This window comes from Lathyrus oleraceus, chromosome 5, assembly GCF_024323335.1.
Source record: "Lathyrus oleraceus cultivar Zhongwan6 chromosome 5, CAAS_Psat_ZW6_1.0, whole genome shotgun sequence".
Classification (NCBI taxonomy): Eukaryota; Viridiplantae; Streptophyta; class Magnoliopsida; order Fabales; family Fabaceae; genus Lathyrus; species Lathyrus oleraceus.
In genome coordinates, this window is record NC_066583.1 from 417325500 (window position 1) to 417397588 (window position 72089).

The 72089-nt window shown below is 37.3% G+C and overlaps 2 protein-coding genes and 2 long non-coding RNA genes across 6 annotated transcripts; 3 read left to right on the forward strand and 1 right to left on the reverse strand.

Moving 5' to 3' along the window:
- The first annotated feature begins 5679 nt into the window (after nt 1–5679).
- LOC127085173 (uncharacterized) lies at nt 5680–8243 on the forward strand. Its single transcript, XR_007788977.1, has 3 exons — nt 5680–6183; nt 6812–6880; nt 7322–8243. It is a non-coding gene; the product is annotated as an uncharacterized LOC127085173 (long non-coding RNA).
- Nucleotides 8244–27639: 19396 nt separating this feature from the next.
- LOC127081102 (uncharacterized) lies at nt 27640–28029 on the forward strand. Its single transcript, XM_051021388.1, has one exon. The coding sequence runs from the start codon at nt 27640–27642 to the stop codon at nt 28027–28029; it is 390 nt and encodes a 129-aa protein (XP_050877345.1).
- Nucleotides 28030–39787: 11758 nt separating this feature from the next.
- On the reverse strand, nt 39788–41144 carry LOC127085174 (uncharacterized). Of its 2 annotated transcripts, none has more exons than XR_007788978.1 (3): nt 40926–41144; nt 40526–40571; nt 39788–40010 (listed from the first exon to the last, which is right to left on the reverse strand). It is a non-coding gene; the product is annotated as an uncharacterized LOC127085174 (long non-coding RNA). The 2 variants fall into 2 exon arrangements; XR_007788979.1 differs by having other exon boundaries at nt 40526–40783.
- Nucleotides 41145–41672: 528 nt separating this feature from the next.
- On the forward strand, nt 41673–49800 carry LOC127085175 (protein CLT1, chloroplastic). 2 transcript variants are annotated; one of them, XR_007788980.1, is made up of 10 exons: nt 41673–42211; nt 42329–42474; nt 42707–42744; nt 43572–43687; nt 47058–47157; nt 47243–47278; nt 47651–47705; nt 47794–47917; nt 48676–48801; nt 49147–49252. XR_007788980.1 is itself a non-coding variant. In XM_051025736.1 (10 exons), exons 1-10 carry the CDS (start codon nt 41781–41783, stop codon nt 49314–49316), a joined length of 1338 nt encoding a protein of 445 aa, XP_050881693.1. In that variant the 5' UTR covers nt 41673–41780; the 3' UTR covers nt 49317–49800. The 2 variants fall into 2 exon arrangements, 1 of the variants encoding a protein (XP_050881693.1); XM_051025736.1 differs by having other exon boundaries at nt 47651–47701; nt 49147–49800.
- The last annotated feature ends 22289 nt before the right edge of the window (nt 49801–72089 follow it).

Genomic DNA, 72089 nt, shown 5'->3' on the forward strand with positions numbered 1-72089 from the left:
ATTAGGAAGTATACATAAATTATATGGATTATTTTATGTTGTTAACATATATTCTTGCATATCATTATTGAATTACTGTATATATGTCGAAATTTTGAACATGGGTTATTACACCATCAATGCTTTGAATCTATGGATGTGGCATAATTATTTGCATTTCGTCCCCAACATATGCATTCACTCATTTGCATATCATGCCTATCAATCAGAAAGAGCTCACATTATCCTTTCCTCATAACAGAAAGACGACGACTCTTCGACACCAGTACTTCACAAGAGATAATAAAATAAGAATTATGGCATATATGAAATGGGATAATGCTACATACAGGGAAACCTTGGCTCGGTTCTAAGGCAAGATGGATCTTTTCCAGGGTAATATGAACACTATAATGGAGAACCTTCAAGCTCATATACCACTTCTGTCAATCCTGCTACTACTATGGTACTAATGCTACTCTCTTTGTCACCACTACTGTTGATACTATTATTAATATTGTGATATAACATGTGGTAAGTCAGTCCATCTGTCAGGCAGGTCCTAGTAGGCATGCTGCTTCCTATCCGTGTTGCCTCCAAACTTTACTCCCCAAGTTGCTAATGGGAATGTTTTTGTGCCATATCAACCTTTTGTTATGCATCCTGCCAATAGGAACGTTGTTGCTTATCCTTGGGGCATGACCACTCACTCTCCTCAGATGGTTGGTGCTGACAACCACGAGATCAACCAGGAATAGGCTCTTCAGACTTCTATCCAATTACTATTGAAACTCCTGATGATAACGAAGATGAATGCAATGGCCTTCGCCTTCATTTTCATGTTCCTCCTCAAGCTACTCAAACTATTGTTCAAAATTTAAATCAAGGTGTTTAAATATCTCCTCCTTATCTTGGGGGCATCTTCTATTGTTGCACCTCCATTTGTGTATCCTAGGGTACCCTGTGCTTCATACGAGGGTCTATTTGGTCAGTATGTTGATCAGATATTTAATTTAGGATTGATATATCCTTAGGGGTATCCCTAGTTTACTTCTCCTCCAGTCCTTGCTCAAGAAACTTTTTAGGGTGTTCAACTCCCAAATCATCAAACTAATCTTCTGCCTGCTAGTCAGATTGCTTTTGGTACATACCAGAATAGACGGGCATACTATTGGTTATTATATGAAAGAATAAGAGCCATTGAAGGTTTCTCTGCTTTCAGTATTTATGTTAAGGAGTTATACCTAGTTCCTAATGTGGTGCTTCCCCAGAAGTTTAAAATTCCAGACTTGCCGAAATACAAGGGTTTAAGTTGTCCTAGAAGTCATGTTATTACGTATTATAGGAAGATGATGTCCTACATTGATAATGATGAGCTTCTTATCCATTGCTTCCCGGACAACCTATCTGGGGCATCCTTAGATTAGTACATGAGCTTGGAGTGCAGTAAAATCAGATCATGGAAGGACTTGTCTGAAGCCTTTCTGAAGCAATATAAGTATAACTTGGATATGGATCCCACCAGGATATAGCTGCAAAATTAAACCTGCAAGAGCAACAAAACTTTATAAGAGTACGCTCAGAGGTGGTGTGAAATGGCTTCCCGAGTTAGACCTGCGATGATAGACGCTGAATTAGTTGATATTTTCATGAGCACTCTTCAAGGTATGTATTGTGAGAAGATGGTCAGTAGCTCGTCCAGTTTTGCTGACATAGTAACCATTGGAGAATGAATTGAGAATAAGCTGAAAATGGGGAATATTGCCAACATTGATAATCAAACAGTGGCCAAGAAATCTTAGGGTTTTGCTAAGAAGAAAGCGATTGAGGCAAGGGTTATGATAGTAAATGTCTACCCTCAAGTTCAAGCTCATATGGCCTCAATGCCATACTACCCTTATTCGTACGTTGTCGCTGCCCAATATCAGCAACCTACATGCCAACCTCAGTATCAATAACTTCCACAGGCTCCGGTTCCTTAGAATCAGCAACCTCCGTAAGATAACAGAAACCAAAGTCAGGGTTAGGGCAAGCAAAATGACAGAAAGCATCCTCATTGTGACTAGATCCATGTATTGTATGCTCAGTTGCTACCATATCTTATCCAGCAAGGGGAAATTATGCTAAAGGAAATACCACCAGCTGTTTACCCCTATAGCCAGAAGTCTAATCCTAATGCCTCTTGTGTGTTTCATGCCGGCTATATAGGGCACTTAACCGAGGATTTTTAACTGTTCAAAACCAGGGTACAAGAGCTTATCGACTAGAAGATCTTGTCCTTCTCTAAGGTAGGGCCCAATGTCATAACTAATTTTTTGCCAGATCACAGTGGACAAATGATGAATGCAGTTGTTGGTGGAGAATGTTAAGATTCTGTTACCTCCATGGATGAGTATCAAGGCTAGTCATGTCAGTAATATCATATTATTCAATCATGTCTCATTTGTAATCTTTCTGTTATTTGTTTAGTGTTTGTTCATTTGTAAAACTTGTCTGGTTTTCAGATGATAATAACTGATGCTAGCAGAAATATACCCGAATGTATCGCATGCTCGAATATATAACAGAGTTGCCATCAAACTTTATTTATTCCTGAAGGAAAGGGAAAACATCGATAAAACCCAGGGGAAAGAGATATGCTAGGTAAGGAAGTCGATTATGCAATGGGAAGGTATTATCACCCTTAACATCCATAGTACTCCATGGGAACCGTTTTGATTAGTCTTGTTCGAATAGGTGTTATATCTCAGATTACTTGCGAAAGAATAAGGGAAAAGAAAAAGAATAGATAAAGTGATCGGTGAGGATTGGGGCCCTCATGCCTACGTATCCTCATAGTGCAATGAGGAATTCAAAGCTTCGTAGTTCATGGAACTAGTGGTGGGAGATGAAAAGAATTGTGATAACAGTATGGTATGAACCAAAGGATAATCTAATTTGGACTCCAACAAGGGGTGAAAATATGAACCCAATAGTAAAACTTGTATGACTAAGACGTGGAGGGACAGAGGCATACCCACTATATTGTCACGACCAAAAAGAATGAATTAGGTGTTTGGATACAAGCAAAACAACTCTTGGTTCATAAGCTGACACAAAATGGAGCACAATGGTAGTGTATTTGGCTCCAAGAATCGGGTTTATCACATGAAGTGAATGAAGGTAGAATATGGATGCATTATGGAAATGAATGGAATGAATGACCAAAGTCACAAAATTGAATATTTGGTAATAAGTGACTGAAACGGTATAGTTTGAAACCAAAGGCCAAGGTATATTGGAACCCATAAGAGAATGTACCATAGAGGAAAGGTGACATAGACCACAAGTGAGGGGCCTAAGGCATGGTATCATTATATGGTTGGGCCGAAAAAGAAGAATTAAATGTTTGGGTACAAGCCAAACAACTCTTAGTACAAACGCGGACTTTTCATTAGGCATCCTAAAATGGTATATATGGAATTCCAAAGAAAACGGTATTTCGGTTTCAAAGAAATAATATGTCACCAGGGTGAACGATTCAATGATTGAAGGTGGATTAAGCGTCATGAAAGATATGGATGGTGCCCTAAGGCGGAAGGAGGAATAAATAAGTATGCTCACGGAGGATTCGAACCCTCGTGCCTACGTATTCTCACCATGCAATGAGAAAATTAGAGAAATCATAGTTCATCCCACTACGGCTGAAAATAAAGAGAGATAGATTGATTACCGAAAGGCAAATTGCTTAACAAGCAGGAATGTGGTACTAACTAAAGACGGTGATCGATCATAAGGACAAATGAGATATAGCTAAAGTCTAAACTCCAAAGGGAAATATAGATGAATATCATAGTCTAAACTAAATACAAGGCAAGGAACATATTCTCAGAGTCTGAACTCAATTAGGGCAGAGGAACATGATGCCAAAGTCTGAACTTCCAAACAATGTTAAAGGTTTCCAGAGTCTGAACTCCATAGGCTAAAAGAAGTCGCCAAGGTTTACACCTTGTGACCGAGAAACAAAGTCAGAGTCTGTACTCCATGGGCTGAATACCAAGGTCTACACCTTATAGGCAAGGAATAAAAGATGCCACAGTCTAAACTGTATGGGCGAGATACCAAGGTATGTACCTCATAGGAAAGTAATAAAGCCAGAGTCTATACTCTATGGGCTGAAGGAAGTTGCCAAGGTTTGCACCTTATATGCAGGGGACAAAACCAAAGTATGTACTTCATAGGCTAAAAGAAGTTTCCAAGGTCTGCATCTTAAGGGAAAGTAATAAAGTATGCCATAGTCTGAACTAATAGGCAATGCATGAAGCAATTGATTTAGAAATGGGTATGTGACCCCAAGATAATGATCCCAAGAAATGTATGAAGATCCAGGAGGAGAGTTTGATACTGAAGGAGGATTGACGCACAATGATGCTTCACTGTTGAAGTGTTGAATGATTGAGGTTTGCTTGCAGAAGACTTGTCAATTGTATGATTCAAATTGCATTAAAGTCTATGAACAAAGGCGAATACCTTGAGCAACTGGGTCAAGCGTCCCGTACCTAAGGATATCCTAGACAAGGATAGGAATTCTCCAATCTCATCATTCTTTGTTTCTTAAGGCTCATAATGTGCAACTCAAATCAGAATCAACAAGTTGCTGATAGGAGATCTTGTGTGTTGATCTTATTGATGTAGTGTTAGTTGTTGTAAAAGAGGACTTGACAATCACGTAATTCAAATTATGTTAAAGTCTATGAATATAGGTGAATACAATGAGCAATTGGGTCAAGCGTCCCGTACCCAAAGATATTCAGAATGAGTTAATGAATTATCCACTCTCATTCATTCCCTATTACTTAAGGCTTGTGTCACACATTCTGGATTATGATCTTCAAGTGTTGATACATTTTCAATGCTTGAGAAGTAGTCCACCTTGCTAGCTATGCTTGATTGATGTTGACTTTGAAGCCTTGATCTTGTATTTGAACCTTGAGGTCTTGGGCTCTTGAGATTCAACGTATCCGCAACAACTTGAGCATAATGAACTTTCCCTATCAAGTGATCAATGCTTTTTTGATCACTTGAATAGGCTTGGGGCTTACAACATAATACAAAGGATTCGGTTGACCAAAGTGACCTTTGGTCAACACTAATTAGTGGGGTTAAAATAATAGTTGAAAATGAATATCTCTACAAGTCCTAAAACTAGGGGAGCATGCAAAACCAAGCTATTTATAAACCTAGGGAGAAAATACTCATTTCACAAATCAAGGATTAATTCCTAATCATGAAATCCTAATTAAAATCAATTCTAAATCCTAAATAATTTTGATTGTTCTAACAACCTAATTAATTCTAATATCTAAAATTTCTATGAATTAATCAAGATTTATAAACTTTCAATATTTCTACCAATCTAATTCTAAAATCTAATACTCGAATTAACTAATAAAAAATTAAAATCTAATTAGTTTCTATCAATTTGTATTAACAAGAATTATCACAAATTAAAAGAAGAAAAATATAATAATTATAATAAAGTCCAAGACAGGGTACATTAACCAACACAGGGTGCCATTAGTAGTTCCTGCATGTGGCCCAAATAGGGGCCCGTGTTCAAAACGAGTCCAGGAGTGCACCAGCAGAACCATGCTGTAATTGACAAAATTGACCAAAAGCCCAAGATACTAAGGCCCACGAGGTGAACAAGCTGACTATGCAAATGTATCAGCTCAATGTGATTTGGATCTGAGTCTGCAAGCCATATCCGCTTCATTTGAGGAAAAGGCACGTGATAAATGCTAAACATGAAAGTTCAGATTCAAAATTAAAACGCGTTCTGCTTTCTTCTCCGTCCTCCCTCCGCCGTGCCGGAAATCTCTTCCGGCGGCGACAGAGATTATACCACCACCAAATCTATATCAATGGAACCGACTTTTCACTCTCATCCTCGATACATCCCTGATTTCCGTCAATTCCCTAACACCACCCCAAATCGAAACTAAAACTACGAACCCTAAATCTCATATTAGGAAATTAAATGTCAATTAGGAGTGATTTGGAGTCCAAACCATCGGGGTTTGGCTCCCTCATTAGCAATCTGCATAGTGGTTGCTATGGATTAAAGATGAAGAGCGGAAAGACTTACCTACCGGAGCAATTCCGGCGATTCTTCATGTTGGCCGAAGCTAAACAACGAAGCTCCAAAGTCTGTAACTCCTCCAGGTAAATCTTCACCCTAATTCCTTTATGTCAAATGTGCATAACTTCTTCTCTTCTTCTCCTTCCCATGGTTAGTCTGTAGGTGAAGTTGTTATGCGATCAATATTGATAAGAGGTGCGTGAGAGTGATAGAGGTTGGGTGTTAGAGGCTTCAACTCAACCAATTGAAGCTTCCAAGTGAAGCTCCAATGGTCGGATGATGAAGCTTTTGTGAGGGTGAATTCAGAGAGAGAGAGAGAGAGTGAGTGAGTGAAGAAGAGGGATGAAAATCATGTGATTCTATGAATGATGTGTGAGGATTGCAATGATTGTGAAGCAGTGAATTGGAGAGGGGTGAAGAATGAATGTTGCTCAAGATTTATAGAAAATGAACTTGACATAAGAACTTCACACTGTTAAGAGTTCACCGTTCAAGTTAGTTAGGGATTAACTAACTCTGTTAATCCTCTAATTCCGTGCCAAATTAGTTAGTTGTCCAGCTGGCAAATTCTGTTAGTTAGGATTGAGATGTCAGTTGCTCTGTTAATTCTTTGAAGTGAGGTTATTAGACATTGTTGCATTTGATTACTGCAGTTAAAAATCGAAACTCTTCTTATTATGTAGGTTCCTAAACTAATACTTCCATTTGCAGGTTGTTACAGGACCCATTGGTGAGGTTGGGCTTGAAACTTGATTAGTTCAGATTGTAACATTCTGCTAGGTGAGTTCAGTTCTTAGATTTCTCTGTTCACTTTTCACTGAATGTACAAATGGCCTCCTAAAGGATTGTTAGTTTGTTGCAATTGGTTTTACTGTTAGCAACATGAATGTTAGGAATTGAAGATTAGTTTAAGTTGAGTGTTAGGTTGAAATATGTTAATTATAACTCTGCTTCAGTTAAAAAACTGCTTGCGGTTAGAGTTAATTGGAGTGTTGTGTTAATATGTGCAATGTTAATTGGTTGGTATGAAGCTTAATTTATTGAGTTGGTTTTAAAACTGTTAGTAACATGTTAATATTTGAAATAAAGGTTAGTAGAAATTTGAAATGGAAATGTTCTGTTAGTTGTTAAATCATAATGCATTATTAGAATTGCTATTAACTTATTTTTAATTTCTATTAATAGTGTGTTAAATTGAACTAGTTTTATTGGATGATATAGGTGAAGCCGAGCCCCTTTTTGCTGTTAGGTAAGTTATGCTGAAACATGGGGACTGTTGTGGTCAGTATGTTGGAATGACAATGGTCTTTGTTTGGCTTTAAGTATTGAAGTGTGGATTGTTGTTGTATGAATCTATGGAATAATGAAATGAAGGTTTGAGCTGGCGAGATGTGTTATGGAACTGTCACTGTTTTGAATACTTAGTGTATGATGAAAAGCTAACTATTGATGTATTTGCTATTGAAAAAACATGGCATATGGTTATGGAATTATTTGATTGATGAAATGTTAGATGCCGATTATGGTATGAATGAAACTTGGATAGTAATTCAAATATGAAAAAACTTGTTAACAACTGCTTGATGTGTAGTTAGGTTATTGACTTAGAGTTAGTGAAATCTAAATGATATTTTGGAGGTTAGTTAAATGTAAAATTATATTACGTGGTAAGTGAAAGTTATTAGATTTGGTTCTGCTATGTGAAATGGCAAGTTGGAAATGAAATTGCAGGTGAACCACTTAATCGATGTCGGTGGGATCTGTTACATTGGAATGCATTTGCCAGCTGAATCATATGTGTATGGGATTGCAAGTGGAACTGTTATAACTTTATGAATTCACAGGTTGAGTGATTTTGTGGTATATGGTGCTAAACGTGAGTTGCTTTGTTTCCTGCGGGTGAAACTTGTTTGGTGCTCTGTTGTGCATTTCCTCAAGGTGCAGCTATTGGTGGATGGATGAAATGGACAAGTCTTTTGTGGCTAGTTTAAGAACTTCCTATGCAGGAAGTTGAAGGAAATTGAAGTAATTGTAAATATTAGGACTTAGGATTTAGACATTGAAAATGTTAGATGTTTTAATATGTAAATATAATTGACTTTATGGAAGAGAAATACAAAGAAAGACTCAACTTTTCTATCAATATATACCTAGTTTCTGCATCGTTTTGCAATCGACTAAGATAATATATGTCTCTTTCGACGTTATCATCATCTTCTTGGGCTAACATACTGCCTATTATCGAGTTTGATGAAGAAATGTACAATTTCATACTCTTGTTTCTCATGGGATGTAACAATACATGAGGGTTCGACAAATATGACTAGATATCATCAAATGCTTTTTGATATTCTGGTTTCCATCAAAAGCCTTCCTTCTTTTTCAAACGCAACAATGGCGATAAAACATTTGTCTTGCCCACTTAGATTAGATATGAATCTTCTCAAAAAGTTCATTTTTTCAAGTAGAGACTAAAGCTGCTTTTTATTTGTCGGAGGCTCTGTATTGAGTATCAGTTTCGTCTTGTTCAGATTTATATCAATGTCTTTCTTATAAACTACGAAGCTCAAAAAATCACATGCGTTAACATAAAAAGCTCACTTTAACGGATTCATCTTCAATCCATATTTCCTTATCCTTTTAAAGGATTGTCGAAGGTGATCTATGTGACCAATTTATGATAAGGACTTGATGAATATGTCATCTATATAAACTTGCATAAATGATTTAATAAAGTCGTGAAACATAGAGTTTATTACCCTCTCATAGGTTGCGCCGACAATTTTAGACCAAAAGGCATCACCACCCACTCGTACATGCCTAAGGCTCATGGGCATCAAAATGTTGTTTTAGCCATATCTTCCTCTGCAATAAAAATTTGGTTATAATCAATATAACCATCTAAAAGACTTAAATACTCAAAATCAGTTGTCGAGTCGACTAGCATTTCTGCCACTGGAATTGGGTATGCGTCTTTTGGAGTGACAACATTCAAATCTCTAAAGTCAATACAGACTCTGAGAGTGCCATTCTTTTTAATTACTAGGATAATGTTGGCTAGCCATTCGACATACTTGGCAGGTCTTATGAACCTGTTTTTGAGCAGCCTTTTGATCTCTGCCATGATCTTCGACATGACCTCTGGCGCAAATCATCTTATGGTTTGATTTATAGGTATCTTTTCAGGCTTTATTTGTAGTTTCAACTCCACCAACTCCCTACTAAGTCCCGACATCTCATAGTAATCCCATGCGAATCAATATTTGAACTCCCTTAAAATCTCGATTACCTTTATTTTTATGCTTATTGATCCGCTGTCGCGCGTGGATCAAAAACGAGTATTTTTGACAAAACGTAGTTAGCGACAAATTGACTCGGATTATCGTTCTCACAAGGATTCTTGAATGAATTAACTAATGATAGTAACGATTAATGGGGTTTTGGTTGGTTTAGGATTCAATTAAAAAAATAGATTAAAATAAGTGATTATTGAAATAACCTGTAGCAACAATTTACTGATTCGGTCTTTGCCTATCATCGACTATCGTAATTCCAACCGCAGATTAACTATTCCTATTCGATTATAATATCAACTGACAAGCGCAATTGATAGTATAAGTTGTATGTTCCTATTATCCGAATTAAGCAAACGGGATTAAGTTTCATGAATTAAGCAAACATGAATTAAACGGACTCGATAACGAATTAAGCAAACGAAATCGTGACTTTAGGATCACACAATCAATCAGATTAAATCAATATAGCATATGTAAATCAGATTAAGCAAACAAAATACATATATTAATATTGAAAGGAATAAAAAAACCTGAATAAGAATTACTAAAATCTCAAGGTATCGGAACCCGAATACAGCAAATTGTTTGGATCGATTAGTTCTTCATGAGAATTCTTGCCAAAGCTTTCTAGTATTTCGTGAATAGTCCTCCTCCTAATGTTATGCGGCTGCTAGGTATATGGAAAACAAGGAATTTGGTTTACAACCCAACTGGATCGAAAACATAACCCAAGCCCAAAACTAATGACCCAAAACTTAAATAAAACTAATGCTGCAAATTCAACGAATTTTTTGGCCCTGTTACAGGCTGAATCAACTTCTGATTTCTTCGTGAAAGTTGTAGATCTTTTTCTTAGCTTTCCATCAACTGGTAGCACGTCTCAATCCGATACTCCTAGCTCAAGATATAAATTTTCTCACGAAAGCTGCTAATGCTGAAAATAAACTGCGAAAAACAAATAAGTGTAAAAATAAGATAAATTATAAAAACACGTTAAAAGGGAAAAATAACAAAACTAAAACATGGAAATGCATAAGTATAAATATAGAAGAATGTGCATCAAAATGCACTGATCAAATTCCCCCACACTTGAACTTTTGCACTCCGAGCAAAATTTAAAAGAAAACAAACAAAACACAAACACATCATTAGTTACTCATTCTAGGTTACAAGTCTTCTTCGGTTAAGTTTGCATCGATAGGTACTAATCTTGCACACTAAGGATATCATAGGAACACTAATCCACAATTGTGCAGTCATAAACCTCCTGAATACACAAATCAACTCGAATCATGTTATTATGTTAAAGTCTAACTTACTCATCCTTCTTTGACTCTTTTTCATTCAGGCGCAATCACATTAAGCCCGTTATCTCCACACACTCATAGCAAGGCGACCGGTTAGTGACTCTGATCCTTTTCTGCACGGGATTCTGGTACTTAAGTGGCATAACCCTTTGCTTACTCAATTGTAGTTGCGGGGGATCGGACCGTAATCCGCCCTACCAAGTTCAGCACCAGAAACCACTGAACCAACTACAAAAGAGTCTTATTTCCAACTTTTTTTTAAGGTTCCACAACCGTTGGGTTAAGTGACCGGTAGGGTCACCAAACTTAGAAGGTGCATTCCTTGTTTTTTTTTCTTCGGAGCACTCACTTATATTCATCGGCTTCCCTGCGTAGAGTGTGTGTGAGATGGTGCTGACTGCTGAAATAAACTACTAAAGAGCTGTCAGAGGATGAGAATGTAAGGTTAAAACATAATAAAAATTCAACTCAATTTTCATATGCAGGAGACTTACGGTGTTAAAACAATACCGATCTTGTGAATTTTTCCCAAGTCTCCGCAAACTCGACCTCAAATTATTCTATAGCCTAAAACTTTCAACAAAAATGCAATTTTTTTAGAAAGAAAACAAAAACAAAACAAAACAAAGAACAAAAACAAAGAAAATAAAGTATTCCCTCCCCACACTTAAAATATGCATTGTCCTCAATGAAAGAAACAAACATAAAATAAGAGAGAGAAGAGAGAGGAAAGAACACACCTGAGTAGTCAAGGAGGATAGGTGATCACATAAGCAGCATTTCTCAAAGAGATATATTCTACATTTTCTTCTTCCAAAGTGTGGCTGTCATGGAATAGCTTTGGGTAATGTCCATTGAACTTGAAATTTTTATTAGTATCTTCGCCTCTTATTCCAGGATCAAAGAATCTTCTAAAAGTAAAAGTGTCAAATGGGCACGTGAAGGTGATCTGATCTGGAATGTCAGTCAATGTCCAACCAAATGCCTTTTTATGCTTCCTTAAAACCTGCAAAAGCTTATTTTCTTGATCGAAATCAAGGTTAGAAGAAATTATAGCCGGTAGTTTTTCATTCATCTCTAAATAAGCATATTTCATATTTTCAGGAAGTTGCTTCAGCTCGAGGGAAGGTGGCTGCTCAATAGAAGGAGTGTTTGGGGCAGCCGGGATGTCAAGAACTTTATCTACATGAACAACTTTATTTGCAACCTCATCTGCAGTAAGAATATCAACTTGCAAGGCAGCCTCAATTTCAGCATAAACAGAGCAAATTTTAGTTTCAGTACAAATATCACAAGAATAAACATCATCAAAACCAGACAATGATGGAAAATCAGATGCAAACAAATCACTACAAGTATCATCAACAATTTCAGAAATCAAATCTATTTGAAAAACAGAATATTCTTCCAAGGGTTGTTGGTTTGATCCTTGAGTTTGCTGCATGGCATTCACCAAAATGGCAAGCTGCCCAATCTGTGTTTGCAAAGTCTTTAAAGTAGAATCTACTTGTTGCTGAAACTGGAGATTATTTGCAGTCATTTGTTTGACAATATCTTCTAGTGAAGGTCTAGAAGGTGCAGAGCACACAACCTCAAATTCCTTCAGATGCTCATGCGGATCCTCACCTGCAAGACCACTAAACCTTGGAAACAAGTGTATTAAGCCAAATTTCAATTCAAAAGGAACCGAAACATCAGAATATTCAATACAAAAGTCATTATAATTAACATCAGGAGCATCAAACTGCCTTAATGTTCTTTGATCATCCATGTAATAAAAAAAACAGAAATATCAATTATGTCTGAAATAGACAAAAACAAATAGAAAGAAGAAAAACGATTAAAATAAATTCAGAAAAATACAAAAGCACCAAACTTAATCTAATGATGTGAAATAAAAAATTTGAGATTTTTTTTGGATTTTTTCGACACTATGAAAACAGTAAAAAATTAATTAAAAATAGAAAAACAAGGAATTTGGCAAATTTGACGTCAGAGTCCCTTACTCAAGAGTAAAGGAGTATTGATCGCACGATTTTTCTGCTTCCAGTAGGCAAACAACTTATACAATCAAACACAAATTTTCCAAAAACCGGTTTTTTCTGACTCTAGACGCAACTCCGAACGCGAAACTGTAGAAAAATTCGGAAAAATAACAGGAAATTGCAGAACAACAACACACACAATACTTAAAACTAAACTATTGGCTAATTCGACAAGAATCCCCGGCAACGGCGCCAATTTGATCCGCTGTCGCGCGCGGATCAAAAACGAGTATTTTTGACAAAACGTAGTTAGCGACAAATTGACTCGGATTATCGTTCTCACAAGGATTCTTGAATGAATTAACCAATGATCGTAACGATTAATGGGGTTTTGGTTGGTTTAGGATTCAATTAAAAAAATAGATTAAAATAAGTGATTATTGAAATAAGCTGTAGCAACAATTTACTGATTCGGTCTTTGCCTATCATCGACTATCGTAATTCCAACCGCAGATTAACTATTCTTATTTGATTATAATATCAACTGACAAGCGCAATTGATAGTATAAGTTGTATGTTCCTATTATCCAAATTAAGCAAACGGGATTAAGTTTCATGAATTAAGCAAACATGAATTAAACGGACTCGATAACGAATTAAGCAAACGAAATCGTGACTTTAGGATCACACAATCAATCGGATTAAATCAATATAGCATATGTAAATTGGATTAAGCAAACAAAATACATATATTAATATTGAAAGGAATAAAAAAACCTGAATAAGAATTACTAAAATCTCAAGGTATCGGAACCCGAATACAGCAAATTGTTTGGATCGATTAGTTCTTCATGAGAATTCTTGCCAAAGCTTTCTAGCATTTCGTGAATAGTCCTCCTCCTAATGTTATGCGGCTGCTAGGTATATGGAAAACAAGGAATTTGGTTTACAACCCAACTGGATCGAAAAGATAACCCAAGTCCAAAACTAATGACCCAAAACTTAAATAAAACTAATGCTGCAACTTCAACGAATTTTCTGGCCCTGTTACAGGCTGAATCAGCTTCTGATTTCTTCGTGAAAGTTGTAGATCTTTTTCTTAGCTTTCCATCGACTGGTAGTACGTCTCAATCCGATACTCCTAGCTCAAGATATAATTTTTCTCGCGAAAGCTGCTAATGCTGAAAATAAACTGCGAAAAACAAATAAGTGTAAAAATAAGATAAATTATAAAAACACGTTAAAAGGGAAAAATAACCAAACTAAAACATGGAAATGCATAAGTATAAATATAGAAGAATGTGCATCAAAATGCACTGATCACTTATGTCGAGCTTGACACTTATATAAGTTGACCTCTTAGTCGTCCCATCCCCTAAATCTATCTCTTCCAAAGGATATTGAGCTTGCATCCTTTTGGTAGAGGCTAATGGATCTTTCTCAAACCCCAAAGGCTCATCATCGTATATACAATCGAGCGTGTGAATTTTTTAAGTTTTTTCTTGGCCATTCTGGAAAATTCCCTTATGAACTTCAAGTATAATGGCTTTGACAACCATCATTTCCTATGATTCAGCCTCTAACGCCGCTATTAAATTATTTTTAGCCATATAGGCCGAAATCCTAGCCAAAGCACTTGATTCAGACATCATCCTCGTTTGATCCAGACCATCTATTATATATGAGTACTTGTTCAAACATTGAATCAAACAAGGAAATTTAAAAGTGAATCCTGACTTTGATGTCATAATACCAAAGACTTATTATAGACTCAAACATACTAGCTGCCTTAACAATTCGTCACACAATAACACAAAAGAAACTATTGGATTGGTCTTCTACACCACCTGCAATATCCTTACAACAACTTAATTATTCCCCAATCTCAATATGAGGATATCCTGCACATTGATTCAAACTATAGGGACATAGCTAACAGATGGGTGATAATACAGTCAACAAATTATACGATATAACAACAACAAAGGGTATCATAAATCACAACATTCTACATATGCACAATCATACAATATTACAAGAATTACACGATATTACACAATATATAATTACATTACACAATATACCATGAATTATCATGCAATGCACTTTATCCTCTACTCCATATGCATGTGATACCAATCACTGAACTCATGACTTATTCGGGAGAGACATGCAGGACACCTTACTTACCATAACACTCTTCATGAGTTTTATAATTTAGGAGTAAATATGAGCTACGTTCCGTACTACAACATTCACTTTACACGTCTGTAGACTCTCAACACTTTAGGAGTACATGCGAGCTACACAAGCACTATAACACTCTCGATAAATTCTAATTTAGGAGGACGTGCAAGCTACGTTCGTACTACAACACTCTCTCTAGACTTCCGTAAACTCTCAACTGTCTAGGAGTACATGTGAGCTATGTCTGTACTACAACACTCTCTAGACACATACCTATTCCTATTTTAGCATGATGCATGATGATCAGACATGCACAAATTCCTCTCAAACCTCCTTCCTCTTTTGAAACACATCTACCTTGATTACCACATTAGGTTTTTCACAAGGTTTTACCATACATTCACTTTGATTTCCACATCAGGGTTTCACAATGGTTTTATCAAACTTTCAATTCAATTGACACATTAGGGCTTCACAATGATTTTACCTAACTTTGGACTCATGTCCTAAGTTTTACCTCATAATCGTTAATCATTCAAAATGTTACTAGTACATGTAGGCATCATGAGACTTTACCACAAGATAAGTCCTTGCTTTAGCTTTCTAAGGTATCTGACCGCGCCTCAATCAAAGTTTCTAACTCAAGATATGACATTTTCAATAGCTCACAAACGTATAATCAATTGCACAATCGATTACACTGTAATTCCGATTGAGTTTTCTCAGCTCTTAAGGGGTGGCAATTGATTGCACAATCGATTGCACTACTTTTCTCTTTGATAATTCACAACTTTTAAAGGGATGACAATCAATTACGTTGTGCAAATTTTCACTTTTTCGCAGCAGTACACACGTATATTCTCAATCCATCCTCAAGAAATTATAAAATATACACACCAAGGCATTATTAAAACATAAATTGAACACAAAGATCAATCCATATTAACACATATTCATCAAATCAAACATGAATTCATCAATTATACACATAACCATGAGCAAACATACAAACTTACATAATACCATAAAGATCTATCATTCAAGAAGCAAACCCCAAATCTAAGTTTCAAAACAAATCAATGTTAAATTTATGAATTTGAATGAATTTAGGGTTCAAGGAAAAGTCCACTACTTTAAACGCTAAAATATCAATGTTATAGAATACACTCCCTTACTTTGTTATTGCAGAAATTCCCCCGCGAAGCTCTCTATTTCTCTCATTTTTATAAATTATAATTAAATTCTAAATAATAATAATAATAATAAAAATAATAAGTAATAAATATAAAGATAATAATTCATCTAAAACACAATTAAAAAATTGAATAACATTAAAATAATATTTTAATTATTTTTGGGGTGTTACAGTCATCCTCCATTGTATGTCGTATGAATTCTGAAGAGAAGAAACTTGTTTCTAACATCACATTGAACATGATTCACCCAAAAAAACATATTCACAAGTTTAAAAAGGAAAAGACCTGAAAGTGTCGCAAATATCGGATGAGTATACAATGTTCACACCCGAAACAACAAGGCAATAAGATGTCCATATCTGAAATGCAACAATTGTTGAAGCTTTTGGATGATTATCATTATGTATCTAGTTATAGTGTGAGGGGGTGGAAAAATCATTCGAGATATATTTTAGACTCATCCGAATTCCATCAAGTTGTTCAACATATTTTCTATTGTGTTGATAATTGATTTAACATGTAAGACCAATAAGTACATGCTACCACTTCTTCAAATTATTGGTGTTACTCTTGAAGGTGAGAAAAACAAGAAAGGGGGGGGTTTGAATTGTTTGGAAAAAATAAGCGCTTTTCAAAATGAAAATCACACAAGGATTTTATACTGGTTCGCTTATAACACAAAGCTACTCCAGTCCACCCGGCCAAGGTGATTTCGCCTTCAACAAGGACTTAATCCACTAATCTTGAAAGATTACAAACAACGTCTAAGAGAAAAATCTCTTAGTCCTCTCAAGTTTACAGACTACACTAAGTCACTTGAGGAAATCAACAAACAATAAATGAAAGATTTATGTAATCTAGAGTGCTTCTAAGAAAGCAAATATTACAGTGTTAAGAACAAGAGTTTTTCACGTTATAAGCAAAAGCTTTGTGAAGATCTTAGAGAGAAAGAGTGTTTTTCTTGAGTGTTGATGTTTCAGTATAATTTTGGCTTGTTGGCTTGCTGATGGTTCAAGGTTGATTTGCAGCCTATTTATATATTCGTTGAAGTAGTAGTTGAAACTGGTGGATATTGAGATGAAGTTACGCCATCACATAAATAGCTTCTGCAGGATGACTTTTTCTTCTTGAAATGACTACTTACCACAAGTAGTATTTTCTTTATTGAGATTGGAGATTAACGTCTCTTTCTCAATTAGGAAATCCATTTGCAAATCTTTTCTTGACTTAAACGTTACTCTTTCATGATTAGCAATTCCATGCTCAGAGTATTTGTGTTTCTGGAGAATCTTGAAATCTTGCTTCTGATGTTAATCTCTTTTGAGTTCTGATGGATTTCTTTAGATATCGCTGAGAGTTTCTGGAGTTAGACAACCTTTGTTCAGAGTCAGAACTTCTATAGCGTATTCTTGTTCAGATGCTTCTAATGTATTGCTGTTTTGCTCAGAGTTAGACTTTCTTGAACTTGTCTCCACTTCAGATGCTTCTGACCATTTGATAATTTGTATCTGATCTGGTTTTGTATCTGATGACATCATCAGATTTCTTCCTTCTTTCTTTAGAATCCTGCACACTTAGAAACTTTTCGTTAGGGTGCCATTTTTGGTTTCATCCTTTGTTATCATCAAAATCAAGGAATCTGTTGTAGAACAATTTTTGTTCTTACAATCTCCCCCTTTTTGATGATGACAAAACAATCTTAATTAGCAGATGAAACATATAAAATATCAGATCAGATAGACAAGAGCTCCCCCTGAGATAATGCTAAGGAGTTCAGAAGTTCTTACCAGAGTTTCTTAAGTACAGAGGTTTCTGAAACTTTCTGCAATTTCTTAAGTCCAGGTTAGATAGATTTTATTTTTAAGAAAAAAATATGTTGCAGAATGCTTAAGGTATTAGACAATGTTTTCATCAGAGCTATTTAATGACTTCTCCCCCTTTTTGTCAGAATCAAAAAGACATAGTAAAAAAATAAGTAAAGAGAAAAACTTGAATTCATAGATAGAAGCACAACGGCAACAAGAAAATAAGAAAAACAGATTCAGAGAAAATAAAGACAACAGGCAAGCAAAGAAATAAATCCTAAGTGCCTAAGGGTTCGGAGGCGGAGGCATTCTCTGAAGCAACATAGCAAGCATGTTCTGGATGTTGTCGTTGACAGTATCTTGCTTGTCCATTCTGGCCCGGAGTTCATTCTGATCTTGCTTGAGTTCTTTCAGAGTCTGAAGAACCATAGGGATCACAGAAGAGGACTCCCCCAGAGTCAGAGCCTGCTGAGCTTCAGCTTCAGCAGCAGCTTGTGCTTCTGCATCCGCTAGAGCCTTAGCTTCAGCTTCCTTTTCCCTTAGGATTTCAGCTTCCTTAGCAAGTCTTTCTTCTTCTAGCCTTCTTGCTTCTTCTTCAGCTTCCTTGGCTAATCTCTCTTCCTCCAGCCTTCTGGCTTCAGCCTCTCTGGCAAGTCTCTCCTGGAATCTTGCCTCAGCATCTCTGATGTAGCCATTTCTGACTTGTTCAGATATGCTCTTCAGTCTAAAAGACTCAGAGGTCATCCAGCCAATGACTCTGTTCCAGTGTGTCCTTACAGATTCAGGATCATCACTGACTTCAGAGTTAGTGGTCAGAGACTTGACCTTTTGTACTGAAGTTTCTGCTACCTGCATGATGGCTTCCTCAAGGGTAGGTGTAGAAAGTTCAGGTTCAGAGGTATGAGGTGGAGAGTTTGGAGGGCTGTTTTGAGGGCTGAGATTTAGTGTAAGAGGTTCAGATTCTGATTCAGGTTGAGGTTCAGATTCTGCTTCTGGTTGAGGTTCAGATGTTTGGGGTGAAGCGTAAAGAGGGTTTAAATCTAAAGGTTCAGATTCTGGTTCTGGGGCAGCGGAGATGTTTGGTGGGATGATATCAGAGGTGTGGGGTTCAGATGGTTGAGTTTCAGAAGGTATGGTGGTTGTTTGTTGTGGTGGAGGTGAAGTTGCTTCAGATTGTGTTTGTGTTTGTTGTGAAGCAAGTCTATGAGCATAAATTGTGGCTATGGTTGGGGAATCAGGATCAGAAAATTCTGGGTCAGAAGAGAGGGAAACATATGGGGGTGATTCTGGTTCTGAGGATGATGAAGATGAAGTGCTTTGGTGGGTTTGTGCAGGTTTAGAGGGAGGTATGAAAGTACGGGCTACATTTAGAACTGGTGAAGGTTGGGAGGTTCTGGTGGTTGAAGGTGGGATTTCAGAGGTAGTAAAAATAGGTTGTGAAGAGAGAGGGTTAGAAGAAGCCATCAGAGGATTAGAGGTAACAGGAGGAACAGACGTACCAGTAGAGATATTCAGAGGAGCTGAAGATTTGCTTCCAGAAGTTTCTCCAAGTCTGGCCTTCTTTGCCTGAGATGCTACCTTCTTTTCAGAAAGACCTCTCTTGTATCTGACGAAGTCTTCTTCAGAATCCAGACAGTCGTCGAGGCTGAAATCAGAGATGTCAACACCATCATCCAGCAGACGCTGAAGATAGATAGCAACAGCGTCTCTGGGTTCATTCTTGAAGAATCTGGCAAGGCCATGAGGCATCTTCCTCTGATCTTTCAAACAATCCCAGGATGTGTCCAGAGTGGGTCTGACTTGAATCTTCTTAATTATCCCCATACTCTTGAGATTTCTGGCATTCAGAGGCTTCCCAACATCTATTGCCAGATCATCCATCAATTTGGTCTTTTCCAGATGGTCTACCAGTCCATGCTCAATGAAGACGTCAGATAGCAATCTTCCCAGAGGAATGTAGGATCTGGGCTTCATGTTGTTTCTGGTTTCTCTGACCGAATCTCTCAGATATCTGAAAAGGAGAGCAGGGAGGGAGATCTTCACACCCTTCTGAATGCAGTACAGAATGCATTTCTGGTCTGCATTGATGTAGTCAGAAGAGTTAGAGGCTGGACGGTGGTGAATGGTTCCCAGAATAATCTTCAGCCACACTCTGAGGTTCTGGTGCAGCTCTTTGTTCTTTGAAGGATTTCCTTCAACGTTGGGTTTGAAGATTGTAGGGTTGATAACATCAGTAATGCGCTTTGACCTAGGAGGGATGTTGTAAATCCTTTTTCCTCCACTTCTCTCCATGTTCAACAGAGAGGCAATAGACCCTTCAGTAATAACAATCTTCACCCCCAGAACATATGAGACGATGAAGTTGTCATCTGCATCTGCAAATCTCCAGAACTCCTTGACGAGAAATGGGTAAATGGGACCATAAAGTCTTTGGAAATAGTTTTCCCACCCTTGTTGACGAAGTTCTCCAGTTAGATCAACACCATTTCTTCTTAGGTTGTCGAAATCAACTAACGATTCACACAACACGTCCAAGCCTTCAAAAGGGGTTGAAAGGTTGATATGGCGTTCACGGTCAAGAACATGAGGTTCTTTGTAAACAGGGGTGATAGAGACGCCTGTAACCGTTGGAGTTTGAGTGTTTGAGGTTTGAGCAGTAGAACTAGATTCCATTTGTTGAGAGAAGTTAAAGACTTCTTGTTGTTGAGCGTCCATGGTGAAGAAGAAGAAGATTGATGAAGATGAAGAGCTTTCAGAGAATGCTTGAGAGAAGGGTTTAGGGTTTTAGAGTGAGTGAGAGTGATAAGTGTGTGAAATGTGAGAAAAGTGTTTATATACTCTAAGTTCAAACACATGCAAAACGACACACATTCCAGCGTTAGCACAAAAATCAAAATAGCACGCTTGGGGGGAAAAATGATTACAGCTAATTAATGAATGTCTAATCCCAACAGTATGCACACTGCTCTAGGTGAACTCAAACGTTCTGACCTTTGAATTCTTTTGACAGCTGTCTAGAAGTTCTAGGGTTAGACGCTTAGAGCTCCACGTGTTGATGTATCTGATCTTCAGGAATACCAAAGGATAGGTTTCTGAAGATTTCTAACTCAGATATCTTCTTAACTTGGTAGAAGTATCAGAGTCAGAGGCAGAAATATATTTGTTTACATCAGAGTCTCATTTTACTTTTTCAGAGCCACACTTCATTCAGGGCAATTTTTAATGTTCAGATGTTCTAAGATAAAAAGAAATCTATCTTCAGCTAGAGGCTTAGTAAAGATATCTGCCCATTGATGTTCTGTATCAATGAACTTCAATGTTACTATCCCTTTCTGAACATAGTCTCTGATAAAATGATGTTTTATTTCAATGTGTTTGGCTCTGGAATGTAGAATGGGATTCTTACTTAAACAAATAGCAGCAGTATTATCACAAAAGATAGGAATGTTACTCTCAAAGATTTGTAGATCTTCTAGCTGATGCTTCATCCAGAGCATCTGAGTTGTGCACAGTGATGCTGAGATGTATTCTGCTTCTGCAGTTGATAGAGCAATAGTTGATTGTCTTTTGCTAGCCCAGGATATTAGATTGTTTCCCAGAAGCTGGCAATTTCCAGAGGTGCTTTTTCGTTCTATTCTATCTCCTGCATAATCTGCATCACAATAACCCGAGAGTCTATACTCTGATGTTTTCTCATACATCAGGCCCAGGTTAGGAGTTCCTTTCAGATACTTAAGAATTCTCTTAACTGCTGTTAAATGAGATTCTCTAGGATCTGATTGGAATCTGGCACAAAGACAGACACTAAAGAGAATATCAGGACGAGTAGCAGTCAGATAGAGAAGAGAGCCTATCATACCTCGATAGAGCTTCTGACAAACCTTGTTGCTTACCTCTTCCTTTTCAAGAATGCAAGTTGGGTGCATGGGAGTTTTTGCAGAGTTGCATTCAGTCATGTCAAACTTCTTCAGAACGTCTTTAATATATTTACTTTGATGGACGTACGTGACTTCTGGAGTTTGATTAATTTGAATTCCCAGAAAGAACTTTAATTCATGCATTAAACTCATTTCAAATTCTGTCTGCATTAACTTAGAAAATTCTTGGCAAACAGAGATATTAGCAGAACCAAAAATAATATCATCAACATAAATCTGGCATATCATGAGATCATTATTAAGGTTTTTACAGAAGAGTGTAGAATCAACTTTCCCTCTGATAAAATTTTGTTCCAGAAGAAAACTACTTAAACGTTCATACCAAGCTCTGGGAGCTTGTTTAAGTCCATATAAGGATTTCTTAAGTTTAAAAACATGTTCTGGAAAATTTGAATTTTCAAAACCTGGAGGTTGGTTGACATACACTTCTTCTGATATATAACCATTAAGGAATGCACTCTTGACATCCATTTGATATAATTTAATAGAATGATTAATAGCAAAAGATACAAGAAGACGAATAGATTCTAACCTCGCGACTGGAGCAAAGGTTTCATTATAGTCAATACCTTCTTGTTGACTATAACCTTGAGCTACCAGTCGAGCTTTGTTTCTGACAACTTCTCCTTTCTCATTCAGCTTGTTTCTGAAAACCCATCTGGTTCCAATGACGTGAGTGCCTCTGGGTTTAGGAACGAGATCCCAGACATCATTCTTTGAGAATTGATCCAATTCTTCTTGCATAGCTGCCACCCAGTCGTTATCCTGAAGTGCTTCATCACAAGACGTAGGCTCAATCAGAGACACTAGTCCCAGAGGAATATCTTCAGAAGTTCTGAAGGTAGATCTTGTTCTGACAGGTTCGTCCTTGTTTCCCAGAATCAAATCTTCAGATACATTAATACGACTTTTGACTTTCTTTGGGATTTCTGGAGATTTTATTTCTTCAGAGTTCTGAGTGACAGTTGCTTCTGGAGTTTTATCAGACTCTACAAGAGTGATTTCCAAATCTGCAAACTTTTCAACTAGCTTTGACTTTTCAGGGTCAAGCTTATCATCAAATCTGACATGAATTGATTCTTCCACAATTTTGGTTTCTGTGTTGTATACTTTGTAGCCTTTAGAGCGTTCTGAGTATCCTAACATAATACCTTTCTGTGCTTTGGAATCAAACTTGTTCAGATGTTCTTTAGTATTTAATATAAAACAAGAACATCCAAAAGGATGAAAATATGAAATGTTTGGTTTTCTTCCTTTACACGGTTCATAGGGAGTCTTTTCTAGAATAGGTCTTATAGAGATTCTATTCTGAATGTAACACGCTGTATTTACAGCTTCTGCCCAAAAGTGCTTTGCTACATTAGTTTCATTGATCATGGTTCTGGCCATCTCTTGGAGTGTCCTATTCTTCCTCTCTACAACTCCATTTTGTTGTGGAGTTCTAGGGCAGGAGAAATCATGGGATATTCCATTAGAATCAAATAATTCTTCAAAATCTTTATTTTCAAATTCTCCACCATGATCACTTCTGACTCTAATAATTTTAGAGTCAAATTCTTTTTGCACTTTGGAACAAAAACTTGTGAATACAGAGTGAGACTCACTCTTGTGCTTTAGGAATTTTACCCATGTCCAGCGACTGTAATCATCACAATGACTAGTCCATACTTCTTTCCATTAACTGATGCTGTTTTCACATGACCAAATAAGTCAATGTGAAGAAGTTCCAGAGGCTTAGAGGTAGAAACAACATTTTTCTTTTTAAAAGATGTTTTTGAAAATTTTCCTTTCTGACAAGCTTCACACAGAGCATCTGAAGAAAACTTCAGTTTAGGTAGGCCTCTGACTAACTCGAGTTTAGTTAGCTGAGAAAGTTTCCTCATGCTAATGTGGCCCAAACGTCTATGCCATACCCATTGCTCTTCGTGAACTGACATTAGACATTTAACATTTTGATCTTTTAAATCAGAAAGATTTATTTTGTAAATGTTGTTTTTCCTCTTGCCTGTGAAAAGGACAGAGCCATCGTTCTGATTAATGGCTTTACATGTTTTTTGATTGAAGATTACATCATAACCGTTATCACTTAATTGACTTATGGATAACAAGTTATGCATTAATCCTTCTACATAAAGAACATCAGATATAGAGGGAAGAGTACCATTACCAATAGTTCCGGAGCCTCTGATCCTTCCTTTCTGATCTCCTCCGAAGCCTACAAATCCAGCGTCTTTAAGTTCCAGACTTTGGAACATAGACTTTCTTCCCGTCATGTGTCGCGAGCATCCAGAGTCCAGGTACCATGACTGGTGTCTGAACTTTGCTGCATAGGATATCTGCAACATAGATAATCTTATCTTTCGGTACCCAGAATCTCTTGGGTCCTTTTAGATTAGTTTTCCCAGAGTTTCTTATAACTTTGGGTCTTCTAGCATTTTTAAATTTGTGTTCTTGTGTGTGTGTAGTGATATGAAAAAGGAGATTTAATTTGATCACTTGTAGAAGTTTTATCTTCCTTAGGATCATACCCAATTCCCCTTTTATTGTTCTGACTTACTCCATAAATCATGGATACCATAATACTCCTATCTATCCCATTCTTCAGAAATTCTTGAAAGGCTTCTTCATATTTATAAATAATTTTATTTGAAGTTTGTGGTGCTTGAGACAACGCTTCTTCTAATTTTGAGCTTTTTGTTTTTGCTCCATCTCTTTCTAACGTTAAAGATTTGATTGTATCTTCATGTGCTAGAATTGTTATCTCAAGTTCATTACATTCTTCAAATTTTGTTTTAAGACAACCTTTAATGTTTTTAAACTTTTGTTTTAATTTCTGATAAGAGGTAAGAGTTTCTGACAAACATGATTCTAAGTCAGATCGAGAAAGTTCAGAAAATACCTCTTCAGATTCTTCGTCTGAGCTGCTGGATGTGGTAGCCATAAGTGCTACGTTGGCCTGTTCATCAGAGTCAGATTCTGATGATCCAGATTCACTGTCATCCCAGGTAGCCAACAGTCCTTTCTTTGTTCTGAAGGTGTTTTTCTTGAAGCTTTCTTTTCTAGGGTTGTCTTTCTTTAGCTTAGGGCATTCATTCCTGTAATGACCTGTTTCTTTACATTCATAACAGGTAATATCTTTGTTAGCTTTACCTTTTGAAGTTGACTCTGATCGATCCCCTCTGGGTCTTGGTCTTCTGAAGTTGTTGTTCCTCTTTTTCCAGAGTTGCTTAACTCTTCTGGTTAGTAGGGACAACTCTTCTTCATCATCAGAGTCTTCAGGTTCAGAGTCGTCAGTATCTTCAGTTTCTGCCTGGAGAGCTTTGGTTCTGTCAGGTTTTCGTCTTTCAGATCTGGACTTTAGCGCTACGGACTTGTTCCTTTTCTGAGGTTCATCCTCCTCTAGTTCTATCTCATGACTTCTGAGAGAACTAACAAGTTCTTCAAGGCTGATATTGTTCAGATCCTTTGACAGCTTCAGAGCAGTAACCATAGGTCTCCATTTCTTTGGCAGACTTCTGACTATCTTCTTAACATGATCTGCAGTTGTGTATCCTTTGTCTAGCACTTTAAGACCTGCAATAAGAGTTTGAAATCTGGAAAACATAGCCTCTATAGCTTCATCATCTTCCATTTTGAAGGCTTCATATTTCTGGATAAGCGCCAGAGCCTTCGTCTCCTTGACTTGGGAGTTTCCTTCATGGGTCATCTTCAGAGAGTCAAGTATATCTTTGGTTGTCTCTCTGTTGGTGATCTTTTCATATTCGTTGTATGATATAGTATTTAGAAGTATTTATCTGGCCTTGTGATGATTTTTGAAGATACGTTTCTGATCTTCTGACATCTTGTTTCTGGGAACTTCAGCTCCATTTTCCAAGACTAGAGGTGTATATCCATCTGTGACAATGTCCCAGAGGTCAGCATCATAACCCAGAAAGAAACTTTCGATTCTATCTTTCCAGTAATCAAATTTCTCTCCATCAAAAACAGGAGGCTTAGCATTGTAAGAATCTCTTTCATTTGAGTGGGCCATTGTTTTTCTCGTACTGGATCTCTCTACACGGTTAAGTGTTTGATTAGAAAATCAATAACAGAGCCGGAGCTCTGATACCAATTGAAGGTGAGAAAAACAAGAAAGGGGGGGGTTGAATTGTTTGGAAAAAATAAGCGCTTTTCAAAATGAAAATCACACAAGGATTTTATACTAGTTCGCTTATAACACAAAGCTACTCCAGTCCACCCGGCCAAGGTGATTTCGCCTTCAACAAGGACTTAATCCACTAATCTTGAAAGATTACAAACAACGTCTAAGAGAAAAATCTCTTAGTCCTCTCAAGTTTACAGACTACACTAAGTCACTTGAGGAAATCAACAAACAATAAATGAAAGATTTATGTAATCTAGAGTGCTTCTAAGAAAGCAAATATTACAGTGTTAAGAACAAGAGTTTTTCACGTTATAAGCAAAAGCTTTGTGAAGATCTTAGAGAGAAAGAGTGTTTTTCTTGAGTGTTGATGTTTCAGTATAATTTTGGCTTGTTGGCTTGCTGATGGTTCAAGGTTGATTTGCAGCCTATTTATATATTCGTTGAAGTAGTAGTTGAAACTGGTGGATATTGAGATGAAGTTACGCCATCACATAAATAGCTTCTGCAGGATGACTTTTTCTTCTTGAAATGACTACTTACCACAAGTAGTATTTTCTTTATTGAGATTGGAGATTAACGTCTCTTTCTCAATTAGGAAATCCATTTGCAAATCTTTTCTTGACTTAAACGTTACTCTTTCATGATTAGCAATTCCATGCTCAGAGTATTTGTGTTTCTGGAGAATCTTGAAATCTTGCTTCTGATGTTAATCTCTTTTGAGTTCTGATGGATTTCTTTAGATATCGCTGAGAGTTTCTGGAGTTAGACAACCTTTGTTCAGAGTCAGAACTTCTATAGCGTATTCTTGTTCAGATGCTTCTAATGTATTGCTGTTTTGCTCAGAGTTAGACTTTCTTGAACTTGTCTCCACTTCAGATGCTTCTGACCATTTGATAATTTGTATCTGATCTGGTTTTGTATCTGATGACATCATCAGATTTCTTCCTTCTTTCTTTAGAATCCTGCACACTTAGAAACTTTTCGTTAGGGTGCCATTTTTGGTTTCATCCTTTGTTATCATCAAAATCAAGGAATCTGTTGTAGAACAATTTTTGTTCTTACAACTCTTACATATATGACTTTTTTAGTTGGATTTGCATTTTTGTAAAGTGAAACAAAGACAATGTTACGTGAGCTTTGGAAGTGAGTCGGACTATGTTGAAAGACCAAGAAAACATGCCACATGTGATTGTCACCGATCATAATATTGCACTAAGGAATTGGGTTGTCAATGTGTCTTCTACATCATTTACTTTATTGTGTAGGTATAATATAACAAAAAATATGAGAAGTAAACTTAAGTATATGGTAGGAACCAAACAAATCAAAGGTGAAGACGCAGAAATGATCAAATCTAGTGTGGTATTGGAAAACATAATTGATGCTTGAAATGTTATAATAAATTCTTCTACTCATAAGTTATATGCTGAATCTATCATATTGTTTGGAAGGATGTCCGTATTAGAATATCTCTATAATTAGTATAATTATTAGAATATCTCTATAATTGGTATACATCATAATTGTATATTATTAGCTTTCAAATATAGACATTGTCATACTTGTATATAATGAGTATTCTTATCAATGAAAAGGCAGGGATTAAATTACTTACATGGTATCAGTTTTGTCACGATCCTAACCTAAACCCTTCTCACCGTCGCTAGTCCTCTGTTTTACCATGACAGAAACAAACTCCCATTCCCAAACTTCTGATGACACTTCATCGGCCTCTCAAACCAACCCTCCTCAGGCGAAAAAACCCAACTTCCACTCCGCCTTCGCCATCAATAACGTCAAAAACATAATCCTGGTGACGTTGGAAAATGATTTTAATCTCTACCTCTCATGGCATGCCCTCTTCAAGGTGCAAGCACGTGTTCACATCATACCTGATCACATCATCCCGTCATCGGATGCACATGCCATACAAGCATCAGCAGACCTTAAGGCTAACGATTCTGAACTTTGGAACCGGCTTGATGCGGTGGTACTGCAATGGATGTACGCAACCGTCTCGTTGGATATTCTTCAATCAATCCTCGTCGTCGATGACACTGCCGAAGAATGATGGAAGCGCATCACCGTTATGTTTCATGATAACAAGCATTCACGTGTTGTACAGTTAGAAAATCAATTCAGTAACACAAACCTGGAAGATTTTCCATCGACAAAAGCATACTGCAACCGCCTTAAAACTCTATATGACCAACTCGCCAACTTCGACTCTCTGGTCACTAACACACGATTGGTGCTTAAAATGATATCTAGTCTCACTGATGCATACGTTGGGTTTGTCACCTATATACAACAACACAACCCTCTTCCCACCTTCGCCATAGCACGATCACCGCTGGAACTCGAGGAATCAACCATGTTGTAGCGTGCCGCTAGCAAATCACACGCCTCCTCTATTTCGGCCGCTCTCATGGCCAAAGCTCCAGCCACCGAACCTGCACCCAAACCGTCATCCTATGCTTCAAACTCCCAACTATCTCCATCGACATATCTCGGTCATAGAGGAAAGAAACCGAATCGTGGCGGTCGAAATTCCGGAAGAGGAAATCGCGGGCAACAACAACAACAACAGTGGCAGCCATGTAATTACCCATCTTGGCAATAATGGGGTCCTTGGAATTACCCACCCTGCCCTTACCTAACCTCAAATTGGAATAGACTGTAAGAACAAAAATTGTTCTACAACAGATTCCTTGATTTTGATGATAACAAAGGATGAAACCAAAAATGGCACCCTAACGAAAAGTTTCTAAGTGTGCAGGATTCTAAAGAAAGAAGGAAGAAATCTGATGATGTCATCAGATACAAAACCAGATCAGATACAAACTATCAAATGATCAGAAGCATCTGAAGTGAAAACAAGTTCAAGAAAGTCTAACTCTGAGCAAAACAGCAAAGTATCAGAAGTATCTGAACAAGAAGTAAGCTCTAGAAGTTCTGACTCTGAACAACGCTATCTCTAAGCTTCAGAAGTTATCAGAGCTATCTGAAGAAACTATCTGAACTCACAAGAGATTAACATCAGAAGCAAGATTCCAAGATTCTCCAGAAACACATATACTTTGAGCATGGAATTGCTAATCATGAAAGAGTAACGTTAAAGTCAAGTAAAGATTTGCAAATGGATTTCCTAATTAAGAAAGAGACGTTAATCTCCAATTTCAATAAAGAAGATACTACTTGTGGTAAGTAGTCATTTCAAGGAGAGAAAGTTATCCTGCAGAAGCTATTTAAGTGATGGCGTAAATTCATTTTAATATCCACCAGTTTCAACTACTACCTCACTTCTATATATAAAGGACTGCAAATCAACATTCAGCACTACACAAGTATTAGCTAACAAGCCAAAATTATACTGAAACATCAACACTCAAGAAAAACACTCTTGCTCTCTAAGATCTTCACGAAGCTTTTGCTTATTACGTGAAAAAACTCTTGTTCTTACTATTGTAATATCTGCTTTCTTAGAAGCATTCTAGATTACATTAATCCTTCATTTATTTGTTTGTTGATTTCCTCAAGTGACTCTGTGTAGTCTGTATACTTGAGAGGACTAAGAGATTTTTCTCTTAGACGTTGTTTGTAATCTTTCAAGATTAGTGGATTAAGTCCTTGTTGAAGGCGAAATCACCTTGGCCAGGTGGACTGGAGTAGCTTTGTGTTATAAGCGAACCAGTATAAAATCATTGTGTGTTTTTCATTTTGAAAAAGCGCTTATTTTTCCAAACAATTCAAACCCCCCCCCCCCCCTTTCTTGTTTTTCTCACCTTCAATTGGTATCAGAGCTCCGGCTCTGTTATTGATTTTCTAATCAAACACTTAACAGTGTAGAGAGATCCAGTACGAGAAAAACCATGGCCCACTCAAATGAAAGAGATAGTTACAATGCTAAGCCTCCTGTTTTTGATGGAGAGAAATTTGATTACTGGAAAGATAGAATCGAAAGTTTCTTTCTTGGTTATGACGCTGACCTCTGGGACATTGTCACAGATGGATACACACCTCCAGTCTCAGAAAATGGAGCTGAAGTTCCCAGAAATAAGATGTCAGAAGATCAGAAACGTATCTTCAAAAATCACCACAAGGCCAGAACAATACTTCTAAATGCTATATCATACAACGAATATGAAAAGATCACCAACAGAGAGACATCCAAAGATATACTTGACTCTCTGAAGATGACTCATGAAGGAAACTCCCAAGTCAAAGAGACGAAGGCTCTGGCGCTTATCCAGAAATATGAAGCCTTCAAGATGGAAGATGACGAAGCTATAGAGGCTATGTTTTCTAGATTCCAAACTCTTATTGCAGGTCTCAAGGTGCTAGACAAAGGATACACAACTGCAGATCATGTTAAGAAGATAATCAGAAGTCTGCCAAAGAAATGGAGACCTATGGTTACTGCTCTGAAGCTGTCAAAGGATCTGAACAATATCAGCCTTGAAGAACTTGTCAGTTCTCTCAGAAGCCATGAGATAGAACTAGAGGAAGATGAGCCTCAGAAAAGGAACAAGTCCGTAGCGCTAAAGTCCAGATCTGAAAGACGGAAACCTGACAGAACCAAAGCTCTCCAGGCAGAAACTGAAGACACTGACGACTCTGAACCAGAAGACTCTGATGATGAAGAAGAGTTGTCCCTACTAACCAGAAGAGTTAAGCAACTCTGGAAAAAGAGGAACAACAACTTCAGAAGACCAAGACCCAGAGGGGATCGATCTGAATCAACTTCAAAAGGTAAATCTAACAAAGATATTACCTGTTATGAATGTAAAGAAACAGGTCATTACAGAAATGAATGCCCCAAGCTAAAGAAAGACAACCTAGAAAAGAAAGCTTCAAGAAGAATACCTTCAGGACAAAGAAAGGACTGATGGCTACCTGGGATGATAGTGAATCTGGATCATCAGAATCTGACTCTGATGAACAGGCCAATGTGGCACTTATGGCTACCACATCCAGGAGTAGCTCAGATGAAGAATCTGAAGAGGTATTTTCTGAACTTTCCCGATCTGATCTAGAATCTTGTTTGTCAGAAACTCTTAGCTCATATCAGAAATTAAAACAAAAGTTTAAAAACATTAAAGGCTGTCTTAAAGCAAAATTTGAAGATTGTGGCGAGCTTGAGATGACAATTCTAGCACAAGAAGATAAAATTAAATTGTTAACATTAGAAAGAGATGGAGCAAAAAGAAAAAGCTTAGAATTAGAAGAAGCGTTATCTCAAACTCCACAAACTTCAAATGCAATAATTTATAAATACGAAGAAGCCTTTCAAGAATTTCTGAAAAATGGGATAGATAGGAGTATTATGGCATCCATGATTTATGGAGTTAGTCAGAACCATAAAAAGGGAATTGGGTATGATTCTAAGGAAGATAAAACTTCTACCAGTAACCAACTTAAGTCTCCCTTTTCATATCATTACACACACACACAAGAACAAAAATTTAAAAATGCTAGAAAACCCAAAGTTATAAGAAACTCTGGGAAAACTAATCTGAAAGGACCCAAGAGATTCTGGGTACCAAAAGATAAGATTGTGTATGTTGCAGATATCCTATGCAGCAAAGTTCAGACACCAGTCATGGTACCTGGACTCTGGATGCTCGCGACACATGACGGGAAGAAAGTCTATGTTCCAAAGTCTGGAACTTAAAGATGCTGGATTTGTAGGCTTCGGAGGAGATCAGAAAGGAAGGATCAGAGGCTCCGGAACTATTGGTAATGGTACTCTTCCCTCTATATCTGATGTTCTTTATGTAGAAGGATTAATGCATAACTTGTTATCCATAAGTCAATTAAGTGATAACGGTTATGATGTAATCTTCAATCAAAAAACATGTAAAGCCATTAATCAGAACGATGGCTCTGTCCTTTTCACAGGCAAGAGGAAAAACAACATTTACAAAATAAATCTTTCCGATTTAAAAGATCAAAATGTTAAATGTCTAATGTCAGTTCACGAAGAGCAATGGGTATGGCATAGACGCTTGGGCCACATTAGCATGAGGAAACTTTCTCAGCTAACTAAACTCGAGTTAGTCAGAGGTCTACCTAAACTGAAGTTTTCTTCAGATGCTCTGTGTGAAGCTTGTCAGAAAGGAAAATTTTCAAAAACATCTTTTAAAAAGAAAAATGTTGTTTCTACCTCTAAGCCTCTGGAACTTCTTCACATTGACTTATTTGGTCCTGTGAAAACAGCATCAGTTAATGGAAAGAAGTATGGACTAGTCATTATTGATGATTACAGTCGCTGGACATGGGTAAAATTCCTAAAGCACAAGAGTGAGTCTCACTCTGTATTCACCAGTTTCTGTTCCAAAGTGCAAAAAGAATTTGACTCTAAAATTATTAGAGTCAGAAGTGATCATGGTGGAGAATTTGAAAACAAAGATTTTGAAGAATTATTTGATTCTAATGGAATATCCCATGATTTCTCCTGCCCTAGAACTCCACAACAAAATGGAGTTGTAGAGAGGAAGAATAGGACACTCCAAGAGATGGCCAGAACCATGATCAATGAAACTAATGTAGCAAAGCACTTTTGGGTAGAAGCTGTAAATACAGCGTGTTACATTCAGAATAGAATCTCTATAAGACCTATTCTAGAAAAGACTCCCTATGAACTGTGTAAAGGAAGAAAACCAAACATTTCATATTTTCATCCTTTTGGATGTTCTTGTTTTATATTAAATACTAAAGAACATCTGAACAAGTTTGATTCCAAAGCACAGAAAGGTATTATGTTAGGATACTCAGAACGCTCTAAAGGCTACAGAGTATACAACACAGAAACCAAAATTGTGGAAGAATCAATTCATGTCAGATTTGATGATAAGCTTGACCCTGAAAAGTCAAAGCTAGTTGAAAAGTTTGCAGATTTGGAAATCACTCTTGTAGAATCTAATAAAACTCCAGAAGCAACTGTCACTCAGAACTCTGAAGAAATTAAATCTCCAGAAATCCCAAAGAAAGTCAAAAGTCGTATCAATGTATCTGAAGATTTGATTCTGGGAAACAAGGACGAACCTGTCAGAACCAGATCTACCTTCAGGACTTCTGAAGATACTACTCTGGGACTAGTGTCTCTGATTGAGCCTACGTCTTGTGATGAAGCACTTCAGGATAACGACTGGGTGGCAGCTATGCAAGAAGAATTGGATCAATTCTCAAAGAATGATGTCTGGGATCTCGTTCCTAAACCCAGAGGCACTCATGTCATTGGAACCAGATGGGTTTTCAGAAACAAGCTGAACGAGAAAGGAGAAGTTGTCAGAAATAAAGCTCGACTGGTAGCTCAAGGTTACAGTCAACAAGAAGGTATTGACTATAATGAAACCTTTGCTCCAGTCGCGAGGTTAGAATCTATTCGTCTTCTTGTATCTTTTGCTATTAATCACTCTATCAAATTATATCAAATGGATGTCAAGAGTGCATTCCTTAATGGTTATATTTCAGAAGAAGTGTATGTCAACCAACCTCCAGGTTTTGAAAATTCAAATTTTCCAGAACATGTTTTTAAACTTAAGAAATCCTTATATGGACTTAAACAAGCTCCTAGAGCTTGGTATGAACGATTAAGCAATTTTCTTCTGGAACAAAATTTTATCAGAGGGAAAGTTGATTCTACACTCTTCTGTAAAAACCTTAATAATGATCTCATGATATGCCAGATTTATGTTGATGATATTATTTTTGGTTCTGCTAATATCTCTGTTTGCCAAGAATTTTCTAAGTTAATGCAGGCAGAATTTGAGATGAGTTTAATGCAAGAACTAAAGTTCTTTCTGGGAATTCAAATTAATCAAACTTCAGAAGTCACGTACGTCCATCAAAGTAAATATATTAAAGACGTTCTGAAGAAGTTTGACATGACTGAATGCAACTCTGCAAAAACTCCCATGCACCCAACTTGCATTCTGGAAAAGGAAGAGGTAAGCAACAAGGTTTGTCAGAAGCTCTATCGAGGTATGATAGGCTCTCTTCTCTATCTGACTGCTACTCGTCCTAATATTCTCTTTAGTGTCTGTCTTTGTGCCAGATTCCAATCAGATCCTAGAGAATCTCATTTAACAGCAGTTAAGAGAATTCTTAAGTATCTGAAAGGAACTCCTAACCTGGGCCTGATGTATGAGAAAACATCAGAGTATAGACTCTCGGGTTATTGTGATGCAGATTATGCAGGAGATAGAATAGAACGAAAAAGCACCTCTGGAAATTGCCAGCTTCTGGGAAACAATCTAATATCCTGGGCTAGCAAAAGACAATCAACAATTGCTCTATCAACTGCAGAAGCAGAATATATCTCAGCGTCACTGTGCACAACTCAGATGCTCTGGATGAAGCATCAGCTAGAAGATTTGCAAATCTTTGAGAGTAACATTCCTATCTTTTGTGATAATACTGCTGCTATTTGTTTAAGTAAGAATCCCATTCTACATTCCAGAGCCAAACACATTGAAATAAAACATCATTTTATCAGAGACTATGTTCAGAAAGGGATAGTAACATTGAAGTTCATTGATACTGAACATCAATGGGCAGATATCTTTACTAAGCCTCTAGCTGAAGATAGATTTCTTTTTATCTTAGAACATCTGAACATTAAAAATTGCCCTGAATGAAGTATGGCTCTAAAAAAAAAGTAAAGTGAGACTCTGATGTAAACAAATGTATTTCTGCCTCTGACTCTGATACTTCTACCAAGTTAAGAAGATATCTGAGTTAGAAATCTTCAGAAACCCATCCTTTGGTATTCCTGAAGATCAGATACATCAACACGTGGAGCACTAAGCGTCTAACCCTAGAACTTCTAGACAGCTGTCAAAAGAAATTCAAAGGTCAGAACGTTTGAAATCTCCTTGAGCAGTGTGCGTACTGTGGGATTAGACATTCATTAATTAGCTGTAATCATTTTTCCCCCCAAGCGTGCTTACTTGAGCGTTGTGCTAACGCAATTTTATGTGTCGTTTTGCATGTGTTTCACTTAGAGTATATAAACACTTTTCTCACATTTCACACACTTATCACTCTCACTCACTCTAAAACCCTAAACCCTCTCTGAAGCATTCTCTGAAAACTCTTCATCTTCATCAATCTTCTTCTCCTTCACCATGGACGCTCAACAACAACAAGTCTTTAACTTCTCTCAAGAAATGGAATCAAGCTCTACTGCTCAAACCTCAAGCATTCCAACACCAACGGTTACAGGCGTCACCATCACCCCTGTTTACAAAGAACCCCATATTCTTGACCGTGAACGCCATATTAACCTTTCAACCCCTTTTGAAGGACTGGACGTGTTGTGTGAATCGCTAGTTGATTTCGACAACTTGAAGAGAAATGACGTTGATCTTACTGAAGAGCTTCGTAAACAAGGATGGGAAAACTATTTCCAAAGGCTTTATGGTCCTGTTTACCCTCTTCTCATCAAGGAGTTCTGGAGGTTTGCAGATGCAGATGACCACTTCATTGTCTCATATGTTCTGGGGGTGAAGATTGTTATCACTGAAGGGTCAATAGCCTCTCTACTGAACATGGAAAGAAGTGGAGGAAAAAGGATTTACAACATCCCTCCTAGGTCAAAGCGCATCACTGATGTAATCAACCCAACAATCTTCAAACCCAACACTGAAGGAAATCCTTCAAAGAACAAAGAGCTGCACCAGAACCTCAGAGTGTGGTTGAAGATTATTCTGGGAACTATTCACCACCGTCCAGCCTCTAACTCCTCTGACTACATTAATGCAGACCAGAAATGCATTATGTATTGCATTCAGAAGGGTGTGAAGATCTGCCTCCCTGCTCTCCTTTTCAGATATCTGAGAGATTCTGTCAGAGAAACCAGAAACAATATGAAGCCCAGATCCTACATTCCTCTGGGAAGATTGCTATCTGATGTCTTCATTGAGAATGGGCTGGTGGATCATCTGGAGAAGACCAAGCTGATGCTAGATCTGGCAATAGATGTTGGGAAGCCTCTGAATGCCAGAAATCTCAAGAGTATGGGGATAATTAAGAAGATTCAAGTCAGACCCACTCTGGACACATCTTGGGATTTTTTGAAAGATCAGAGGAAGATGCCTCATGGCCTTGCCAGGTTCTTCAAGAACGAACCCAGAGATGCGGTGGCCATCTATCTTAATCGTCTGCTGGATGAAGGTGTTGACATCTCTGACTTCAGCCTCGACGATTGTCTAGATTCAGAAGCAGATTTCGTCAGATACAAGAGAGGTCTCTCTGAGAAGAAGATAGCACCTCCAGCAAAGAAGGCAAGAATTGAAGAAGCTTCTGGAAGCAGATCTTCAGCTCCTCTGAATATATCTACTGGTACGTCTGTTCCTTCTGTTACCACTAATCCTCTGATGGCTTCTTCTAACCCTCTCTCTTCACAACCTATTTTTACTACTTCTGAAATCCCACCTTCAACCACCAGAACCTCCCAACCTTCACCAGTTCTAAATGTAGCCCGTACTTTCATACCTCCCTCTAAACCTGCGCAAACTCACCAAAGCACTTCCTCTTCATCATCCTCAGAACCAGAATCACCCCCATATGTTTCTATCTCTTCTGACCCAGAATATTCTGACCCTGATTCCCCAACCATAGCCACAATTTATGCTCATAAACTTGCTTCACAACAAACACAAACACAATCTGAAGCAACTTCACCTCCACCACAACAAACAACCACCATACCTTCTGAAAATCAACCCTCTGAACCCCACACCTCTGATATCACCCCACCAAACATCTCCGCTGCACCTGAAGCTGAAACTGAACCCTTAGATTTAAACCCTCTTTACGCTTCACCCCAAACATCTGAACCTCAACTAGAAGCAGAATCTGAACCCCAACCTGAATCAGAATCTGAACCTCACACATTAAATCTCAGCCCTCCAAACTCTCCACCTCATACCTCTGAACCTGAACCTGAACCTGAACTTTCTACACCTACCCTTGAGGAAGCCATCATGCAGGTAGCAGAAGCTTCAGTACAAAAAGTCAAGTCTCTGACCACTAACTCTGAAATCAGTGATGATCCTAAATCTGTAAGGACACACTGGAACAGAGTCATTGGCTGGATGACCTCTGAGTCTTTTAGACTGAAGAGCATATCTGAACAAGTCAGAAATGGCTACATCAGAGATGCTGAGGCAAGACTCCAGGAGAGACTTGCCAGAGAAGCTGAAGCCAGAAGGCTGGAGGAAGAGAGATTGGCCAAGGAAGCTGAAGAAGAAGCAAGAAGACTAGAAGAAGAAGAAAAAGCTCGTCAAGCTGAAATCCTAAGGGAAAAGGAAGCTGAAGCTAAGGCTCTGGCGGATGCAGAAGCACAAGCTGCTGCTGAAGCTGAAGCTCAGCAGGCTCTGACTCTGGGGGAGTCCTCTTCTGTGATCCCTATGGTTCTTCAGACTCTGAAAGAACTTAAGCAAGATCAGAATGAACTCCGGGCCAGAATGGACAAGCAAGATACTGTCAACGACAACATCCAGAACATGCTTGCAATGCTGCTTCAGAGAATGCCTCCGCCTCCGAACCCCTAGGCACTTAGGATTTTATTTATTTTGCTTGCCTGTTGTTTCTGTTTCCTGCCTTCTCTGGATCTGATGTCTTCTTATTTCTTGTTGCCTTTGTGCTTCTATTTTAATACAATGTTTTTCTCTTCCTTTATTTTTTTTTTTTACTATGTCTTTTTGATTCTGACAAAAAGGGGGGAGAAGTCATTAATAGCTCTGATGAAAATATTGTCTAATACCTTAAGCATTCTGCAACATATTTTTCTTAAAAATAAATTTATCTAACCTGGACTTAAGAAATTGCAGAAGATATCAAGAAACCTCTTTACTTAAGAAACTCTGGTAAGAACTTCTGAACTCCCTAACACTATCTCAGGGGGAGCTTCTGTCTATCTGATCTAATATTATTCATGTTTCATCTGCTAATTAAGGTTGTTTTGTCATCATCAAAAAGGGGGAGATTGTAAGAACAAAAATTGTTCTACAACAGATTCCTTGATTTTGATGATAACAAAGGATGAAACCAAAAATGGCACCCTAACGAAAAGTTTCTAAGTGTGCAGGATTCTAAAGAAAGAAGGAAGAAATCTGATGATGTCATCAGATACAAAACCAGATCAGATACAAACTATCAAATGATCAGAAGCATCTGAAGTGAAAACAAGTTCAAGAAAGTCTAACTCTGAGCAAAACAGCAAAGTATCAGAAGTATCTGAACAAGAAGTAAGCTCTAGAAGTTCTGACTCTGAACAACGCTATCTCTAAGCTTCAGAAGTTATCAGAGCTATCTGAAGAAACTATCTGAACTCACAAGAGATTAACATCAGAAGCAAGATTCCAAGATTCTCCAGAAACACATATACTCTGAGCATGGAATTGCTAATCATGAAAGAGTAACGTTAAAGTCAAGTAAAGATTTGCAAATGGATTTCCTAATTAAGAAAGAGACGTTAATCTCCAATTTCAATAAAGAAGATACTACTTGTGGTAAGTAGTCATTTCAAGGAGAGAAAGTTATCCTGCAGAAGCTATTTAAGTGATGGCGTAAATTCATTTTAATATCCACCAGTTTCAACTACTACCTCACTTCTATATATAAAGGACTGCAAATCAACATTCAGCACTACACAAGTATTAGCTAACAAGCCAAAATTATACTGAAACATCAACACTCAAGAAAAACACTCTTGCTCTCTAAGATCTTCACGAAGCTTTTGCTTATTACGTGAAAAAACTCTTGTTCTTACTATTGTAATATCTGCTTTCTTAGAAGCATTCTAGATTACATTAATCCTTCATTTATTTGTTTGTTGATTTCCTCAAGTGACTCTGTGTAGTCTGTATACTTGAGAGGACTAAGAGATTTTTCTCTTAGACGTTGTTTGTAATCTTTCAAGATTAGTGGATTAAGTCCTTGTTGAAGGCGAAATCACCTTGGCCAGGTGGACTGGAGTAGCTTTGTGTTATAAGCGAACCAGTATAAAATCATTGTGTGTTTTTCATTTTGAAAAAGCGCTTATTTTTCCAAACAATTCAAACCCCCCCTTTCTTGTTTTTCTCACCTTCATAGACCAAATGATGGTCTTAAGCCCCAACAAAGTGGAATTCTTGGGCCCAAACCTCAACAAGCTGCTTTTAATGTTAATACTACCAACCCTAATGACATTGAAAGTGCTTTCAACACCCTCAATCTTGCTCAGTCAGACCCCTCTTGGTACATGGACACCGGAGCCACCTCTCACATGACATCCTCGCAAGGTAATCTCTCATCCAAATATACATTTTTAAAATTTTGTTGGAATGTATAAGATGTTTGGTGTAATGAATACCTTTAGAAATCATCACGATGTATTCCTTTACTCGAGGTTTTTAAGTAACCTTTGGAATTATATACATTCTTTTGGAGAAAGAAATGTCATTTGTCACATACATTAATACTCTTTATTAGGGCTGGACAACAGGCCGGGTTGGACGGTTTCGGGCCCAAAAGCATTACCCATCCCGACCCGCGGTTGAGTTATATAAGCCCATTTTAGCCTAATTTCATAATCGGTTTGGACAGGTTAGGTTAGGAAGGGTTGCGGGTTGCGGGTTAATGCAATCGGTTTAGTCAGTTTATTGGGCTGATATTATTTTGAGTCCAATAATACATTTTGATAATTCATATTTTGAGCTACAAATTACCTTAACTTAGATTTAAAACAAATCCAAATTATCAAGATCTTCAATCCAAAATAACAATCAATGTTGCTATGCTAATTCCACAGACAGTAAAAAGTAATGAATAAATTACAATCAATGTATCATTTACAAAAACTCAAAATACACGAGTAACAAGAGAAATTTTGAAAGCATGGCATCAAACAGTTGCAAATTGTTGGTGTTTGGATGATAGGACTCGGAATACCTGTTGAATGTTTTGGTCCTTAAATTATAAGTGTTTCTCATTGCACCTAGATCAATTTTATATAACAGTTGATCTTCATCAACTTTGCATTAATGACTTTTCTAGATCAATCTGAAAAATGAAATAATGCAATTATGTTAATAGAGAATGATCAAATAAATTGTCCAGAAATTAGTTTCTAGAGATAATGCTTAAAATCTCATTAAAAGTTACTTTGATGTGAATATTCTACATCAATCTTATAATATTCACAGTTATGTAGACAAAAAGACAAGGTGATTTCCATGATACACACTTCATAGCAATTTGGCATTCCTCATAACTAAGCAAATCATAGTCTTCACAAAATGGTCTTGTTTTTTCAACAGATTGTTTAATTAAGCTTGATACATAACATCTTTCTTGTCATACATTTCAATTCAATAAAATAAGTGCATGTGTGGAAAACATACTACATAGTTTTACATCACATAGTATATAAATATCAATATTTGAAAAATTCCTACCCACATAACTTAAATCTCTTGTTAGATATTGAACCTGTACAATTTAACAACCAACACATAATTTAACTATTGACCAGTTTCCTAGAATGAGCAAATAAATTGAGATAAAGAAATTCATACCAGAGCAATTTCTAGAAGTTGGCATGACCCACAATTCTTCTTGTTTCTGCTTGAAAGAGAAAAACACCAGTATCATGATCTCATCTAAACTAACATAGGATTTGAATTCAACACCACCTAATCAGTAACCCTGTCATATTTATTTTTGCATTTAAACAATAAAAACCCCAAATCCAGCATAAATAAATTAAATATTATAATGAATCAAACCCCACAAATAAACATACTCTATGCAACATCTTGAAGTTGGTCGAAGACCTTCAACAAATTTCAGAAAAATCAAGAAACAAATCAGGAAACAAAATTAAAATCAGAAAAATCAAAACACAATAACCATGTTTGAAACCCTATATAAGAAAAGCTAGAATTTTATAACTCCAAAACAAAAATAGATGCTAACCTTACAAATAACTATAAACAATCTATGAATGATAGATTGTCAAGATGATGAGTGATTTCTTTTTTGGTTTGTGAGAGATATGTTGGATTTGTGTTTTGTTGAGGATGAGTGTTGATCGTTGTGTTCGTGGTGGAGGTGGTGAGGAACGGTGGCTAGGATTTTTAGATGAAGGGAGATGAAGGTGGATGAAGAGAGATAACATATTATTTTTATGTGCTGAGGTGAATGAAAGTAACCTAATGATAAAAACAGGTTTGCATATCAACTTATATGGGCGGGTACGGTTACCTGCGGTTTCAATTTCTTGAATCGGACCCACCCATTTGAACCCAGACAAAACCGCTTTTTGGGGCCGCAGAACCGTTAAACCGTGTAAACCGACCCAATTTAATTTTTTTAGTTTCGGTTTCGACTAGTTTTCGGTTCCCAGTCCAGCCCTACTCTTTATTTACTCCCTCAGTTTTTTTATTATAAGTTATTTTGATTTTTCACAAATATTAAAAAATATAATAAATATGACATAAAAAGAAATTATAAATAATTTTATAAAATCATTTTTCATTAATTATATTGAAAACGACTTATAATAAAAAAATAACATTAATAATTTATTGTTATTATAAAATAATTTATATTATTATGATATAAAATATTTTTTTAAAATAACTTATAATAAAAAAAAAAGGAGGTATTATCTAACACTATTAATATTTATTTTGTTTTGAAACTTCTAACTTTTTTCTATTTAAGTGTATTCGCTTTCACCATGCGAGACGCAGTCACTCAATCTATCTCCCATTTTTCAACATATATTCCTACCAATTTTAAATTCCCGCACTAACACTCCTGCTCCCTATGGCCTCACTCTGCTGGCGGTTACCTACTGCCGGCACCGGCACCGGCACCGCCACCGCCACACTCTTTGGTCAGGTCCGCTTGCTCCAACCGACGAACTCCGCGTCGATTTTCAGAATCCACTATGGCTATTCACGTGAATATCCAGGAATCATTCTACAGCTACGACGTCGCCCGTGGACTCCGGTAGTGGAAGCTATTGGAAACAGCGGCGCACGAGAGAGATCGGATTTCAGTGAGGAGGATGAGAAGGAGATGCCACACTCGCTGGCAGAGGATAGGAGTCGGAAAGATGTGAATCAGGCTGTTAAGGTGGTGGTTGCTGCAGCGGCGGTGGTGGCGATGGGCGTCGGAAATAGGGTTCTGTATAAGCTGGCGTTGGTTCCTCTGAAGCAATACCCTTTCTTCTTGGCTCAGTTTTCAACTTTTGTGTAATGTGTTGCTTTTCACCGCTTTTGCTTTTACTTATTTATTTTATTTCGATTTTTGAATGCACATAGGGGAGTTACTTTACATAACTAATATATTGTTTCTTTTTTCTTTTTCAGATATGTAATTGTATACTTTTCTATTTTGTATATCCGGTACCGTGCTGGCATCGTCACTGATGAGATGCTATCAATGCCAAAAACTCCGTTTCTGATTGTTGGTCTTTTGGAAGCTCTGGGTGCTGCCACAGGAATGGCGGCAGGAGGTGATGCTTGTCTCTTCATTTTATCCATATTTTATGGTGTTCGCCTTCAACTTATAATTTTTGAAACATCTTAGACATTCACCTCTCTCATATCTCATAGATATTGTAGTAGATAATTAACTAATACTATGATTGGATTGTACAACTTGTGTAAAAAAAGATTGTACAACTTTATAAATATGTGCATGTCTGAATTTCATTTAATTGTTTGTTTCTCTTTATTTCGTATCAGCAATGCTATCGGGTGCATCAATTCCAATCTTGTCTCAGGTAAAAAATCACCAGCATTCAATTGCTCTCTGCCAATTATTGTGATGTCCTTATTCTAAGCAATGTTTTGTCTCGGTTAGTAATGTTCAAATAGATAATTGAGTAGTTGTTCTTTCACATAGGTGTCATCGTTATTGTTCATAATTTAAAAAACATAGGTGTCGTTAGTTATATTAATCATACATCATAGTCAAACAAACATATAGAAACCATGCATCATCGCACACATGTGTGTATTTTACATGAGTTTGGGTTTGTACAACTCCTAACACCCTATGTCCAATAATTTTTCAAAAGATGGATTTTGAACATCCCTAGGAACTAGATATTTATAAAATGCTCCTTCCATCTACTGCCCTGATTATTTACAATCAGATGTCCAATCCCTAGATACTACACTGTCCTCTAATGTCGGGCTTGCGGTGGTAGTAATGACACTTTGGACAACGAAATATGCCTCGCTACAACTGGTGTATTCTCAGCACTGAAATGTACGAATTCCATTATTGATACCGTATACGGTCTGTTACTCCAATGTGTAAAGTCTATTGTTTCAGTCATCTAAAATTCCTAGATACCACTATTGTCGCTTCACTTCACATGCTCTTGCAACTTACAAGTTGTTGGCCATTATGTACCTTCCACCCAAAGAAACAAGACCAATGCCCTTGGATATATGTCTTGCCTGATAAGTGGTCAAGTTATCCTAGATGTAAAATATTTTTCTTGAAACCTGATGAAAAAACCCAACCATCATGATCTTTACCGTCAAAGTTAAAAGTTTGGTAAAATAAAGATAGATAAATTCACCTACAATTTTCTTGCAGACTTTTCTTGTGTGGCAAATTCTCCTGTCAACTATTCTTCTTGGGAGAAGATATAAAGTCAACCAACTACTTGGATGCTTTCTTGTGGCCATTGGTGTAATTATCACTGTAGCAAGGTCAGGCATGTTAGTTTCATGGATGTTAGACTATACTGGCTTGTGTTTTGAGTGTCAACATATACACTACACTAGTGAGTTTAAGAGGGTGTGGGTTAACACATTAAAAAACTACTTAATACTTTCGAATTTTGTTGGTAGATTTTGTGCTGAAGGGCTAAGTCAAAATTTTGCTGATATTCAATATCTTGGTGACTCCATGTGTTACTTCACTTGTATCATTTTTCAAATGAAGTCTGAAAACAGCTCTGTTTTAACTTGTACTAGTTACATTTCCCTTAGCTGCTGTTATTTTATTTTATTTTTAAATAAATAAACTTGTTTTAACTTCTTATTGCACATACATGTTGCTGTTTGTAATGTAGTTGTGGCTGGTATAGACTTTGTAACTGTCCCAAGTAGCATTGGAACCATTAGATTTCTAGGAACTCTTCCTTATTTCTTGTAAAATGTAATTATTTCTTAATACTACGTGTATAATCCTAAATGGCTGAATTCATTCCAAGGCCAAAGCGATTCAAATTAACTTCATCGGTATTTTACTATTTTTCTCTACTTAATTCTAGGTATTAGAAACTTATTTAATGGACCTAAGTAAACCCTTCTTCTAAACAAAAATTATATCTGATATCCTTGCTATCTTTTTCTTTTTGAAGACCAAAGATAACATAAAAAAGAGGGAGTAACCGGGACTCCAACTGCTGTCACTGCTATCTGGTTGTCTGCCCATCACCGAGTCTGGATTGTCTGCACTAGGTTCAAAGTTGTTTATTATCATCCCCTCAGTCACATTGGTCTTCCTGTCATGTATTTTCACTCACCCTTATCCACCCTCCCGGCTGAACTTTGCTTGCTGCTAGTGCCAATCAACTTTTTGACTCATAACATTTAATTCGGGGTCAGAAACTCAAACACGTCTTATCTAATCTCCTTGTGGGAGAAATAGAATTGATAGGGGTCGGGACTTCCCACTTGGAAGGTGTATAGTTGGAGAAATAGAAAGGAAAATAGAATTAGACCCTTTGTGAAATGTAACCTGACAACTGTTAACTGATTGCAGGTGTTATTTAGTTAGGAAAAGAGTTAAGGATAATGAAAAGAGGGGAGAGGGCATTGGGAGGCACTTGATTCGAAAAGTTGGAACAAGAGTTTAGGTAATATGACCCATTAAGAAAAAGGCCCAAAAGGATAGGGGGAGTGCTGAGTTGGCAAGTTAGTAAGAGATAATGCGAGAAGATACACATTAGAGGAGTATATGAGGTGTGTGAGAGGGAAAGATGGGATTATTCAGTATCATTTGTCCTAGAACCTTAGGGTTGGGCAAAGGGAGGATTCTTTCTTGTTTTCGGGAGTATGCTATGGGATCATAGGGGATTCATTCTCAGTAATAGACTAATAGTTTCTTTTAAACATTAATAACACTTTTCTATTCTCTCTTAAATTGGGTTCCTAACATCACGTCTCTCAAATGCATGACCATTCTTGATTCTTTCACTCAATTTCAATAAAAAGATACATATTCTTCTTTTCCATCATTTCTAGGCTAGTTCCTCCGAAACTAGTAGTAGAACTCTATTCTGAAGTATTGGGCAATTGAATCATCACAAGATCAAAGCCGTCTCAAGTTTTTGGAGGTCTGAGTAGGTTACCCATAGTTTAACCACGATAAAACAAATAGAGACCTTATTTAATCATGATCTAACCTTACATATATTTTATGAGGCCCTATTTATCTAAGGTTTAAACCTGACAAATTTGAGGCCCTATACGGTAGCCCGCCTTGCACACCCTCAAAGACGGCCATGATTACATGTTTTTGACAAGAATGGAGGCTCAATAGGTTTCACCGAAGAAAACAACCACGTTCTAAAATCCAAACCAAGAAGGAAAGAGAGAATTGGAAAAGGTAAGGTATAAGGGTGGCAAAGGTAATGTTGGGAACTCAGAATTGTGTTCAAAAGAAGAACTATTTTACTTAATGATTAAGAAAGAATAAAAGATAGAGAGAGAATTGGAGAGAAATCTGTCCTCCAAGGTTTCCCGTTCAGATCACAATAGAGTCACTACTCGATTCTCAAATGTTTACAATATTTCAATAATGATTTCTACGACCACTTAGGTGTTTGAGAAGAGAAGTTCATGATCTCAAGCTTCAGTGAATGGCAGAATCAGCTTTAACTCCAACCAGCAGTGCGGAGAACAAATCAAGAAGTCGACTGAAGCAGAGATGCATGAGAGGTGAGGGAAGGGAAACGCTTTAGAAGTACTGAAAAGTATGGCTCTAGCCATGTTTGCAACAGAAAGCAGTTCAGTGTAATGGCGGGAAAGAAAAGCAACAATTAGATGGAGAGAATTCCAAGGTTCAATAGTCCTTACACCGCGTTGGGATTGACCACCCGGAGGTCTCTGAAGGTTTGTAGGAAGATTTGGGGCCACTAAGAAGTGATAATGGTGATTTGTAGAGGCACACAATTTTATTTCCATTGAATTGGTGAAAAAGACAAAGATGTTCGTCACAAATATTTTCCTTATTTTGTGTAGGTTTGAGACAGTCATGAAAAGGTGAAGTGGAGTGTGTAAAGCTGTAGATTGGGGACATGCAAATTCAGAAGAATTTGTTCTTCAGTTTGGGTGGTGAGATCTTGACTTGTTGTTGGAATGGTTAGCATGCTTTGGAGAATTAAGGGCATAACTTGACATTGAATGTTCATTGTGGGGTGCAACAAGGTTGAAGAACAGCCAGTTGCAGAATTTGGCATTATATAATTTGTAAATTCCAATGTTCAAACAGAGAATGTACTCACTATGTCAAACCAAGGTCCAATGATATTGTATATATGTGACAAGTGTATAGAAACTGTTAAAAGTCCCACATCGGATAATATATGGCTTGAACATGTGTTTATAAGTGGAGGAAGTTCTCACTCTACCAACCGGTTTTATAGGGTTGAGTTAGGCCTAACCACATTTCTTAATATGGTATCAGAGCCTGGTTTAAGATCTGATTGGCCACCTACTATGGTTTCCGCTATCGGGCTACCTACAATTTATTTCCATGCTCCAGTTGTCTAGTCCTGAGCGTGAGGGCAATCCCGACTCTACCAACCGGTTTTGTAGGGTTGAGTTAGACCCATAGTCGAATGCAGTTATTTCTTGATACATTTATACTCCTTCATTCCATTTCAAGATAATTTTAAAGATAATTTTTTTCTTTCTAAGTTAAACCTCAAATTAATATTGTGCACGTACTCCCAGCTCATTATGCTCCACTATACATTTATGATAATTCTTTACCTAATTCTCAAGTATAACTTGGTGTTTATTGTGTTTTAAGTATCTCTAATTATGTACCTATGTTTACTCAATGTAGTGGATCTGGTGCCGGCAAATCATTGCAGGAAGCTGGTATATTTTGGAGCCTTTTAATGATGACTTCATTTTTATTCCAAGCAGCTGATACTGTGCTCAAGGTGGTTGCTATTTTGATGATATTTTATTTTTCTAGGTTTTGAATTACTTCTCAATGATAACTGACGGCCTTTCAATCCAATGTAGGAGGTAATCTTTATGGATTCAGCTCGGAAACTCAAGGTATGTAATGAATTTTTTTTGATCCATATATATGTAAATTATGACTTCATAGGAGATATATCATAGGTTTGATATTACTGAAGTAATCTTACTACTGGTGCACTTGGTAACACATCTGCCTCTTAACGTTGCTATTGATAATGATGTTGCTAAATTATTAAGTATTACCTGCACAAAACTGAGAGCATGTAGTTAATTTTTAAGAGCTTCAAACAAGTAATACCTTATAGACTCATTTATTCTGTAAGTATAAAATGCTTTTGTAATAGATGTTGCTAAATTATTTCCATTTAAACTTGCAAAATAATATAGCTTTTACTTTCTTATAATGTATGTATATTAATCATCAATATCCAATATCATCTCAAACAGGGAGGTTCTTTGGACTTGTTTGTTGTCAATTCATTCGGATCTGCTTTCCAAGTAGGTACTCTGCCATCTGTCATAAAATTTGCATATTTTGAATTACATTATAAATACTGATGGATACCTAAATGGATATATGTTTAGTGTAGGCACTGTTTATATGCCTCCTCCTCCCCTTCTTATCAAAACTATGGGGCATCCCTTTCAGTCAACTGCCTAACTACCTTAAAGATGGTGCAGCCTGCTTTCTGAATCTTGGGACGCTGTCTAGTGGTATGCTATACTATCTTTTACATATGATTATTTCTTATGGGAAGGTGATAACCCAAATCTTCTTAGGTTAACAAGTTAGTTGTTTAGCTTCGTATTGAGTTCATCAAGGACTATTTGTGACCTAGATCTACATAGTATCCACAAATGTGCATGAGGTGGTTAACCAAACCTAAATGAATATGACCAAGACCTAGATCTACCATCAATTTGTTTATTTATACCAATAAATGAATACGTTAAGGTCCCTTAATTAGGAACAAAACCATAATGAAATATAATATTTCCCATGTACAAGTTAGTACAACCAAGTACTCACATAATATCTTAATAACATAATCTTAAATATCTCAACTGGGTCATTTAACATTTTCATCTTTTACAAAATACAAATTTGAAACTTGCTTCCATTCAATTTTCTCCCAACTCTATTGTTTATTAAAAATGGACTTATCTGCTTCGTAAATCTTGTTAGTTTGTGGTGGAAATACTCTAAACCTTTTTAGTCATGCTATAGCTAATATAGATATCCACCTCTACGTAGCTATCCAACTTATTTCTTTCAACTTTGGCACATTGCTATAACTAGAATTCATAACATTAATAACTCTAGGAATTCATAACCATATCTCTTAGGTACTGATTAATATTTACAACAGTTTCAAATCCTAATATATCTAACTATGTCCGATAGTTCTTAATTCCTATAACTTGTAATAAAAAATTTCAGAGTTTAACTTTACATTAATTCTTGTTTCCAGGATGTGATGGAGCTCCCCTACTTCCCTTGCTGTTCATTATTGTCAACATGGGCTTCAATATCTCGTTGCTTCATCTCCTCAAGATCTCTTCAGCTGTTGTGTCTTGTCTAGCCACCACGTTATCAGGTATGAGATTTGTTTATCTCAGGAATTAGCATTACAAACAAGCATAACTAAAAGGTAAACCTGCCAAATGATTTTATACGAGTTTAAAACAAATGGGCCTTGAATGAGTGGAGAAAATGAATAGGCGTAAAGGGTGTGGGTTGGACTGCCTATTGTTTGTTCTTCTTTCTTTATTTATTTATAGAATTTATGAAATGATATTAGTATATGAAATTTGAGAGGGAAATTGGCTGAAATATGGTATAATGTTTTTGGTTTTCTTCCATTTTAAAAAAAACGTAATCTCATTAAAAATTCATGTTAATTGGTTATAATAACATCAACTATACATTATCTATGTGGCAGTCCCAATATCAATCTATCTGTTCACGCTGCCACTGCCATACCTTGGTGTTGCCTCTTCACTTCCGACAGGCTTTCTTGCCGGAGCCATCATTCTCATCATCGGATTACTCATCTATACATGGACTCCTTCAAATGTTTCCTCCAATTCTTCCTTGACTGCTCCCACCTAGAGAAGCCAGATGGGAATTTGAACCTCAATAACTGCATCATTTCTCCAAGCAGAGTATAGATTGCAAACAACACTCGATAGATAACGGTACAACCAATGTTCATCAGGCCCACCCTTTCACAAGACAAGGGGGAGAAATGAAAATGATGTAATTTTTGTTTCAATAACATTTGATGAAAATGATGAAGAAAAGAAAACAGGAAAATAAATCTCCCTGAGCTTGCTCAAGTGATAAAGAAAGAGTATGGATAAGTCTAATTCAATTTTTGTGGAAAAACAAAATGAAATAGAGGGTAAAAGGTATTTCATAGAGGTTTTTGTTTTGTTATAGAAAATTTGAAAAGAATAAATTTTTATCATGCATTTAATCTCCTTTTGGTGTACTGCTCAAATACATCTTGAGACTATCTGCGATTTTTGTGTGACAGAAAGTACCTAATCAAGATGGCTATCTAATCAATACTTTCAATGATTTTGTAACATTATTTTGGAGTCTTGGATGTTGAAATTCAGTTCGTCACAAGATGTAATTTATAATGTTGGGACATTGTCTGAGAGCATCTGATATACAACGAAAGATAAAGAAGAAAATAAATAACACAAATAATTATTGTGAGGTAAAGATAAAGAACAAAATAAATAACACAAATAATTATTGTGAGGTAAAGATAAAGAATAAAATAAATAACACAAGTAATTATTAACTCAGTTTAGTGTACCGTTAATTAACTCAGTTTAGTGTACCGTTAAATTAGTAGGGACCGCTCATTTCACTCAAACACTCACCAAAGTGTTTGTAAGATAAGTTTGGTGAGTTTGTAAGATAAGTAGTACATGTGGTGTCACAATTAGAGATTGAATACCTGATCTTTCTAAAATAAGAAATACTCATAATCAAGAATAAAATATTATAACAAAAGTGCAAAGACGGATAAGTAGTACATGTGGTGTCACAATTAGAGATTGAATACTTGATCTTTCTAAAATAAGAAAGACATTCAAGAATAGAGAAATACTCATACTCAAGAATAAAATATTATAACAAAAGTGCAAAGACGGAATAGAAAGAGAATACAACACACTAAAAACTTCAAGAGGTCTTGTCTTGAAACAAGGAGAACCAACTCCTTAAATAAATCTCAATAGCATTTTGATAAAAACTAGCTGAATCTAAAATGCACAATTTCAATTTTCACCATTAAAATAAAAATCTTTTATAAAATCAAATACAATTAAATCTTTTTCAGACAAATTTAAGAATCATAAGAAAGATTACTAAATAGATTCAGATTTAAAACCCTAATGCACTTTTAAACATATTTTTGATTGAACTAAAAAGAAAACAAATCAGGAACAAAATACTAAATCGATATTCACACAAACAGAGCACGAGCACGAGCACGTACTTCAAAGTCAAACAAAGACAAGATGTCTCACACTTAGCCAGTACATCTTATTTAACATGTTGCCTATAAAAAATTGTCAATCAAATGTAATAATAAACTCTCCATTTTTAAAGGAAAATTAACATAGCAAATATGTTACGCACATTGTTACACATATTCTTCCAGCAAACACACAAAGCAACATAGCTAAGATGCTACACACGATCATCCAAATCGGATTACAAGCATACAAACATATCACATATCACAACGAATAACTAGAAACACAAATATAACATAACAATATGCATAATAAAATATAATGTGTTATATCTCCACCTATTTGCCTCAAAAGAGACAAATGTAAGAGATCATTTCCAGATAAACATACCAGTAACATCAGAGCATACAACTTCAACCAAATAACGAAATCCAGCAAAAATAGAAACAAAAAATTTCTCTAAACAACAGAAAAAACATCAAACCATTAAGCAGGTCATTGAGACGAAGCAGATAAATCATCATCTAAAACAGTTTCATACTCGTTCTCAACACTAACTTCCTCTTCAACACTTGACATGTCTTCATCGATCAATTGTAACAACATCTTTCTCAACATCTGGAATATCATCCCGAGATGAAGGGACATGTTTCCCAACAAACCGTTTATAATTGAAACTTAACAACTGAGGAGGAACACCAACTTCGTTCTTAATAGTAATAATAACACTCTTTTGACCCATTTGAGGGGAAACCAATTGAAAGTTTCACAACATAAGATTCATCATGCTTAAACACTTCTTCAAAGACATGATCACCAAAATTGAAAGTTTCCATAATGCCTATATGATATAACAAACTAGTTAGACTGTGAGTAATACTTGATTTGTGGGAGGAAGATTCCCAATTTGCAACACCAATCTTGTATAGAATTACATACTTCACCCTAAGGTCCGAAGCAACCCATAAGCCTTTAGATGGTCAATCATCATATGCACATTCCCCGTGATTTCTTTGGCAATAGTCTTAAAAAATGGGACACCTTCATTTGTAATCACTCTTCCTCCTCTAAGATAATCATTGATAATTATAGGAGAGAAGGAGAAATGGTGACCTTGTACACACACCTTCTTGTACTCACTGTTAGACGAATGGAACTTATCTAGAGGAGGGAGGGTTGAATAGATCCCAAGTTAAATATGCTTATAAGAATTATGTTTCGAACTTTAGTTATAAAAGTTTGTTAACTATGGCAAGCGGAAAACACCCGGATCAACTATCGTCTAATTTGAACTGTTATCGGAAAGCCTGAATACGCTTTAAACAAAAGATATATGAAATGATAATGATAAGCTATAGAGAGAGTGTATTTCAACAACCAACACATTTAAATATAATCACAATAGTAACGTGTTTGCAATGAAATCTAAAATAACAAATACAAAGAAACAAATTATCAAACAATTGATGTGCAATCGATGTTGGTCATATACTTCTTAATGTTTTGTTGATTTCAAAATCCAATTACAATCTTATGGATTGTAATCAACTCAACAAAACAGTTTTGAATGGACAAAGAGAGTATCTAAATGTGTCGATTGCACAATGTCGCTATGCAAAAAATACAGAGTCGTCATCGGTTTTTATTTATTCCAAAGGAAAGGGAAAATATCGAGAAAACCCCAAAAGAATGGTCATCGCAACCATGAACAGGTTCAGAAGTCGGTTATGCAAAGGGAAGGTATTAACACCTCTCACATCCATGGTATTCCATGGGAACCATCTAGGATGTCTACGCCTGAATGGGTGTCGTTATCTTAATGTTTACTTGCTAAAGATTTACATAGTGGAGATGGATTTTTAATTAGTGTGCTCGTCAAGGAATTGGGTCTTTGTGCCTACGTATGCTCACTTGTTTAAGTGAGAAATGAGAGCCCCGTAGTTCGTGGTACAAAATATTTGCTTGTTTTGTTGATTTTATACCTTGAAAATAGTTTTCGAAATGATGCCCTAAGGCTCAAACAAAAGGTTTGATGAGTTGATATTCATTTTATGTTTTGAAAAGAGACCGTTCTTGATTCCGGATTGCACTAAAGACTATGGGTAAAGGTGAGTATCTCGAACTACCAAGCCAAACGTCTTGTGTTCAAAATACTCAGAACGAGTGTAGGAAAACTCCATTCTCATCCATTCTCTACCACTTAAGGCTCATGGCATACAATCCTAATTGTATCTTGTTGTGTTTTGAATTTGATTTTAGGAAATACCGTTTGACGTTGGATCAAGGGTTTGTTTATTGTTTATGAAATAGTGACGATCCTATGTTCTAAGGTTAGCTAACAAGCAATAAGAAGACAAAGGAAAGCGAGTAAAAAGTACATCAAAGTGGGGATAGGGATACATGAAAAATACAAGGGATTTGTGCGAGAAATAAATGGTCTCACTGTAAGGTAGCCCAAGAGAAAGCCTTATGTGCGCATTTTTGGTGTAAGCCCTAGAGGCCAATACCTTTGGTACTTGTATCGAATTATTTATTAATAATAAAAGGCATTTTTCTTTATTATGTTTGTTTAATAAAGTCCCTAGAATAGATAGTCCGTTTAATGTATCAAGTATGACTTAATCATGAGATCACATTAAACATAAGGACACTATTCTTAAAGCATCCGTAGTCAAGCTTTATTGTGAAGCGGGATAACATTAAAGCATGAAGACTATTATGTTTGTAGACTGATGATCACGTCTCATGGATCATGGATAAAGAGTTATCAAGTCTTAAACATAGGTATGAATATTAAGAGTAATATTCATACTGGATTGACCCGCTATGAGAATACTATATAGAATGTTATGCAAAGTGTCATAAGTTATTCTCATGGTGATAATGGTGTATACCACTCTTCGATCTGAAACCACTATGGACCCTAGATGTAGAGTCGAGTGCTTTATTGCTGATCCAACGTTGTCCGTAACTGGATAACCATAAAGATAGTTGATGGGTACTCCACGAAGCATGCTAAGGGACATGAGTGACCTAGATGGAATTTGCCCATCCTGCGTAACAGGATAAATGTTTATGGGCCCAATATTGAACTGGACAAGGATGACACAGTCTATGCCTTGTGTTCAATATAGACATAAGGGCAAAATGGTAATTATACACATAATTATTATCACAGAAGGATTTGTCAGATCACATGACATTTTCGTGTCTTGGGTAGCAGTGATGTGTTGCTAGATACCGCTCACTATTTATTATGTTAAATGCGTGATTTAATATAATTGCCAACGTCGTGAAAACCTACAGGGTCACACACAAAGGAAGGATTGATGAGAAATAGAGTAACTAAGGAACACCGTAAGGTATGGTGCACTTAAGTGGAATACGAAATATGGTAAGGTACCACACGCTTAAGTGATTTTGGGCATATTATAAGATATGGGCCAAAATACACTTAAGTGGGCTTTTTAGCTTGAAACCCACACAAGTGGTTCTATAAATAGAACCCTTGGGTAGAAGCATTGTCACTCTTGCATTCCGTTTCTCTCTCTCTTAATCAAAGCCTTCATTCGTAGCAGCTAACACTGAGATTGAAGGAATTCGTTCGTGTGGACTGAGTAGAGACGTTGTCATCGTTCAACGTTCGTGATCGCCGCAAGAGGTAACAATTCTATCACTGATCATGCCCATTCGTAAGGATCACTAAATGGAGAAATTTTTAAATTCCGCTGCGCCTTGGATGGCAATTCTTCTTCAGTGGTATCAGAGCCACTTACGAAACCATGAATCTGATAACTATTTATTTTTTCTGTATTAATATGATTAAAACAGAATGAATCAAAGATTAAATTGAGATCAATCAAATTATATATATGATATAAGTAATCCTGATGCAAAATACATTATATATGACATAGTGTTCTTGTTTCGTTCATTCAAACACTCAATGGTTGTTTTCCTTTGAGCGATCAATGGTCGTTTGCTTCTTGATCCGACATTAGTATGGTGAAGAAATGACGTGTTGATCAATCATACGGAATCAATAATCGAGATGTGTTTGACGGTCTGAAATTGGTGCATCAGGGTTAGTGACGGCACAAGGGTTGTGTTGTCAGAGAGTTATGCGATTGGGGTTGTGATTGCACAAGAGTTGTGCTTTCTAACAAATTTTCGTACAGTGTTAACCGGTTAACGCATATGGTTAACCGGTTAACGCAAGACGGAATACTATTTTCTAAAAGATTTTCAAACAGTGTTAACCGGTTAACGTATATGGTTAACCGGTTAACGCGAAACGGAATACAACTTTCTAACAGTTTTTCAACAGTGTTAACCGGTTAACTTATTTGGTTAACCGGTTAACGCAAAACAGAATACAAATTATGAACAGATTTTCAATCAGTGTTAACCGGTTAACGCATATGGTTAGCCGGTTAACGCAAGGCAAACTTCACCCGTTCGACTAACTCTGTGTAATGTGATCGGTCGTCGAGATTTAATTTGGTTTAAATTAATTAAAAGAATTAATAATAATAATAATAATGTGTTTATTATTGTCTTGTGGTGATCGGTTATGGCCTTAGTTTTCCTTTATTTTGTTTTGGGTTTTAAAATACGACCTGCGTGTTGTGCCTCTCTTTTAATCTCTCAATATAACTTCTTTTCTCATCTCACTCCCTCGTATGTAAAACGAGTTTCTTTATGTAATGTAATGTTATGAAGAAAGCAAAGAAGTCAGTGCCAAAGGAGGACAACCTTGAAGATCTTGCTTGGAGAAGCTTAGATCGTTATTAGGTTAGCTTAGGTTCTCTCATTGGCTTGGGAGAACAATTGCGCTAGGGGCCATAACTGTTTCATTATATATGTATGTTGATGCATGTGAGAGACGATTTATATGATAAATAAGCCGGTGAGATCAGAATAATTGCAAATTCCCTCAAATTAAATATTAAGTTTATGCTTTCCAAGTTTTAACACTCATCAAGACTAGTATCAGATAATGTAGGTTTCGCCTACGCGAGGTGCATGTTCTATATTAGTAAGGTGCGATGGGATAATTGTAATATCCAATTGTTAAAACAATGGGTCAAACTTAACTAAACAAATTATAATAAGATTATATATGTTTAGAAGCAAGAGTTGGGAATTATCCATATGATGTATTGGAATAAGGAGTTATTCACCCAACTAAAATATTCGAGAGTTGTATTAGATACAATTGGAAGGAGTTCCTACCTAAATAACCTATTTTTGTGTAATCCGCCTACGCGGACTTAGAACGAAGTGAAATATGGATCTCGATCCACTAGAAAATCTTCCACCGGGATTTTCCGAATCAAATGATGAGGGTCATTTATTTTGAGTAAAATTGTGGGAGCATATTTAATTAAAGGCCTAATTAAATATGTCAATGATACTTATATTTTCATTAATTCTTATGTAGATTACCATGACAACAAACACCTCTAACAACATCTTGCGATCAATCCTTGACAAAGAAAAATTGTCTGGGACAAATTTTCTGGATTGGCACCGAAACCTGAGGATTGTCCTCAAACATGATAAAAAGCTGTATGTCTTGGAGAAACCTGTTCCTGAAGAGGAACCTCCTAGTTCTGCACCTAAGGCAGAAAGAGATGCTTATAAGAAGCATATCGATGATGCCAATGAAACTGCTTGTCTCATGCTAGCTACCATGAACTCAGAATTGCAAAAGCAACATGAGAACATGGCAGCGTTCGATATGATCGAACACCTGAAGATGCTCTATCAAGAGCAAGCGAGGCATGAGAGGTTTGAAGTTTCAAAAGCCCTTTTTCAAGGCAAGTTAGCTGAGGGAGCCCCTGTAGGTCCCCATGTACTCAAGATGATTGGGTATGTGGAAAACCTTGAGAGATTGGGTTTTCCCCTCGGAAAGGAACTTGCGACTGATTTGATCTTGCAATCATTGCCAGATAGATTCAGTCAATTCGTCCTAAATTTCAATATGAATGATATGGACAAATCTCTTCCTGAACTGCTCGCCATGTTAAGAACTACTGAGCAGAATCTGAAGTCAAAAGGGAAGTCCATTCTGATGATCGGAAATGGAAAGAGACAGAACAAAATGCCCACTAAACAGGGTGATAAAGGGAAAGGCAAGGAAGTTGCCAAACCCAAATCCACAGTTGCTGCTTTAAAGCCTAGTGGAGGCATAGCAAAAGAAGGCACCTGCTTCCATTGCGGTAAGACCGGACACTGGAAGAGAAACTGCCCAAAGTACCTGGAAGATAAGAAGAATGGAGTAGAGACTTCAACTTCAGGTATTTTTGTTATTGAAATTAATTTATCTACTTCAGCATCATGGGTATTAGATACTGGATGCGGTTCTCACATTTGTACAAATGTGCAGGGACTAAAAAGGAGTAGAGATTTGGCAAAAGGTGAAGTCGACCTACGAGTTGGCAATGGAGCAAAGGTTGCTGCTTTAGCCGTAGGAACTTATGTATTGACTTTACCTAGTGGTTTAATAATTAAGTTAGAGATCTGTTATTATGTACCTGCAATTAGCAGGAATATTATTGTAGATGTTTGATTGGTTGCATTTTATGTTAAAACACTAGCTGAACTCTAATGTCTTGACTGATGTCATGACATGCTTTGGAGATGTTTGATTGGCTGCATTTTGTGTTAGAACATCTAACTGTACTCTGATGTCTTGACTGATGTCATGACATACTTGAGTACTATGCTGCAGGTTTAGCTAATACAGGAGTTACTGAATGTCAAACTAGATGTAATGATATTCATCCCTGACAGCAGATACTGAGGTGTAGAACAGTTGGTTGTCTGCTATAACTCAGTATTTAATTTCAGTATGTTTATCAAGGGAATAACAGACCTGGCATAAGGCCTACTGTCTGAATGTCAAACTGGATGTTATGACATTCATCATTGACAACATATACTGAATAATAGGCAGGTTGGTTTTCTGCTACAGTTCAGTATGTATCTCAGTCTGTTCTTCAGGAGGATAACAAACCTGGCATAAGGCACATTCTGTAAATGTCAAATTGGATGTTTTGACATTTGTTACTGTAAGCTGATACTGAAATATAGTCTGGTTGGTCTTATACAGTACAACATTTTATACAGTCTGTTTTCAGAAAAATAACAGACTTAGCATATGGTCTATGTTCTGGACGTCAAACTGAATGTTGTGACATTCATTCCTGACAGCATATGCTAAATTGTAGGATGGTTAGTTTTTCTGTTTCAGTATTTTTCTCAGGCTATTTTTCAGGAATCCGACAGCTGAGCTAAAATCCAGGAAACTAACAACTGAGCTACAATTAATGAACCTAACAAATAGCCCATTTGTTAGTACCCTAATATGTGGAAATTAGGTTAACTTGCTTGACCTTAATTTTAGGAAATACAAGTACAAGGCCCAAGTGCTGCAATATAAAAGGATGGCAATCCTTCATTCAGAACTCATGGATTTTAGGCGTGAAGATTGTATTGTTCCATAATACTTCACTGCTGTATTTTTGTGTGTCTTGTATTAGGTGTATCTTGTGAGCCAAGCAATTATCACCTAGATGATTGCATTGGACTAGGGTGTTTATTGAGTTGTAAGTGTTGTGTCACTCTAAGCTTTTAAGCGTGAGTGCTGTGTATCTCGATTAAAGCTGTTAAGCATAATCAAGAGTTGTTTGAAGTGTGACTTCACTATTATCTTTAAACTTAATTAAAGGTTGTAATCACTGAGGTGATTGAGGGGGAGTGAGTAGGAACTCTGATCTTAGTGTAAGATTGAAATTGCATTGGGTAGGTATTAAGTGATAGGATTAAATAGTTGGTTTAAGGTCTGAATTAATACTACTAATAGTGGATTTCCTCCCTGGCTTGGTAGCCCCTGTTGGTGTAAGCCCTAGAGGCCAATACTTTTGGTACTTGTATCGAATTATTTATTAATATTAAAAGGCATTTTCTTTATTATGGTTGATTAATAAAGTCCCTAGAATAGATAGCCCGTTTAATGTATTAAGTGTGACTTAATCATGAGAACACATTAAACATAAGGGCACTATTCTTAAAGTATCCGTAGTCGAGCTTTAATGTGAAGTGGGATAACATTAAAGCATTAAGACTATTATGTTTGTAGACTGATGATCACATCTCATGGATCATGGATAAAGAGTTATCAAGTCTTAAACATAGGTATGAATATTAGGAGTAATATTTATACCGGATTGACCCGCTATGAGAATACTATATAGAAAGTTATGCAAAGTGTCATAAGTTATTCTCATGGTGATAATAGTGTATACCACTCTTCGACCTGAAACCACTATGGATCCTAGATGTAGAGTCGAGTGCTTTATTGCTGATCCAACGTTGTCCGTAACTGGATAACCATAAAGACAGTTGATGGGTACTCCACGAAGCATGCTGAGGGACATGAGTGTCCTAGATGGAATTTGCCAATCTTGCGTAACAGGATAAATGTCTATGGGCCCAATATTGAACTGGACAAGGGTGACACGGTCTATACCTTGTGTTCAATATAGACATAAGGGAAAGGGGTAATTATACACATAATTATTATCACAGGAGGTTTTGTCAGATCACATGACATTTTCGTGACTTGGGTAGCAGTGATGTGTTGCTAGATACCGCTCACTGTTTATTATGTTAAATGCGTGATTTAATATAATTGCCAACATCGTGAAAACCTATAGGGTCACACACAAAGGACGGATTGATGAGAGATAGAATAATTAAGGAACATCGTAAGGTACGGTGTACTTAAGCAGAATACGAAATATGGTAAGGTACCAAATACTTAAGTGATTTTGGCATATTATGAGATATAGGCCAAAATGCACTTAAGTGGGCTTTTTGGCTTGAAGCCCACACAAGTGGTTCTATAAATAGAGCTCCTGTGCAGAAGCTTTGTAGGGGAATACAACACAACTGAAGAGTTGGAATTTCGTATCTCTCTCTCACTCAAAGCCTTCATTCATAACAGCTAGCACTGCGATTGAAGGAATCCGTTCGTGTGGACTGAGTAGAGACGTTGTCATCGTTCAACATTCGTGATCGCCCCGTGGATCTATATCAAAGGTTTTGATCATTATCAGAGATCTGCACCAAAGGTTTGAATCGCCACAAGAGGTAACGATTCTATCACTGATCATGCCCATTCGTAAGGATCACTAAATGGAGAAATTTTTAAATTCCGCTGCGCCTTGGATGGCTATTCTCCAACAGTGGTATCAGAGCCACTTACGAAACCATGAATCTGATATCTGTTTTTGTTATGTAATAATATGATTAAAACAGAATGAATCAAAGGTTAAATTGAGATCGATCAAGTTACATATATGTGATATATGTAACCCTGATGCAAAATACATTATATATGATATAGTGTTCTTGTTTCGTTCATTCAAACCCTCGATGATTGTTTTCCTTTGAGTGATCAATGGTCGTTTGCTTCTTGATCCGACATTAGTATGGTGAAGCAATGACGTGTTGATCAATCATACTGAATTAACAATCGAGACGTGTTTGACGGTCTGAAATTGGTGCATCAGGGTTAGTGACGACACAAGGGTTGTGTTGTCAGAGAGTTATGCGATTGGGGTATGACTGCACAAGAGTTGTGCGTTCTAAACACTTTTTGGAACAGTGTTAACCGGTTAACGCGTATGGTTAACCGGTTAACGGAATGCGAAATAAAATTTTTTGAGATTTTTAACAGTGTTAACCGGTTAACACATTTGGTTAACCGGTTAACGCAAGGCGGAAAACAGTTTTCCAAGACATTTTCAAACAGTGTTAACCGGTTAACACATTTGGTTAACCGGTTAACGCAAGGCAGAAAACAAATTTTCAGATTTCAAAACAGTGTTAACCGGTTAACGCATATGGTTAACCGGTTAACGCAAGGAAATTTTCACCCATTCGGCTAACTCAGTGCTTTAAAAGTGTCAAGTGTTGATACGAATAGCGACATCGATTTTAAATGAATTGTTCATTAAAATGTGATGATCGGTCGTCGAAATTTAATTTGATTTTAATTAATTAAAGGAATTAATTATAATAATAATAAAGTGTTTATTATTGTCTTGTGGTGATCAGTTATGGCCTTAGTTTTCCTTTGTTTTGTTTTGGGTTTTTAAAATACGACCTGCGTGTCGTGCCTCTCTCTTTATCTCCCAAATGTAACTTCTTTTCTCATCTCACTCCCTCGTATGTAAAACGAGTTTCTTTCATGTAATGTAATGATATGAAGAAAGCAAAGAAGTCAGTGCCAAAGGAGGACAACCTTGAAGATCTTGCTTGGAGAAGCTTAGATCGTTGTAGGTTAGCTTAGGTTCTCTCATTGGCTTGGGAGAACAATTGCGCTAGGGGCCATAACTGTTTCATTTTGTTTGTATGTATGTTGATGCATGTGAATGTATGTTGATGCATGTGAGAGACGGTTTATATGATAAACAAGCCGGTGAGATCAGAAAAATTACAATTCCCTCAAAACTAAATATTAAGTTTTAAGCTTTCCAAGTTTTAACACTCATCAAGACTAGTATCGAATAATGTAGGTTTCGCCTACGCGAGGTGCATGTTCTATATTAGTAAGGTGCGATGGGATAATTGTAATATCCAACTGTTAAAATAATGGGTCAAACTTAACTAAACAAATTATAATAAGATTATATATATGTTTAGAAGCAAGAGTTGGGAATGATCCATATGATGGATTGGAATAAGGAGTTATTCACCCAATTGAAATTCTCGAGAGTTGTATGAGATACAATTGGAAGGAGTTCCTACCTAAATAACCTAGTTTTGTTTAATCCGCCTACACGGACTTAGAACGAAGTGAAATATGGATCTCGACCCACTAGAAAATCTTCCAACGGGATTTTCCGAATCAGATGATGAGGGTCATTTGTTTTGAGTAAAGTAGTGGGAGCATATTTAATTAAAGGCCTAATTGAATATGTCAATGATACTTATATTTTCATTAACCCTTATGTAGATTACCATGACAGCAAACACCTCTAACAACATCCTGCGATCAATCCTTGATAAGGAAAAATTGTCTGGGACAAATTTCCTGGATTGGCACCGAAACCTGAGGATTGTCCTCAAACATGATAAAAAAGCTGTATGTCTTGGAGACACCTGTTCCTGAAGAGGAACCTCCTAGTTCTGCACCTAAGGCAGAAAGAGATGCTTATAAGAAGCATGTCGATGATGCCAATGAAACTGCTTGTCTCATGCTAGCTACCATGAACTCAGAATTGCAAAAGCAACATGAGAACATGTCAGCGTTCGATATGATCGAACACCTGAAAGTTGCTCTATCAAGAGCAAGCAAGGCATGAGAGGTTTGAAGTTTCAAAAGCCCTTTTTCAAAGCAAGTTAGCTGAGGGAGCCCCCGTAGGTCCCCATGTACTCAAGATGATTGGGTATGTGGAAAACCTTGAGAGATTGGGTTTTCCTCTCGAAAAGGAACTTGCAACTGATTTGATCTTGCAATCGTTGCCAGATAGTTTCAGTCAATTTGTCCTAAATTTCAATATGATTGATATGGACAAATCTCTTCCTGAACTGCTCGCCATGTTAAGAACTGCCGAGCAGAATCTGAAGTCAAAAGGGAAGTCCATTCTGATGATCGGAAATGGAAAGAGACAGAACAAAAGGCCCACTAAGCAGAGTGATAAGGGGAATGGCAAGGAAGTTGCCAATCCCAGACCCACTGCTGCTTTAAAGCCTAGTGGAGGCATAGCAAAAGAAGGCACCTGCTTCCATTGTGGTAAGACCGGACACTGGAAGAGGAACTGCCCAAAGTACCTGGAAGATAAGAAGAATGGAGTAGAGACTTCAACTTCAGGTATTTTTGTTATTAATTTATCTACTTCTGCATCATGGGTATTAGATACTGGATGCGGTTCTCACATTTATACAAATGTGCAGGAACTAAAAAGGAGTAGAGATTTGGCAAAAGGTGAAGTCGACCTACGAGTTGGCTATGGAGCAAAGGTTGCTGCTTTAGCCGTAGGAACTTTTGTATTGACTTTACCTAGTGGTTTAATAATTCAGTTAGAGAACTGTTATTATGTACCTGCAATTAGCAGGAATATTATTTCCATTTCTTGTTTGGACAAGTTTGGTTTTTCATTTATAATAAAGAACAATTGTTGCTCAATTTATTTGAATGATATATTCTATGCTACTGCACAAATGAACAATGAACTATATGTCCTTGATCTTGAAATGCCTATTAATAACATTAATACAAAAGGGTGAAACCTAACGAGTTAAAACCAACTAGGTAAGAATATTAAAACTCTTCGATCAGATCGAAATGATGAGTATTTAATCCTAGAGTTTGATGACCATCTGAAAGAGTGTGGGATCCTATCCCAACTTACTCCTCCTGGAACATCCCAATGGAAGGGTGTATCTGAGAGAAGAAATCGAACCCTGTTGGACATGGTCCGATCCATGATGAGTCACACCAATCTTCCAAACTCCTTTTGAGGACATACACCATTGACATCAGCTTACACACTTAACCGTGTTCCATCCAAAAGGTTGAAAAGACACCATATGAGATATGGAGTGGTAAGAGACCACATATGTCTTACATGAAGATTTGGGGTTGCGAAGTTTATGTGAAACGACAAATTTCAACTAAGCTTGAGCCCAAATCTGACAAATGCTTATTTGTGGGGTATCCTAAAGAAACAAGAGGATATTATTTCTACAATCCTTCTGAGGGCAAAGTGTTTGTCACTCGAACTTGAGTTTTCCTAGAAAGGGATTTTATTTCCAAAGGAATCAGTGGGAGGAAAGTAGAACTTGAAGAAATTCAAGAATCACAAAGTATCGATACACCTATGGAGGAATTAGAGCAGGAAACACAAGTAGTTGTGTAAGAGCAATCTGCTCAAGTAGAACAAGACTAGCGTAGGTCAGGCAGGATACGTCACCTACCTGAGATATATGGATATCTGATCAAGGTGATGTATTACTCATGGATCAAGATGATCCTGTGACCTACTCATAGAATCTTCGTTTTGATGAAACAGTAAAACTGTATGGATTCATCAAGAACAAAGATGAGCCTTGTGTCTACAAGAAGGTTAGGGGGAGCATGATCGTATTCCTGGTATTATATGTAGATGACATATTACTCATTGGAATCGATATCCCTACCCTGCAACAAGTAAAGTCTTGGTTGGGGAAATGCTTTTCTATGAAGGACCTGGGTGAAGCAGCCTATCAGAATCTATAGAGATAGATCATGAAATGCTTGGCCTAAGTCAGAGTACATAGACAAAGTGCTGAGACGCTTTAATATGAATGATTCCAATCTGGTTATGTGTTTTGCTTAAATGGTGGCACTGTGAGCTTGAAAAGTTCAACGCAAGATGCAGTTGCTGATTCTACAACTGAGGTCGAGTATATTGCTGCCTTAAGTGCAGCAAAGGAAGCTGTTTGGATCAATAAACTTGGCATAGTCCCTAGCATTGTGGATCCCATTGATCTCTATTATGATAACAATGGTGTTATCGCACAAGCTAAGGAGCCTAAATCTCACCAACGATCCAAACACATACTTAGACGTTGTGTGAAAATATGTAAAGTACCTACACTAGACAATATAGCTGACCCACTGACAAAGCCTCTTGCGCAGCAAAAGCATGATGGCCATACTAGATCAATGGGCATACGGGGTATGTCTGATTGGCTCTAGTGCTAGTGGGAGATTGTTGGTGTAAGCCCTAGAGGCCAATACTTTTGGTACTTGTATCGAATTATTTATTAATATTAAAAGGCATTTTCTTTATTATGGTTGATTAATAAAGTCCCTAGAATAGATAGCCCGTTTAATGTATTAAGTGTGACTTAATCATGAGAACACATTAAACATAAGGGCACTATTCTTAAAGTATCCGTAGTCGAGCTTTAATGTGAAGTGGGATAACATTAAAGCATTAAGACTATTATGTTTGTAGACTGATGATCACATCTCATGGATCATGGATAAAGAGTTATCAAGTCTTAAACATAGGTATGAATATTAGGAGTAATATTTATACCGGATTGACCCGCTATGAGAATACTATATAGAAAGTTATGCAAAGTGTCATAAGTTATTCTCATGGTGATAATAGTGTATACCACTCTTCGACCTGAAACCACTATGGATCCTAGATGTAGAGTCGAGTGCTTTATTGCTGATCCAACGTTGTCCGTAACTGGATAACAATAAAGACAGTTGATGGGTACTCCACGAAGCATGCTGAGGGACATGAGTGTCCTAGATGGAATTTGCCAATCCTGCGTAACAGGATAAATGTCTATGGGCCCAATATTGAACTGGACAAGGGTGACACGGTCTATACCTTGTGTTCAATATAGACATAAAGGCAAAGGGGTAATTATACACATAATTATTATCACAAGAGGTTTTGTCAGATCACATGACATTTTCGTGACTTGGGTAGCAGTGATGTGTTGCTAGATACCGCTCACTGTTTATTATGTTAAATGCGTGATTTAATATAATTGCCAATGTCGCGAAAACCTATAGGGTCACACACAAAGGACGGATTGATGAGAGATAGAATAATTAAGGAACATCGTAAGGTACGGTGTACTTAAGCAGAATACGAAATATGGTAAGGTACCAAATACTTAAGTGATTTTGGCATATTATGAGATATAGGCCAAAATGCACTTAAGTGGGCTTTTTGGCTTGAAGCCCACACAAGTGGTTCTATAAATAGAGCTCTTGTGCAGAAGCTTTGTAGGGGAATACAACACAACTGAAGAGTTGGAATTTCGTATCTCTCTCTCACTCAAAGCCTTCATTCATAACAGCTAGCACTGCGATTGAAGGAACCCGTTCGTGTGGACTGAGTAGAGACGTTGTCATCGTTCAACGTTCGTGATCGCCCCGTGGATCTGTATCAAAGGTTTTGATCATTATCAGAGATCTGCACCAAAGGTTTGAATCGCCACAAGAGGTAACGATTCTATCACTGATCATGCCCATTCGTAAGGATCACTAAATGGAGAAATTTTTAAATTCCGCTGCGCCTTGGATGGCTATTCTCCAACAGCCCCTAGACGTAGGTGTGTGTGACATCGAACTGGGTAAACAATTCCTTGTGTTGTTTACTGCACTTTATTTTTAAGTTCTGCATAATTCTTGTCTGTGCAGAATTGGATGTCATAGCATCCCGTGTGACATCGAAAGTCTGTTTACTAGAATTTCAATTGGCATCAGAGCTGGCACCCTACCTGTTAATTTCTGGGTGAGATATAGGGAAGTTACTTTCTAGTACCATGGATAAGGATGTAGGATACTCAAATAGACCACCCATGCTGGATGGTTCTAACTATGTTGACTGGAAGCCTCGTATGATAGCCTTCTTGAGGTCTCTAGATAGCAAAGTCTGGAGAGCTGTCAACAAAGGATGGGAACATTCAACGAAGACAGGTAAAGATGGAGTCAGTATGCAAATTCCTGAAGAAGAGTGGGACAAGGAGCAAGAGGCATTAGCCCTTGGAAATTCTAAGGCCTTGAATGCATTGTTCAATGGAATAAGTAAGAACATCTCCAGACTGGTGCATCACTGTGAGCTGGCTAAGGAAGTTTGGGATACCCTCAAGATAACTCATGAAGGTACCTCCAAGGTGAGGATGTCTAAACTTTAGATGCTGACCACCAAGTTTGAAAATCTGAGGATGAAAGAGGATGAGACTATTCATGACTTCCACATGAATATTCTTGAAATTGCCAACACTTCTGGTGGCTTAGGTGAGAAAATGGCTGAAGAGAAACTTGTAAGAAATATTCTCAGATCATTGCCAAAGAGATTTGCCATGAAGGTCACAGCCATAGAAGAGGCTCAAGATATCAGCAATATGAAGGTTGATGAGCTTATTGGTTCACTCCAAACCTTTGAAATGGGATTATGTGAGGATGCTGAAAAGAAGAACAAAAGCATAGCTTTTGTATCAAATACTGAAGGGGATTCAGAAGAAGGAAACATTGGAGGGAATGAAAGTATTTCAGAAGCCATAGCCATGCTTGGAAGACAGTTCAACAAGTTCATAAATAAGGTTGATCAACAGGGTAGATCTAATGTCAAGAACTCTTCATCTGACATCAGTAGAAGGTCAAAATATGAAGAACATGTCACTTAAGGAAAGGGAATCCAGTGCCATGGATGTGAAGGTTATGGTCATATTAAAGCTGAATGCCCTACCTTCCTCAAGATGCAAAAGAAAGGGCTATCTGTCACCTGGTCTGAAGGAGATTCTGAGAGTGAATCTGAAGGAGAATCTGCTAAACATGTCATTGCTCTGACCAGTGTCTGTGCCTCTGATGATGACTCAAGTGGAGATGAACTTACCTTTGATGAACTTGCTGCTTCATATAAAGAACTATGTGTTAAAGGTGCAGAAGTGTGTATCCAAGGAGAAAAGCAGAAGAAACTCATCAAAGAGCTGGAAGCTGAGAAACAGAAGCAGCTGACAGTCATAGATGGTCTGAATGGTGAGATATCTTTGCTGACATCTAAACTAGAACAAATGACTAAATCCATCAGAATGCTGAATAAAGGAACTGACACCTTGGAAGAGATTCTAAAGGTGGGACAGAAGTCAGGAACCATGTCTGGTTTAGGCTTTGCTAAGAAATCCTCAACTGAACTCAAAAAATCAAATAATGAAGTTTAGAAACTCAAGCAGAAGTCACAACCGATGTCTCAACATCAGGGAACCAGGATGAGTAACCATCAGAAGAAGAAATTTCAGAGATGGAGATGTCACTACTGTGGTAGATTTGGTCACATAAAACCTTTCTGCTACAGGCTGCATGGTTATCCTAACCAGACTACTCAAGTCAGACCTAAGCAGAAGGCATCTAAGCATAATGCCCCCATCAAGAAACAAAAATGGGTTGCTAATCAGACACCTCAAGTCAGACCTAAGCAACGTGCATCTAAGCATAATGTCCCCATTGAGAAACAACAATGGGTTGCTAAACTAGCTCACACATCTCCAAGGGCATCTACCAGACAAGACTGGTATTTTGATAGTGGCTGCTCAAGACATATGACTGGGATGAGCAACTTATTGGTGGATCTACAACCTCATGCTACCAGATATGTGACATTTGGTGATGGAGCTAAAGGAGAAATCAAGGGTGTTGGTAAGATGGATTGTCCTGGAGTTCCAAAACTGAGTAATGTGCTGTTAGTAAAAGGACTAACTGCTAATCTCATCAGTATAAGCCAGCTATGTGATCAAGGCTTCAATGTACAGTTCACTAAGGAAGGATGTGTGGTGATGAATGGCTGCAATCAGGAAGTTATGAGAGTAGACAAATCCAAAGATAACTGTTATCTATGGGAATCTAAAGTCTCACACTACTCCTCAAAGTGCCCCTTAGCCAAGGAAGAGCAGGAAGTGAAGCTGTGGCATGGAAGACTTGGACAACTTCATTTAAGAGGAATGAAGAAGATCATATCCAAGGAAGAAATTAGAGGAATCCCAAAACTGCTTATGGATGAAAGAAAAGGCTGTGGAAAATGTCAGATTGAAAGCCATGAGTCATCCCCACCTATTGGACCTCATCAAAATGGTGTAGTAGCAAGGGAGAAACAGAAGTGTGTATCATTATCCACTGCAGAAGCTAAGTACCTAGCTTCTGGTAGCAGGCGTTCACCACTGGTATGGATGAACCAGATGCAGGCTGAGTACAATTTCACTCAGAATGTCATGACATTGGATGCTACTCAGTTTGACAAAATTAGGGGCAAAGAGGGAATGCGCGCTTCTGAGAAATTATAGCAACTAATGATGTTAGTTATTTACTGTTTAGTAAGTCAACTTATTAAACAATTGATAGTGCACTCTGATTGGTCAACAAATAATAGACATTGCTCGTGCAACAAGCGTTTCCTATTCCATCGTTTCAACTTTCAGTCTTGCAAACTTTCTCTCAAAGAAACTGTTCATCTCTCCTCCGAGATATTCATCATGTCGCATCAATCCGACTTAACTTCCTACACAACCATGTCTGATTCCTCCAACTCTGAGTCTTGCAACCCTAACCGGGAAGATCCTGTGGCTGACGCTACAAAGACGTCTCAGGCAAGAAGACCTAAAGAAACGGTCTCCGGATTCTCCTCAGCAATCGCACTTGATGAAAAAACCAGGGAAGGCTCCAGGTATGTACACAATGCCATTGCAACTATGGTGACTGGGATACTATCTGGTAATCATAAGGTTCCTGGGGTCTCCGTTCCCTTAAACACTATCATACCTGATAATGTTGCATGTCAAGAAAACGCAGTCGTCTTAAGAAAGAATGCCTCTGACGATGCTGAGAAAAATGATGCTCATGAGGGGTCAAATACTGACAAACCCTTAGAGAAAGTGGGTAGTGAGGCAGTCCGTGTCACTCATGATGTCAGTGACAACCCTAAAGCTGACACAGTTAATCTGGAAGAGTTATCTGATAATGAACTGTTGACCTCAGTTGTCCCTAGCATAGCCAAAAGGGTTAGGACTAGGAGAGAAAAGAAGATTGTGGTGCAGAGGTCCCCAAAAGGGAAGATTGATGTGGCAACCTCTTCCAATCCAAAGGTGACAGAGAGTTCCCTCAAAAGGAAAGGGCATGGGCCTACGAAATCTTGGAGCAAAGAGGTGCCCAAGAAAATGAAGACCAAGTCTGTTGTTGTGGAGTCTGATTCAGATGTCCCATGTGATGTCACAACATCTCTATCAAAGAAGAAGCCAACCGCTAGCAAGCTGGCTGCTAGTGTCCCTGAGGTACCTATTGACAACGTGTCATTCCATTTTGCTTCTAGTGTGAACAGGTGGAAGTATGTCTATCACAAGAGGCCGACCTTGGAGAGGGAACTGGATCAGAATGCCCTGGAGTGTAAGAAGATTGTAGACCTTATTCAAGAGGCAGGGTTTATGAAAACTATGACTCAACTCCCAAAGTGCTATGAGACTTTAGTAAAGGAGTTTATTGTCAATGTGTCTGAGGAATGTGCAGATGGAAAGTCCAGAGAATTCAGAAAGGTATATGTGCGAGGCAAGTGTGTGAACTTCTCTCCCTCAGTAATCAACCTGTATTTAGGAAGACCAGATGTAGCTCAACCTGAGCTTGAAGTGACTGACAACAGAATCTGTTAAGTCATCACTGCAAATCAAGTCAGGAAGTGGCCTCTTAAAGGTAAGTTGGTGGCCAGCAAACTCAGTGTGAAGTATGCTATGCTACACAAAATTGGAGCTGCCAACTGGGTGCCCACAAATCACAAATCTACTGTGGCTGTGATGCTTGGAAAGTTCATATTTGCTGTTGGAACCAAAGCAAAGTTTGACTATGGAACCTACATCTTTGATCAAACCATGAAACATGCCGGGAGCTTCAGTGTGAAGGGGCCTATAGCCTTTCCTTCTCTCATATGTGGCATTGTGGTGAATCAATTTCCAAACATATTGACAGAGAATGATTTTGTGAAAAGAAGAGAGAGTCCTTTGGCCTTCAATTATAAACTATTCCTAGGTAAGCATGTCCCTGACATTGCCATGACAACAGGAGAGACATCAAGTGGTGGCAATCAACCAGATAAAGCTGCTGTCATTGCCATACTCAGAGAGACTTGCAAAGAGCTAGCGGCAAGGAAGCTCACTTTGGAAAAGTTGATTATAAGATTGGAGATGTCTGATGGTGGTGTGCTTGGTGAATCTGCTGATGCTACAGAAGGAGCTGCAAGGCAAAGTGCAGAGGGTGAAGAGGAGGCCGGTTCTGATGAGGGCACTGATGATGAGGCTGACTCTAAGTCAGATGATTAAATCATTTCCTGTAATTCTCTCATTTGTGTGTAATTCTGTTTATTTTGGTCGGTAATTTATGGTGTTTCTTTGGCAACATTTTTGACAAAAAGGGGGAGTAACATCTGTGATGCCCCAGGACAACAGATTATGTGATTAAACAGATATTGAAGATCCTCTAATCCAGAGGTTGTGCTGCAACCGATGTTCCACTTCTATGTGTGATGACTGTGTGTGTGCTGCTGTTAGAAGTTTTTATTTAACTTCTATATGTGTTGAGTGTGTAGCTGCTCTGAGTGTATTAGCTAGTTTTTTTCCTGCTAGATGTGTGTTTTCCGCTGCTGTGAACTCTGTTGTGATGCCAAGTTGTTTTAGCCAAAAATTTGCCAAAGGGGGAGTTTGTAGATGTTTGATTGGCTGCATTTTATGTTAAAACACTAGCTGGACTCTAATGTCTTGACTGATGTCATGACATGCTTTGGAGATGTTTGATTGGCTGCATTTTGTGTTAGAACATCTAACTATACTCTGATGTCTTGACTGATGTCATGACATACTTGAGTAGTATGCTGCAGGTTTAGCTAATACAGGAGTTACTGAATGTCAATTTAGATGTAATGATATTCATCCCTGATAGCAGATACTGAGGTGTAGAACAGTTGGTTGTCTGCTATAACTCAGTATTTAATTTCAGTCTGTTTATCAAGGGAATAAAAGACCTGGCATAAGGCCTACTGTCTGAATGTCAAACTGGATGTTATGACATTCATCATTGACAGCATATACTGAATAATAGGCAGGTTGGTTTTCTGCTACAGTTCAGTATGTATCTCAGTCTGTTCTTCAGGAGGATAATAGACCTGGCATAAGGCACATTCTGTAAATGTCAAATTGGATGTTTTGACATTTGTTACTGTAAGCTGATACTGAAATATAGACTGGTTGGTCTTATACAGTACATCATTTTGTACAGTCTGTTTTCAGAAAAATAACAGACTTAGCATATGGTCTATGTTCTGGACGTCAAACTGAATGTTGTGACATTCATTCCTGACAGCATATGCTAAATTGTAGGATGGTTAGTTTTTCTGTTTCAGTATTTTTCTCAGGCTATTTTTCAGGAATCCAACAACTGAGCTAAAATCCAGGAAACTAACAACTGAGCTATAATTAATGAACCTAACAAATAACCTATTTGTTAGTAACCTAATATGTGGAAATTAGGTTAACTTGCTTGACCTTAATTTTAGGAAATACAAGTACAAGGCCCAAGTGCTGCAATATAAAAGGATGACAATCCTTCATTCAGAACTCGGGGATTTTAGGCGTGAAGATTGTATTGTTCCATAATACTTCACTGCTGTATTTTTGTGTGTCTTGTATTAGGTGTATCTTGTGAGCCAAGCAATTATCACCTAGATGATTGCATTGGACTAGGGTGTTTATTGAGTTGTAAGTGTTGTGTCACTCTAAGCTTTTAAGCGTGAGTGCTGTGTATCTTGATTAAAGCTGTTAAGCACAA

What these genes read in the sequence shown, in the direction of transcription:
- LOC127081102 (XM_051021388.1), top strand. Translation starts at nt 27,640, where the DNA reads ATGACAGAAACAAACTCCCATTCCCAAACTTCTGATGACACTTCATCG.
- LOC127085175 (XM_051025736.1), top strand. Translation starts at nt 41,781, where the DNA reads ATGGCCTCACTCTGCTGGCGGTTACCTACTGCCGGCACCGGCACCGGC. An exon ending in CAATTCCAATCTTGTCTCAG is followed by an intron (nt 42,745 to 43,571) that starts GTAAAAAATCAC and finishes ATTTTCTTGCAG; the next exon opens with ACTTTTCTTGTGTGGCAAAT. An exon ending in GTAATTATCACTGTAGCAAG is followed by an intron (nt 43,688 to 47,057) that starts GTCAGGCATGTT and finishes TACTCAATGTAG; the next exon opens with TGGATCTGGTGCCGGCAAAT.